The 72,089-nt window shown below is 41.8% G+C and overlaps 2 protein-coding genes across 6 annotated transcripts in view; both read left to right on the forward strand.

Annotated features, from left to right (window-relative positions):
* Positions 1 to 3,735: 3,735 nt before the first annotated feature.
* On the forward strand, positions 3,736 to 36,020 carry wwtr1 (WW domain containing transcription regulator 1). 3 transcript variants are annotated; one of them, XM_080429832.1, is made up of 8 exons: positions 3,736 to 4,551; positions 23,038 to 23,180; positions 24,373 to 24,474; positions 29,908 to 30,144; positions 31,047 to 31,153; positions 32,098 to 32,216; positions 33,609 to 33,724; positions 35,276 to 36,020. In XM_080429832.1, the coding sequence occupies exons 1-8, from the start codon at positions 4,124 to 4,126 to the stop codon at positions 35,464 to 35,466; spliced, it is 1,443 nt and encodes a 480-aa protein (XP_080285958.1). In that variant the 5' UTR covers positions 3,736 to 4,123; the 3' UTR covers positions 35,467 to 36,020. The 3 variants fall into 3 exon arrangements, with proteins under 3 accessions (XP_080285958.1, XP_080285959.1, XP_080285960.1); XM_080429833.1 differs by having other exon boundaries at positions 32,101 to 32,216; XM_080429834.1 differs by lacking the exon at positions 24,373 to 24,474 and having other exon boundaries at positions 3,738 to 4,551.
* Positions 36,021 to 47,449: 11,429 nt separating this feature from the next.
* shdb (Src homology 2 domain containing transforming protein D, b) overlaps positions 47,450 to 72,089 on the forward strand; it is a 32,021-nt gene continuing 7,381 nt past the window's right edge. For 2 of the 3 annotated variants that reach the window (XR_013933325.1, XM_080431151.1), the window contains exons 1-5: positions 47,450 to 47,626; positions 48,365 to 48,752; positions 51,048 to 51,198; positions 61,083 to 61,316; positions 71,724 to 71,801. Coding sequence is in view for 2 of the 3 variants with exons in the window: in XM_080431151.1 (XP_080287277.1) it covers positions 48,420 to 48,752; positions 51,048 to 51,198; positions 61,083 to 61,316; positions 71,724 to 71,801 (796 nt within the window). In the remaining variant the exon portion in view is untranslated. The remainder of the gene's footprint in view (positions 47,627 to 48,364; positions 48,753 to 51,047; positions 51,199 to 61,082; positions 61,317 to 71,723; positions 71,802 to 72,089) is intronic. The other variant, XM_080431152.1, reaches the window with a different exon arrangement.

Here is a 72,089-nt window from a genome sequence, read left to right on the forward strand (position 1 = left end):
ACCTACTCCCTCTAGTGAAGTGACCATGCAGCTAACTATCATTCATTTAAGAGTCATCAGGACAGCTCTGGTTGATCTCACATATGGTTGTAGGTTTTGTGTTGTGTTGGAAGTTTCGTGTTGTGATCTGTAATTTAGAAACAATTGTTATCTTTGTACTTGATTGTATAATTTAACGTGTCAAGTAAACTTAATGACACCTTTTTTTGCTTATGGTTCCAAAATCAAAGTCATTTAGTCAAGTTAAGAGCACACCATACCTAATCATCATCATACTCCGTCACAAGTGTGGTGAAAGCTGTGGTCTGATGACCTTACCAGATGACCCAAAGACAGCTGCTTTCCCAACACTAATAACCTACCACACACTAACAGCACAAATCCAACTCTGGAAAAAAGAAAAAAAAAAGTTAACCTCTCAGAGTTAAAATAACAATCCAGATTACTGTGCTGTCATACAAATGATTGTAACCTACATTTCTTTACATTTATAGGCATCTATAGCAGATGCTCTTATCCACACTGCAATAAGTGCAACAGTAGAGTCCACTTACGTGTGTGTCTGCAAGATTGCAAGCTGTAGCACCAACCAACAGCAGCAACACATTAGAATTAAAAAAGTTATTGTAAGCAAATACTTAAGACATAGCAAAAAACTACATTATAAATCCTGCACATTGTGACCTCAAACATGAAAGGCATGACCCTACTTTTCCTGACTGGCATCAGTGGCATGTGAAGCTCAACCTTTCATACCATAAAGGACAATGGCATGGCACACCAACGCCCAACAGCACCATAGACCAGCACCAATTCAATGAAGACGGTCAATTACAGGATCATTTGGGGAGATTTTAAAAAACAACAACATTTTGTGGTACTTGATAGAACATGTTTAACTTCTTCTGAATTTGGGTTTGATTTATTTTCTTGTAACATACATAAAAGTATGTGCTAGGCGCTATTGGTAAAAGCTATATCTTTGCTGTCATTCCAGAAAGTTAAGGTTCTGTGAAATAAGCTCATTGGTCTTTATCAGTTCAGATGTTGGAGAATTGTGTAGGTCTAACTGTGAATGATTTAACTCCAATACAGATCCAATACAGATTGTTTATTAGCCTATTATTATTGTCACTATTATCTGTGTGTGTGTGTGTGTGTGTCACACACACACACACACACACACAGATAATAGTGACACAGTGTGTGTGTGTGTGTGTGTGTGTGTGTGTGTGTGTGTGTGTGTGTGTGTGTGTGTGTGTGAGAGAGTGTGTGCATGTGTGTGCGCGCGCGCGAGTGCGTGCGTGCGTGCGTGCTGTTTTTTTAAGATACTGAAATTGAAAAATAAAAAACATAATGTGAATAATTTTACTCAAATAAACATAAAAGAGTATAAAACGAAAACACTTATTTAAAAAAAAAAAAAAAGTACATTGTTTTTTTTCCTTTCAGGTTGATGATCAGAAAAATCCAGATAAATCAAGTCGCTGTAGCCTAATTTGTTGAAGGACTGAACTATGTGTGTGATCTCTAACTCTAATAATTGGGACATCAAAATCAAAGATTTCATAATAATGACGCTATTAATCCAGTGGACTGTGAATGTGATTTATTGATAGTCCTCCAGAACAATAGAGGTCTAGACAGGCCTCTCTCTCTCTCTCTCTCTCTCTCTCTCTCTCTCTCTCTCTCTCTCTCTCTCTCTCTCTCTCTGCTGTCACAACTTGCAATCTCTCTCGGGTTTCACTTGATTATTCACACCCACATTCACCCGCAACACAGCGCTACTCCCAGTGGTGGAAAAAGTACTCACATGTTTTAATCAAGTAAAAGTATCAATACCGCAATAGAAATATAATATAGCACTGAAGTTTTGTAATAATAATCAAAATCGACAAAGTACTAACTAAAGTTTTCATAATTGTATACTGGAGTAAAATTAGGCTACTATATTTTCCTCTGAGATGTAAAACGTGTAGAGTAGAAGTAAAACAAAAGCATTGAAAATTGTAAATACTGAAGAAAGTAAAAAAGTACAGTACTTGAGTACATGTAGGCTACTGTACTTAGTTACTTTACACACCACTGGCTACTGCTCCATCCAGTAGCCTATAAAATAACATCACACGCTGTTTGATGATTGTGTCGTCAAATCAAACGTGTCGTAGGATTAGATTTGGCACCTGTAAGCGAGTCAGTGTGTATAGTTTGGACTCTGTTTGGATTATTTATGGACTGACTCGACTCCCTGGCTCTATTTTATTGTTTAAGCGGACTAAGCGAATGATTCCCCCAAAGGGCGGAGTGCCTTGTTGCCATGTCCGCTTATTATAAGCTACTTTGGGCATGTTTTTCTGTAAAGTTGCGCCTTGTAAATATTGGTAGTTGCAGGTTGCGTTTGTTTGGGCTTGTTTCCAAAGTGTACTTGCTTGTTTCCAAAAAATGTTTTGTGCCACAGCCCACAGGGAGCATTTGTGTTGTTGTTAGAATAATATAAAAACATATAAATCCAAATATTCCACATTTTATTGCAAGAGTTTTTAAGCGTTGTGAGCTTGTAGATCTGCTATTTTCAAATAGCCAATGTATACATTATTATACACTGTAGGTTTAAAGTGCTCATGTGGCCTATGGTTGCTTCTTTTAGAACTGGTTGCTTATTTCTCTCACAAAACCTGGCAACGCTGGCGGAGTGTAGCAGCTGAGATTTAGCAGCAGAACAGAGTTCAACAAATCCTGCCCTTTTCAAAAACTTCTCCAAGTTGAAAATACAACTTCGTTATACTTCATATTTTCATAACAATACTGCATAACCAATTAGGTGTTCTTATTATTACAAAGCCAAATTAGAGTATTTTTACATTGCAGTATTGATAATGTTACTCAAGTAAAACATGTTAGTACTTTTTCCACCACTGTCAATAAACACCACCTCCTCCTCCTCCTCCTCTCCCCCCGACGCTGTTGAATATGTATGAAGCACCGCCCGGCCTGGGCCGTCCCCAGGATTGCCAAGTCCGCTTATTATAAGCGACTTTGGGCTTTTTTTTCCTGTAAAGTTGCTTGTAAATATTAGTTTTGGGCTTGTTTCTAAAGTGTAGTTGCTTATTGTGGGCTTGCTGTGGAATGTTGTTTAAACCAGTGGTTCTCAAACATTTTCATGCCAAGGACCCCTGCAGATGAATATGTCTATTTTTGTCTGCAGACATGAATTGAGTACAAAGGACCCCAATGGAAACAAGTCATAGGCTTTCTTGGGTTTAAAATCCTCTTAGCAGACCTTGTATTGAACTGTACTTTCCTGTGCTTTTTTTTTTGTGGCAAACTGCTAATAAAGTATTCAATCAACCAATCAGACTCCCCATCTGAAAATATTTTGTGTTAGGGAACCCCCATACAAGATTTGTGTTGTTAAAATGTTTCGAAAATATTCCACATCTTTCACACCTTATTCAAGATTTTTTTGAAAATAGCAGATCTACAAGCTCACAACACGTCACATCTTGAGCTTGTAGATCAGCTATTTTCAAGGGGCTCATGCAGCTTTGTGTTGTTAAAATGTTTAAAAAATGTTCCAAAATAACCAATTTATTTTATTTTCTTTTTTTTAGATAGCCGTAGCCTCGTCGCTTCTTTTCATAGACCTGGTTGCTTCTTTTCATAGACCTGGTTGCTTGTTTCTCTCGCAAAACCTGGCAACTCTGGGGCCGTCCCGTCCCAGCAGCAAACTTTCCACTTTACTAACTAACTAACTCCCATCGGCAGGCAGCAGGCAGGGGGAAAAAAAAACAACAACGGGAGGATCGTTGTTTTTTTGGAGGAAAACATCGCCAACAAAACTTTTCTCATGTCGGGGGGATTCGTTTCAAGTTTTCGTTGAACTTGTGTGAAGTTATTTCGGGGGTGAGTTGAGGAAAGGATCTTTTTTTTCTTCAACGGAAAGTGTTTGTTGGAACCTTTAGTGGGAACACAGATTTTTTTTTTTTGGGAGGAGGAACACACTGACAGACAGTCAATCTGCCGTCTGGCGGACTGGACTGACTCGCTTTGGAAGAGAAGCGACATTAGAAAAACGACTTAGAAAAACCTTTCTTGGAAACTTTTTGACACCCCCCCAGCTAAAATGAACTCCAACCAGCAGCAGCCCAGCAGCCTCCTGCCGGGGCAACAGGTCGTCCACGTCGCCCAGGACTCGGACACGGACCTGGAGGCCCTGTTCAACTCGGTCATGAACCCCAAACCCTCGTCGTGGAGGAAAAAGCTGCTCCCGGAGTCCTTCTTCAAAGAGCCCGACTCGGGCTCCCACTCCCGGCAGAGCAGCACCGACTCCAACTCGCAGCAGCACCCTCCCCGCCTGCAGGTGTCCCACACCCGCTCCCACTCCTCCCCGGCCTCCCTGCAGCTCGGCCTCCCCGCGGGGACCCTCCCCAGCCCCGGTGGTCCTCACCACCAGCACCAGCGGCACCAGTCCTTCGACGTGGCCGAGGAGCTGCCCCTGCCGCCCGGCTGGGAGATGGCCTACACCAGCAACGGACAGAAGTACTTTCTTAAGTATGTGTATTATTATTATTTATGTGGGATGGGGGTTGGATTTATCAGTGGTGCAAAGTAACTAAAGTACATGTACTCAAGTAAAAATGTCTTCAGTATCTTTTCTCCACTACATCTCAGAGGAAAATATTGTACTTTTACTCCACTACAATTATATGAAAACTTTAGTTACTAGTTACTTACTATTAACCACTTCAGCCCTATATATATTTCAGGCCATTTGAAAATAGCAGATCTGCAAGCTCACGATGCTGTGAGCATGTAGATTAGCTATTTTCAAAATATTTTTTAATACATTTTGAACTTGTGAAATGGGACATTCTGCACAATGAGTACTTTTACTTTTGGTACCTTCAGTATATTTTGATGTTGATAATTTTGTACTTTTACTCAAGTACATTTTTAACACGGGACTTCTACTTGTAACAGAGTAAATCTACATTGCAGTATTGATTTTACTTAAGTAAAACATGTGAGTACTTCTCCCATCACTGGTATTTATGTGTGCCTGTGAAGGGAAAGAGGAAAAAGAGAGGTGAAGAGAGAGAGAGATAACTTGTTTCTCTTTAGAACACAACATTCCAATGCATCTAGTAGTGGTTTCATGGTTTGGTTTCATTTCTGATGTACTTTCATCAGTGAAGTTTTTATCAGAAAGTCCAGTGACAACCAAATTCACCTCACAATGCACACAAAGGAATGGACAGATTGCAAAACAGTAGCTCATAGTAAAATTGCTGCTATGACCAGTTGCCTAGTTCTGGCATAGATGCCTTTCTAACCTCTGTTGTTGTTGGGCTGTCAGCAGTGGTGTAAAGTAACTAAGTACATTTACTCAAGTACTGTACTTAAGTATAGTTTTGAGGCATGTTTACTTCACTGGAGTATTTCCGATTTTCAATACTTCTACTTCTACTCCACTACAGCTCAGTGGCAAATATTGTACTTTTACTCCACTACAATTATTTGAAAACGTTAGTTATTAGTTACATTGCAGATATAAATTATTATTATATTATAAAACATACATTAACCACTTTAGCTATTTTATACATAGGCTATTTGAAAACAGCCGATCTACAAGCTGACACCGCGTTGCATTGCGATGCGTTGAGAGCTTGTAGATCTGCTATTTTCAAACATTTTAGTACTTTTACTTTTGGTACTTTAAGTATATTTTGATGCCAATACTTTTGTACTTTTACTCAAGCAACATTTTGAACACAGGCCTTTTACTTGTAATGGAGTACTTCTACATTGTGGTATTGATACTTTTACTTTAGTAAAAAATGTCAGTACTTTTTCCACCACTGTCTGTCAGTACTCCGTACCATTCATTTTCACAGCCTACTGATGATCATTAAGCTAAGTTCAAATCATTGGCTGTGTAGCATCTCTGTTCAGACTTTAATTCTGTCATCATTCTCTTTAATATGGTTATCTTCACCAGAGAACCACATTCAGTTGTAATTCTCATGGCTGAGCCAGGGCAGTTCCTTGCATGGTGTTAATGACCCTGAGATTGGTCGATACTAGGGCTACAGACGAGATTCTATCACAATAGGGTTTAAAAAAAAAAAAAGTTGTCCTTCTTTACCTTATCTCATCTAAGCCTCCCAGTATCAGATAGTTCTTTGTTTTCCCAACAGGGCTGAGAGTGGAGCATTCTACCACTAAACACTGTCGGGAACATTTTGGCAGAAGAGCTTAAATATGCTAAACAGACACTTTACAAGAGCAGGCGCATTGTCTACTGACTACTAGTGCTTGCCCAAGCGCTGCTAGCACAGATTTGCGTGGTGGACACAGGGCCTGTAGATAACTGGGCTAGTGGTGTAACCTGATCTAGGCACAACAACAATAGGTCTGGGAGAGGTCCCTGTTTGAGTGAGACTGTGTGTGTGTGTGTTTTTGTCTCTTTGTTTTCAGCCGTCAGCTAAAACTATAATAGCCTGCCTCATTCACCACTACTACCACCACCCCCTGCCCTGTGTGTGTGTGTGTCTGTATGCATGCACTTATGCGTGTGTTTCTGTCTGTGCCACCCTGTCTACGCTTGTCATGGGGGGGGGGGGGGGGGTGCGAGAGTGTGTGCACACCAGCGTGTATGTGTTGTAGTAGGCCTACAAAATGGCATAGGGGGTATGGGGACAATAAATGTAGGTCAATTTCCTGGGTACCCTGCCCTCTCTAGCTGATGATGTTGTATGTAGGAAGTTGGACAATAGGGCTTAAAGCCATGGTAAAAGGTAATTTCCCCCTCAGGTTTACAATAGACCATATTCACATGGCGATTTTTATGAAATATGATGTGATATGATTAATAATTACCTATGTGCTACCTATTTCTTGGTTTAGTCTTAGCTGGTACTTTAATTTGTCAGTGGGGGATATGGTAGAAGAACTCCTCTGTCAGATTACATAAGAATTTCTCAGGGGCCAGGGCATTGTACGCACTGGGATGCTAATTTAAAAGCCCATATGCGAAGTAAATGTGAAAACTATTTAGCATAAGGGGGCATCTGGGTGGCACGAGGGTAAAGGTCATGCCCACCACCATGGAGACTGGTGCGTCCAACTTGGCCAGGCGCAAAAACAAAATGGTCATGTTTGCGGTCACTGCATTTATTAGTGACTCCTACAGGTTTGTCGGGGTGCCTGTTCAACAGGGAGGAATAGTGTGTTCCTCCACATGTGTTCCATTCTCCCAGTGAAACTAGGGCTGGGCAATCAAATCTCCGACGTCTTGATGAAACTTAAAGCGACAGTAACCAACCACTCAAGTTTACTTTAAATCTAGGCCTAATATATGACCTTTTTCTCAAATCTTTTTCATTTCAGGTGAATATAAAAAATATTCAACAAATGCAGCCATAAATAGTTAATCTTTGTGTTTCCTTAAATTATTTTAAAATCACAAAGACATAGTAGTTTAATAGTTTAGCACAGATCTTGTCAGAAAATGTGAAAGCAATAATCGTTCATAAATTGAGGTAAAAGTTTGAAATAATCATATTGATTTGAAGTCGTATCACCCAGGCCTAGGTGAAAAGAAGCAGCCACGCCGGCCAGTGACATCACGTGAATGAGGAGACTTGCACTGTATTCAATTAAATTCAAAGGGATTTATTGGCATGAGAAAACGTACGTTTACATTGCCAAAGCAAATGTACAATGAATTAATTATACGCCCTGGCCTCTACACAAGCCCAACCAGTAGGGGGTCAGCAGTGACAGGGACTACATGGGGAATTGGCCTAATGACTACATTGGGAGAAAATAACTATTTGAAAAAATATAATGGACGGCATGATATCTGGCGGGATATCTGGGGATGCAGGCTTAATTGATGGGATTGACTTGGCTTTGATGTAAGGGTGTTTTGCTGACAGAAATAGAAAGCTAAAACATGGGTTGTTTGCATATTAAAGTGTTGTTTACACATATGTTATGTTTGGACATAACACTTAGTATGTAAATCACACCTGTACTTGGGATTAGATTGAGAATGTTACAAACATTTTATGTTACCAGAATGTAAGATAATTATATGCTTTAACCTCTTCAATAAATTCTGGTTTGGAGCATCTTGATGTTACTGATAATATGAGATAATTTACGTCTGCAAATAGTGCTTTTCTTTTCTTGTAGTGAAAGAGGAAAGTGAACTGTTGTAGCAAGGCAGTGAGTGACTTTGTTAGATGGGGAGCCTGGTTTTGTTTTTTACCAGCCGGTCAAACCTGATTGGATATCTGGCACCGATAATCACATAACACAAAACACACACTCTTTCTCTGTCTGTCTGACACACACACACACACACACACACACACACACACACACACACACACACACACACACACACACACACACACACACACACACACACACACACACACACACACACACACACACAACTGGGTGTGTGTGTGTGTGTGTGTGTGGCCGCGTACATATAAGTATGTACACATTCTGCACAAGCATGGACGTGTAAAGAAGCTGCTTAATGATCAACATCAGTGTTGTGTGGTGAAGCCATTAGTATGACTTCTGGGTACTGTGGTGGTACTTTCCTACATATAAGAATAAAGATTCCGCACACCAGTATCAGTGGTGAAAAGTAACTAAGTACATTTACTTAAGTACTGTTGAGTACTTCAGTACAATTTTGAGTTATTTGTACTTTACTTGAGTATGTCCAATTTCCAATACTTTTACTTCTACTCCACTACATCTCGGATCCAAATATTGCACTTTTACTTGCACTTTTTAGTTACTAGTTATTTTGTAGATTTTGATTATTATTACAAAACATACATTAACAACGTCATCCCTGTATACATTTTGGCCATTTGAAAATAGCCTATCTACAAGCTCACAAAACGTTGCGATGCGACACTTTGTGAGCTTGTAGATCTGCTATTTTCCAAATATTTGTATACATTTTGAAAACTTGTGAAATGGAACATTCTGCATAATGAGTACTCTCTACTTTTGGTACTTGAAGTGCATTTTTATACCAATATTTTTGTACTTTTACTGAAGTAAATTTAGAATTCCGGACTTTTACTTGTAAGGGCACGGTCACACCGCACTTTTATTTTACCTATGGGACGGAATATTCAACAAATGCTTGTCAATGCAATGCTTTGTCAATGCAAATGCGTGGATTCGCAAGAAAGATGCGCAAGAGCATGAATCCACGCATTTGCATTGACAAAGCATTGGCAGATTCCGCCCCATAGGTAAAATAAAAGTGCGGTGTGACCGTGCCCTAACAGAGTATGTCTACATCGCAGTATTGATACTTTTACTTAAGTAATAAAGGTGAGTACTTTTTCCACCACTGACCAGTATTGCTGGTGGCTCGAAACTTTACTAAAAGTAAACTTGCATTTGGGAGCAGCAATACTGGTGTGCAGAATTTGTATTCTTATATACTGTTTAACTTTTTTGATCCGGCACCCAGCCCAGTAGGTCCGGGATGTGCGTGTCTTTTAGCTGTTTATCAGCTTCTCTCTTGGCACTTTCCTACATAACAGTAACCAAACCAGCTGCCCAATGACCCCCGCCAAAACTCTTGACTCTTCACTCTCTTAACCTCAGAATGTTAACCATCTAGTTCATCAACAAAGCTGGCAAATCAATTATATCATAAATAGCTCACCAAAATCGGTTTAGTCTGTTGTGGTGTTTCCTGCACACATGTTTCTTGGGTGGAATATTTAGCCAACAAATCAAGAGAAAGTCCTTCTACACTAGAATCAGTGGTGGAAAGTGGTGGAAAGTACTCAAATGTTTTACTTTAAATATCAATACTGCAATATAGAAATACTCTGTTACAAGTAAAAGTCCGGAATTCAAAATTTACTTGAATAAAAGTACTAAAGTATTGGTATCAAAATGTACTTAAAGTACCAAAAGTAAAATTACTCATTACCCATTTCAAATGTATAAAATGTGTAAAAATAGCAGATCTACAAGCTCACAATCGTGACGCATTGTGAGCTTGTAGATCTGCTATTTTGAAATGGCCGAAATGTATATAGGGCTGAAGTGGTTAATGTATGTTTTGTAATAATAATCAAAATCTACAAAGTAACTAGTAACTCAAGTTTTCAAATAATTGTAATGGAGTAAAAGTACAATATTTGCCTCTGAGATGTAGTGGAGTAGAAGTACAGAAAATGGGAAATACCTCCAGTAAAGTTAAAAATACCTCAAAATTGTACTTAAGTACCGTACTTGAGTAAATGTACTTAGCAACTTTACACCACTGACTCGAATACACGAGTATTCCCTATCTTATCATATTGATTTGTGTAAGCAATGCTGTGGGTAATTGTGCCCTTCTGTGTGTAGATGCAGTATATAGATACCTAACTATGGTCTAATCTCATCAGCTAGGTATCACTCAATCACCTGGTTGACATCATCATCACATTTTGTGCAATAAGCATGTTTATTTGTATTTTAGACATTGTTTAATCCATTAAGACCGGGAACACATCTGTGTCACTTTTAGATTTCTTTGGCTATTCAAAAATAGCAGATCTACAAGTGCTGTGTTATGAGCTTGTAGATCTGCTTATTTTTTTTTAATCATGGACATTTTGTGCAAATCTTTGAATATATATATATATTTTTAAAGCAAACATTTTTAACTCAAATCTTTGCTTCTGGGATTCTACAAATGTCTTCTAAATCCTAACAAAGATCCTAAGAAAAAACTTATGTTGCTATAGTATCAGTGGTTTTCAAACAAGGACCCCAAAATGATATGTATTTGGCCGCGGACCCCCATCTCAAAATATGTTGTTCCAGGGACCCCCCAGAAGCAAAGATTTGAGTAAAAAATGTTCGCTTAAAAAAAGAAAATCTATAAATATATTCAAAGATTTGCACAAATGTTCACAATTTTTCAAAAAAGTACTTTGGGCATGTCATTTTGGGATTTCTTTCTTTTTTAATTGTGAACATAAAATAGCAGATCTACAAGCTCATAACACTTCACGATGCAACAGGTTGTGAACTTGTAGATAGGCAATTTTTTGCTGCACAACCCCATCTTGCAACAAAGTATAAGATAGGGGCTTAAGTGGTTAATTATTTGTTGCCCCATGTCACTGCTCTATGAGAGCAGTGACAGGTTTCCCTCCTGGTAGTAGCATAATGGTCCAATATTCTAATGTTAATGCTAAAGAAGATGGCTCATAATGTTTTAATGTATCTATTTAAAAAGTGAATTATTTGGCTATTTAACCCTATATTTTTTACTGATTGAGCTTTGTTAGCATTGTGTGTGTGCGCGTGTGCGTGCGTGCATGTGGGTGTGCTTGCGCATGTGGGCGGGCGGTTCACGTTGGTGCTCTGTGGGGGGCAGTAATTACAGAAGCTGTGGGAAAACAACCTCCTTAACCCCCCCCCCACACACACACACACACACACACACACACACACACACACACACACACACACACACACACACACACACACACACACACACACACACACACACACACACACACTCACAGCCCCAACAGACAGATAACAACTTGAAAACAGTGTGACAATAGTCACAAGGCTAGCTGTTAATTAACTTAACCCCCACCCATAAAAGATACACACACACACACACACACACACACACACACACACACACACACACACACACACACACACACACACACACACACACACACACACACACACACACACAAAGGGGGGAAAGGGGGATGGGAGTGTATAAAATGGTCATGGAGAGAGTGAGTAAGGTCTACTCTCTGCTGGGAGAGGATGTGTAGTTGTGCAGCTCCAGGAGAAGAGCATCATGTCACTCATAGGGTTCTTTAGCATTTTAACTATTACGGTTCCTTAACGATTCCCTCTTAACGGTCCGATTCCTTAACTCATTCAGTGCCTGACTTATTTCTGGCAGTTTGGCCAGAGTGCCAGAGCCAACATTAATTGTAAAAAAAAGTTAAACAAGAAGTGAATTGAGCAGAACATTTTCAAATCATCATATCTTGGGTTCAGATTATTATTATTTTTTTACGTCTTAGACGTCCAGTGGCACAGGGCTTATGATACAACGGAAGTCTTAGACGTCCAGTGGCACTGAATGAGTTAACGGTTCCCTTTTATAGGGGGTTCCAAATGGACCCTTACAGGTCTGTAATTGTTTTATTTATTTATTTATTTTTAATATTTTTACTTTTTCTGCGTTTATTGATAGAATACAGTAGTCTGACAGGAAATTGGGAGAGAGAGATGAGGAGTGACACGCAGCAACGGTCGTCGGGAGCGGGAGTCGAACCCGTGACACGCTGTCAGACTGCATTAGCAGCCTAGGTGCCTAGGTCAGTGGTGTCCAAACTTTTTTCAAAGGGTGCCAAATTAGAAATTATGTAAACACCCAAGGGCCAGCTTGCGTGCGCGCGCGAAAAATTTCGGTTATAGGCGGATTTTGTGCGAAAATGTGAGGAGGATTTTCAGGAGGATTTTGGGCGTTTTTGGGCGTTTTATTGTTACTTTATTTCGGTTTTAGGGTTAAGCAAGAGCTAGAGAAGGTGCTGCCATCCTGAGGCGAAGGAGGAAAATGCAACTTTCACTTTTATAAATCTTATAATTTTTTTGAAGGTGCAGTCCGCAAATGGCCCGCGGCCCGGACTTTGGACACCACTGGCTGGACTGCTGCTGCCTGTATTATTTTTCCAAAACAAAAATTGTGGGAAAAAATGTCATCTGTCATCTGTTTTTTGTCATCTGGCAGTGAAAGCATCATTCATAGGGTAGCGAACAGCGCCATCTGGTGGAAAACCACTGACAACACAAATCTCGTCAATCTCGTCAGTGGCAGGCTGCGCCTTGGCAGAATCCGCCAAAGAGTTAAGATACCTGTGTGTAAAGTTCACTTTGAGCTGCATCCAACGCATTCCACTGCCATTTCCGTCGACCCTACCATTCGGCCACTAGGGGCACACAGTTGATGTATAAAATGTATTCTTCATTTTTTTTCACGGAACCCATGGCTCGGCTCGGCCTGACTTATTAGCATACATTTTCGGCCTGGCCTCGCCCGGCCCCAAAACGTCAGGTAGGGTCGGGTTCGGGCAGAATTAGAGAACTCTACACAGGAGTAGAGCATCATGTCAATCATACACAAGAGTAGAGCATCACGTCACTCATAGTGTTGGGACTTAACCCATTCAATCCGGGAACGCATTTGTATAATTTTAGATTTCTTTGGATATCCAAAAATAGCAGATCTACAAGCTCATAAGCTAGCTATAAGCTAATAAAGCTATAAGCTTGTAGATCTGCTATATTTGAAAAATCGTGAACATTTCTGCAAATCTTTGAATATATATATTTTTAAAGCGAACATTTGTAACTCAAATCTTTGCTTCTGGGGGTCCCTGGAACAAAACATTTTGAGATGGGGGTCCGCAGCCAAATACATATCTAAAAATGTTTTCTAAATCCTAACAGTATGTTGTTATATCAGTGGTGCTCCAATGTTTCCATTCGGCGCGCCTCCGTCATGGTCCAAAACTATACTTTAAAGGCGAAAAAAAGTAGTCCGCGGTTGTTTGAAAAAGTAATCTCCCAAGCGGGAGTCAAACCCAGACTCCCAGTGGTAGTGGATGGGGAGTCCAATGATTATCGAAGTGCGCCACTGAGGCCGGTACAGTATGTATGTGTATCCATGTTGTCGTCCTCGCATCAAAGCCATGCCTCGCAGCCCCGCCCCGCGCCTAAAAACAAGGCAATAACAATATATATATATATATATATATTTTTTTTTTTTCAAAGATTTGCACAAATCTTCCATGATCTTTCAAAAAAGAATGGCAGATCTAACAAGCTCATAGTGCCGTGCTATGAGCTTGTATATCTGCTATTTTTGAATAGCCAAAGAAATCTAAAATGACACAGATGCGTTCCCGGTCTTAATGGATTAAGCAACACACTTAACTGCTCCTGGTGAGCAGGTTGGTGTCTTGCATGGTTACCGCCGTGTTTGGTGTGTGTGAATTGGGTGAATGTAAATTGTAATGCACATTGTAAAGCACTATAAAATGCACCATTTACCATTTTATGTAAATTGTAATGCACATTGGAAAGGCACTATAAAATTAAAATGCACCATTTACCATTTTACGAGTATGAAACAGCCTTTAGGCGTTCCAAATCTTTGTGGTCATTAGGAGGTCCATTCCTCATGTAGCTTAGCAGACCAGTAGTTAAAGTTTGGCAACAACCACTGCAAGACAGCTGATATGATACAGATTTAGTGTTCAGTTCACAACAGTGCTAGGACATGGTATGTGTCTTGGACAGTAAAGTTACAGAAACACTTTGACTCTGAAGGATTCAACTGGAACCTTGGCAAAGTGTGTGTGTGTGTGTGTGTGTGTGTGTGTGTGTGTGTGTGTGTGTGTGTGTGTGTGTGTGTGTGTGTGTGTGTGTGTGTGTGTGTGTGTGTGTGTGTGTGGGGGGGGGGGGGGTATTTACAGGAAGGCAGCTGTAACTTGTCAGCAGAGACAAGGAGACAAAGACAGCCTCCTGCTGTACTACCTGCATACAGACAACCACACAATCTCAACAATGTCTGAGTCCTTGGATAGATCATGTAGAAGAGTGTGTGTGCGCGTGCAAGTGCGCGCGCGTGTGTGTATGTTGGAGGGGTCTGCCTGTGCTATCTGTGTTTAGTCTATTGAGTACAGAGAAACTACTGGATAGAAACGTCATCACTACCTAATTGACCTCTCACTCTGTCTTAATCTCTCTCTTTCTATAGTCTATAATGACATAATCAAATGGCCGGATGGTTTCAGTATAATACTCTATTAGTAGTAGTTGTATAATCATAACATAGTAATAATGCGTCACATCTGCATTAGAAAAATATTAAGAATGATGAATGACATCTTTCCCTCTCCATGGCTGAACCATCTGTAGTAATAACGCAGTCTGCTTTGAACTCCATGTTTGGTATTTTTCATAGTCTGCACACACACACACACACACACACACACACACACACACACACACACACACAGATGGTGTGGAGTGGCGGACAGGAAATGGAACTTATGGTTTCCTGTTTGTGAGCGAAGCCCGCAGGGCTCTGGGACAATAACAGTGGACCACTTCACAGAGAGACTGTGTGTGTTTGCGCGTGCGCCTGCGTGCAGAGCGGAGGGACATGAACGATACAGTCTGCCACTTGTTATTCACTGTTATAAATGATGAAGACTCCCACTGACTGCATTCCCCATTAGAAGGGAAGCCTGCGAACTCAGACAGGATTTTACAAGTCCCCAGCCCACCTTGATGAAACCTCAGCTACTTTAGCTACTGCTGCTAAAGGGCAAAAACTACGCTGATGAGGATGAAGGCTTTAAAGACATATAAAGCCAAAAGGCATATAAGAAAAAGGACCTTACTATGAGTGCTGTCATTATTAGTTGTAGTCTTCTCATAGGGACCCATGAGAGATGGCCGGCTTTTGGGCCTTGACCCATAGAAACATGGTTATAGAAGAGGTCACATTTTCCCCTCTAGATTACCTCTACTTCACTTTCTCTCGTTCTCTGCCTCTGTCTTTCTCTCTCTTTTGCTCTATTCATGGCTGTGGAATGTGTATGTGAGCAGCAGTTATGTGGGTGTATTGTTGTCGACAGCCGTGTGTCTGTGTGTGTGTGTGTGTGTGTGTGTGTGTGTGTGTGTGTGTGTGTGTGTGTGTGTGTGTGTGTGTGTGTGTGTTGGAAGTTGTGTGTGAGTTGGAGGTCGCATGTTGGAGGTTGTGTGTGTGTGTGTGTGTGTGTGTGTGTTTGGTGGAGGTTGTCTTTGTGAGTTGGAGGTCGCACGTTTGAGGTTGTGTGTGTGTGTATTGGGGGTTGTGTGTGTTAATGTTGAAGGGGTGTTATTATGGCATTTCATTCAGAGGCAGACAGTCTAGAAGCTTGCCGCTGCTACAGTCAAACGCTGTTGCAGACGCACGTATTGCATGCACATGTGTGCCTGCCTGCCTGCCTGCCTGCCTGCCTGCCTGCCTGCCTGCCTGCCTGCCTGCCTGCCTGTGTGTGTAGTTCCCGGCCTGTCATGTGTGATGTATGATCCATTTTGTGGTCTCATTGGCCATTTGATCTTGCCTCCTATTGGCCACTTGACAGTTTGACTGACAGCTTTGTCTTTGCCTCACACAGAGAGGAATGTGCTGTGTGTATGTGTGCACGTGCGCGTGCATGGGTGCGTTAAGTCATGCGGCGTGACAATGCATTCCTTAAATGACAGCCTTTTTAGATGTGAATGTGTGAAAGCAGTGATCAAACTTGTGGTTGGGAGACTGAAGGCGGGACTTCTGCACCGCAAACTCCCTAGTGATAAATAATTTAACTCTGTCTTCTGGAGCTCAAGTTAATACTCCATCGCGCTGTGGTGCCGATTGCCAAAAAGAACAGATCTTTTCTGTCGATCAGTTATTTTCGGCAAGCGACAGCGTCGTGCTATGAAGTATAAATTAGGCATTACTGAAGGCAATATTGGGGGCTTTTGTGCCTTTATTGATAGGATAGGATAGTAGGCTGACAGGAAATGGGGAGAGAGATGGGGGGGGGGGGGGTGACATGCAGCAGAGGCCGGCGGGATCGAGACTCGTCAGGCTACTACTTGGAGCCTAGGTTCCCGGACCACTACGCCAGCGGTCCGGGCCCTGTTGAATATTATTTTGGTGTCATCTTCACTTTATTAGCATAGTGTACAGTAGGGCTGTCGACTTTCCTCAGAAATTATATTCGAATATTGGTCTTAATTTTTTTTTGATATTTGAATATATTCGAATATTATTATTATTATTATTATAAAAATATATATTAATATTTAAAAAATAAAATCTATGTATCGAGTGCTCGGATCCAATAAAACATCTTTTGTTTGTTTTTATAACTTCATACATTGTTTTTTGTATTGTAATTTCTTTTCCAATATTAATTTTCATATTCGAACATACATATTTTCCCAATATTCGAATAATATTCGAATATCGAATATTCGTTTGACAGCCCTAGTGTACAGTGGACTGAAACGGGAAAGATGCAGATGGGAGAGCTGAGAGGTGGATTGTCATTGTTGTCATGTGTCCAAGCTCTGAGAACTGCGTATGACAATACCTGAGACTTTTAACACATCGGGTGCCAAACACGGTCTGAACCGTGTTTGCGCAGAGTAGCGGTCCGGTGCCGAACACGGTCCAGACCGTGAAATATGTCTTTTTGTTTTTTTCGTTTTTCTCCACACGGGCGGGGCTAGAGCAGCTCTGGGAGTACCCATTGTGATCTTGAGAAGGATAGGCCAGATAGATCACCGGAAAAAAAAAACATGGCTGCCATCCACTTCCTGTCTATTTCCTTCTTTAAAACACCTATATCTCCGAATCTGTTTCCGGTGGGGAAAACCGGTCATGCGCGATGCGCGATCCCCCCCCATTGTAACTCGCGAGTGAAATGTTATCGTTCCAGGCTGTAGCCAGGGTCATCGCGCAACATGAATGGATGTTTTTTTTTACATGGATTTGCTCCTCGTGGAGTCTAGAGCTTTAAACAGCAAAGCGCAGTCAATGGGGAGAATGCTGGCACCCAACGTAAGTTGTTATGAAAAAATGCTGGCACCTGATGTGTTAACACTAAATCAAATGAAATTAAATGGAATTAGACTCGGTGAATTCTGCTACTCTGGCCACCATTTATTTATCATGTCAGGCAGAAGTAGGCTTAAATCATGATGAGAAATGTATCAGTTATATCGGAATTAGGCCTATCTGGTTCACATTATTCAACCAATTCTCAACAATTTCATCAAAGTGGCCTGATTACATCACTACCATGAATGGCAGAGAGTGATTGAATGAGAATTGCTGTGTGTGTGTGCGTGTGTGTGTGTGTGTGTGTGTGTGTGCGTGTGCGCGAGAGAGAGAGCAAAGGAGGCAACTCACTGCATTTTCCATGTTACCTTGACTACAGAGCTATGCCACTTTAACATTCCTTGACCACAGACCACCCTAGGCGCGCACTCACACACAAACACACACATCACACGTTAAAGTTGACATGAAATGAAATATGCATTTTATTTATCTACAAAAAATGTTAACCCAATATGTCTTCTTCCTGTAAAACTAAATATGTCATGTGCTTATCTAGGCTTGAACCAACCGATTTGAACCAATAATATCATGCCCCCCCCAAATCCCCCAAACCCAACTAGGAATCGGGACACACTGGCTTCATAATTGCCGATAACGAATAATAGCTAATATATCGGCCAAAACGATATATCGGTGGGGCTCACCGGCTGGACTATTGGTAGAGGTACTGAAATAGACAAAGATAATAACCAGGTCTCAGGCATACTACTGCACCATCTATAGACCATATTCACACGGCGGCCATATTGCCATTAAGTCAATGAAATGCCACCCCAGTTGCCACCCCAGTTGCCACAGCAACGCAATGTTAAATTCCAAAATGGCCACCGTGTGAATATGGACTATAGGTTTCCTGCTTTGTACCTTCAATAATAAATAATAATAATCAGTAATATAATAATATAATCCGCAATGGTGGAATGTAACCAAGTACATTTACTAAAGTACCGTACTTAACCCATTCAATCCGGGAACGCATCTCTGTCATTTTAGATTTCTTTGGCTATTTTTGAAAAATCGTGTAAATGTTTGCAAATCTTTGAATATATATATATATTTTAAAGCGAACATTTGTAACTCAAATCTTTGCTTCTGGGGGGTCCCTGGAACAAAATATTTTGAGGTGGGGGTCCGCGGCCAAATACATATCATTTTGGGAGTCCTTGACATGAAAAAGTTTGAGAACCACTGATATAGCAACATAAGTCTTTTAAAAAAAACTGTTAGGATTTAGAAGACATTTGTTTAATATCTTTTTGCAGATCTACAAGTTCATAGCGTCCCGTTTTTCAAGTCACTCTGAACGATGTTTAGCAGTTACATGTTGAATGGTAGTATATCAGAGCTTGGCACACTCTGCAACCTGTTTAATTTCCATCTACTTGTGAATGTCTATATCATGAAACCTTCCTTTAACCCATTAAGACCTGAGGCCAATTCTACAAATGCCTTCTGAATCGGAAGGCAAGCGCAAACATTTTCATGTCAAGGACCCCCAAATTGATAAGTATTTGGCCCGGACCCCCATCTAAATATGTATGTGCCAGGAACCCATAGATGAAAAGATTTGTGTTAAAAATTTCAAAAATATTAAAAAATGTTCATACACTTTCAAGATCTTTCAAAAATGTTCCTCGCAGTGCAGCACAAAGTGACGCGCTGTGAGCTTGTAGATCTGCTATTTTTAAGAACCACTGTTCTAAATCCAAAGTTTTTTGGGGAAAAACGTACGTTGCTATATGTATGCTTTCCCGGTTTTAACGGGTTAACACCACATGAACCCTATAGCGTCCCTATTCTGTGGGGGGAACATTTGGCAAAAAGAATTGCAGATCTACAGGCTCACACAATGTGGAGCATTGTGAGCTTGTGGATCTGCTATTTTCTGCAAAAAAGATTTGGTGTAGAGGGGGGGGGGGGGTGCTGACCTAGTATTGGCCCCTGGGGGACTCCGGTCAACAAAGTATATAGGGGTTAAGTGGTTAACAGCACTTTCTGTAGCTTATTGGTAGCACCCTGGTAACACGTATACACATCAACCTTCTGTTCAGCCTGCCTAACTGCTATAGCAGTGGTTCTCAAACCTTTTCATGTCAAGGACCCCCAAAATGATATCTATTCGTCCGCGGACCCCCATCTGAAAAGGTTTTGTGCCAGGGACCCCCAGAAGAGATGTATGTAAAAAGAAAAATCAAAATGTTCCAAACATTTTCGATATTTTTCCAGAAATCTTCAAAATGATCAGATATACAAGCTCGCAGCGCACGAAGTGACGCGCTATGAGCTTGTAGATCTGATATTTTTTAATAGCCAACATATAAATGGATAAAGTGGTTAAGAGGATTGTGATGCTGTATTAACAAATTTTACTTGGGACCCCCTGGAACCCCCCCGGTCCCCCAACCCCTCTTTGAAAACCAATGTGCTATAGCACCATTCATGCTGACATAGCTGAAAGGCCATTAGACCTACTGACCAATAGGTTCGGTCAAAACAAATGAATAAAGTAAGTAGGTTGAAGTGGCTTATTGTTGGTATTTGGCCCGAGAACGTTGCCTATCCCCTTTTCGATGCGCTGAGATGGATTTCTGAGGTGGAGGCCAACAACACCTACCATCAGCTCCCATTAACTTACCGCAGGTCTTTTTAGTTACCCAAGCCGTGCTGCGCATACGCTGACTTGGCAGTGCCCGGGATTGAACCCAGAACCATGTGGTCCCAGATAGATAGGTAGATATTAAACAATTGACAGTAGGATTTAGTTGACAGTATTTCTCCTAGTGTTTAGACAGTTCCATCTTCATGTGTGATATGAAGTCAAATCATATTATCCATGATGTTGGTTGGAGGTCGCAATCCCGCCACTCCCAAAGGGGGGGGGGGTGTGTGTGTGTGTGTGTGTGTGTGTGCGCGCGTTGGGGGTGGAAACCACGGCAGCTGTTGCCAAGACTTCTAACTATAGCCCTGCGACACACACTAGCAGTTGTTCTAGCTGGTAACCAGAGGAGCCACCCATAATGCTTTGCGGGTGTCACAGTGACGGTGGACACTAGCCATAGTCCAGCAGTATCATCATAGCTTGGACTGGACTCTTGCACTCAAATCATTCTGTCATGTTATCAGTCTTAGTAGTCTTAGTCCTGTGGTTCTCAAAGTTTTGAATCTCAAGGACCCCCTGTTTGGTATGCATTAGGCCACGGACCCCCATAACAGAGTACCATTTGGTTCCATTTGTCTCAGAGTTACAGACCTGTAAGGGTCCATTTGTTTCCTAACTATGAATCATTTAGCTTGGGACCCCGTGGAACCCCCCTCAAGGATCTCTGACCCTAACTGTCCACAACCCATCTCTGAGACATAGGGCAAGTAGACAGAAATGGTACCATCTTATAATGAGCATTACATTAGTAAGGTCCTAATATGAAGGTTAGAATGGAAAACTATGCATGCACATGCACACACACACACACACACACACACACACACACACACACACACACACACACACACACACACACACACACACACACACACACACACACCATCGAATGCACTCTTCAATCCATTCAATCCATTTATGTCCTTGGCTTCAACCGGAGTCAAAAGGCTGGAAAATCAAATGCCAAGTTCCATAATTAAAGTAGGATGCATCCAAGAGATGGAGAGAGAGGTGTATTGTTGGCATCACATGCAAATGGTGTGTGTGTGTGTGGTGGTGGTGGTGGGGGGTGGTGGGGGGGGCACACGCCAGAGAGAGATATGGGGGAATTCCCCCTGTAACTGTATCTGAATGCTGTGAATGAATCTCTGTAGGCTACTAACCACTCCCATTTCTCTTTCTTTCTCTTTCTCTGGGAACTCAAGCACTTGAACCCTAGTGTCCCTGTTCTTGGCATGTCATAATAGGTGAACATTTATGTAAAAATTGGCAAACATTCGGCAGAAATGGCAGATCCACTAGCTCCATGGAAAGGAAATGAGATTTGGAATAGAGGGGGGGAAAAAAGGAGAGGGCCATGGATAAGATCCCTGGGGGACCTCGGTCAACAAAGTACATAGGGTTTAAAGTGGTTAAAGATGAAATAAGCCACTGATGAGACTGGTCTGGTGTCGGGGATAAAAGGATTGTCATGGATTTTCACTGACCACTGGTTAGGGGCCACTGTAGGGGAGACAGAGACAGGATAGAGCAGAGAAGATCAGAGGAACGGAAGATAATTGGAGAGCGGAAAGAGAGACGCAGCATCTGTGTGTTTATTTAAAGTCACTGTAACTTATGGGGTTAGAAGTGTGTGTGTGTGTGTGTGTGTGTGTGTGTGTGTGTGCGTGCGCGTCAGCGTGTGTGTGCCTGTGTAAGATAATGATAGATTGTATTGCATAGCGCTTCATGTGATTCATTCACCTCTAACACCTCTTAGTTCCTGCTGCTAGGATTTATCTTCCTGTTAAACTCTGAGACAACATACCAGAGGGTTTTCTTTTTTATTATGGACCACCCAAAGGAACATGACAAATATTCCATCTCATCTCAAACAAAATATTTAGTCAATTCTCCTTGAATGTTTTCTTTATCACCTTGCGTAGGACACATGAATGTTTTCAAATGGACATCATGTTGGCTCCAAAAAGATACTTACCTCACCAGGATTATTACGTGTGTGTGTGTGTGTGCATCCCAGCATCATCACCATTTTAGATTTAACCCATTAAGACCTGAAACTGGCATTTTTAGATTTGAGCTAAAAAGCATTAATTTACACTTTGGGCTATTCAAAAATAGCAGATATACAAGCTCATAGCGCGGCACCGAGTGCCGCGCTATGAGCTTGTAGATCTGCTATTTTTGAAAAATCGTGAAAATGTGTGCAAATCTTTGAATATATATATTTTTAAAGCGAACATTTTTAACTCAAATCTTTGCTTCTGGGGGTCCCTGGAACAACATATTTTGATGGGGGTCCGCGGCCAAATACATATAATTTTGGGGGTCCTTGACATGAAAAAGATTGAAGCACCACTGATATAGAAACATATGTTTTTCAGAATACTGTTGAGATTAGGAGACATGTAGAATCGGCTTCAGGTCTCAATGGGTTAATGGGCGAGGTCAGTTAGGTCACACAGCTTTTCAATATCTCATGCACAGGATTTGGGTTTTCTGTATACTATGCGTGTCTTTAATTTCTACTAGATGAGCTGAGTGAATAAACATATTGAATGATTAAATAAACATTCCTCTCTTCTCATACTCTCTCTCTCTCTGCGTCTCTCTCCAGCCACATAGAGAAGATAACAACGTGGATCGACCCCCGGAAGTCCTTGGCACCCAACATGGCGGCGATGTCCCTGCACCACAACCCGCCGAACCACCCGCACTCCCAGCCGCAGCGCAGCATGGCTCTGTCTCAGCCTAACCTGGGTAAGTACACAAATACATTACAGTATATAAACGTGGCATTTAAAAACACACGAAGACTGACACACGCTCATGTAATGTGAAGTCCTTACAAACGTGTTCATTGGCACAAAGAATTCAAAATGTTTCACACACTGTTAAATAAGTAGTTCACCCCCAACAAATTAAGATATGTTTCGTTTGTATAACATTCCTTTACGGTGAATGAAGAATAAAAAAACGAAGAAAATACTTTGAGGCCAAGACCAGCTGGTTATGAACTCCAAAACTACACTCACAGTTTGATCTCAAGTGTCTTTTAATTCACTTCCGCTTCAATTCACTTCTGTGTCAATTTTTATTATCTACTTCTATGGTTACATTTTGGATTACACTGTGAGCGTTGTTTTGGAGTTTATAACCAGATTGCTGATATAGTTTAGCTGTTTTTAATCTTGGCCTCAATTTACTTTAATTCATCCCGTAGTTTCTTATTTTGGGGATTCTTCATTCACCGTACAAAAAATGTTGTACAAATGAAAACTCTCCTTCACAGGGTGAGTAAACGATAGTTACTATCGATAGTTACGATAGATAAGTCTTTTTTTTTTGTGAACTACTGCTTTTACTAAAGTGTCCACAGTTTTGCTATGCAATGTTTTGTTACACTGTGCTATGGAGCGCAAGAATGAACGCAAGGAGTTTTGCAGGTCACTGAGGATTTCTACCATGATTTGCCCAGATGGAATCCTATTTTTTTTTGTGTGTGTCCGTGTGTCCGTAGTTGGAGAAAGAGTGAAGGTGTAAAAGATGTGCTTGGTCTTTGCCTTTTTTTTTACCATTGTGGTGTCTTAACTTTTTAAAAGTGTATTACGGGATGCCAGCTGTGTTCATCAAACATCGCCACATTCCTGTTGCACTCTACTGTCCAAATAAGTAGATCGCAATGAAAGTAATCTTATTAAAAAGTAGGTCAGGTAGAACCAGAGCTTAAAACTTCACCATCCTAGATCTGTGCAAAATGGCCAGTGCTGTGGGTGACCCTATTCAACAAGTATTACTCCACAGCATCACTGACAGACTGACTGGTTGTCTGACTGACGTTTACTTACTGACTGACTGTGGCTCTCTTGGAAAAGTAGTACTTTTGGTGTGAATGGCTGGCTGTCTGTCTGTCTGTATGTCTGTCTGGCTGACTATCTGACTGCCCGTCCAGGGGACTTACCGGCTGGTTGGGAGCAGGCGGTCAGCCCTCAGGGAGAGACCTACTACATTGACCACAAAACACACTCCACTTCCTGGCTCCACCCAAAACTCTGTAAGTAACCAATCCCTGAGAGCACCCCTGCCCCCACCAAACAATCAACCAATCACTGGTCCGCAAAGCTCCATCCACCTGCCCTCCCCCTCCCGCTCCCCTGCGTCCTTGGAGGAAAAGTGAGGAAGGGACGGTTTTGTCCTGGGAATCGGTTAAACCCATGCAAATAAAATGATACAAATAGAGTTTTTTCTGCAATATCTCGTGTTACTTTTCCGACGTATTTACACTGCATTCCAGCCCTACTACTGTAGTTTTGTTGCTGTGTTCATTAACCCTTTTAGACCTGGAACACACGTTGTTATACCTTTTCTTAGTTTTTCAGAAAATAAGGGGGTTCTAAAGGGGGGGGGGGTGTCTAAAGGGGGTTAATATGTACTGTCCCGTCCAAATAAACTAATTAAGTAAGTAAGAGAAATGCTAAACTCAGTAGTATGGAGTCTCTACAACCTACTTAATACTAGTAGACCACATTATGTTTTTGTCGAGTGTCTGGAGTTGAAACCTACCTGAAACTAGATTTTGGTTGCTAACCTATAAAGGCCTGTATTAATTGCTTTGAATCTTTTTTTTCTTCAAAAGTACAATGTTTAAAGACTAATATACTTTTATTTCGTTTTTCCAAATATAATGGTGTATGGTGGGTGCTTCTTCAATACTTTTTTAATAATACCAGAAATACTGGATTCTGATTGACAAAGACACCCAGTTACCATGATTCAAATGAGGAAACTGCTAAATGGAGAGAGGCATCACAGTATGTTCATCAACTCACTGAATGCCTCTGCCAGTCTCAGACAGCCTGTTGGGAAGATTATTATTATTTTTTTTACATTGATAAATGTATTAATATTTAAATCACAACAACAGCACCCCTTGATCCCAAACTCTCTGGAAATGCGTTTATTTACTATTATTTAACAGTTAGCAATCAAATTTAATTATGCACAGTACAATCCTCCATCCATTCTTGCATGTGGCGATAAATTAACAGTGAGAATGTTGCTGAGTAGGAAGTAAAAATGGAATTCCTGGAGATGCCACAATGTCCAGACCCCTCGTTGTCACACCTTTTATGGAAATGAGCTGGACAATGTTTCCTGGATCCAAGGATATAAAAAAAAAAACTAGCACAACATATTTTCCTCCTACTCCAAAAAAGTTGTCACGTTACTGTACCTTCCTCTCTTCTCCTCCATGCTTGGCTCTTCCCCTAGCCCTTTAACCAATCACCAGCACTGATTACCTAATCAATCATCTAATTATGTTTTAATTATGCTGTTGCGACATACAGCTGAAGTAGCCGAAGATGAGGATGGTTACACCCTCCAACCCCCCCAACGTTGATCTCACCCCTTCTTGCCAGTGATGTAACTTAGCCACAGCCTGCCACCCCCGTTTTGATCGCCTAACCGTGTGCGTGTATGTGTGCATATGTGTGCATGCACGCGCGTACATGTGTGTGTCCTGAGGCTGTCTGTGGAGAATGCCTGTGCGTGAGAAGAGTGTTGTGACCTCTGCCAGACTGCCTTACACACATACACACACACACACACACACACACACACACACACACACACACACACACACACACACACACACACACACACACACACACACACACACACACACACACACAAGTGTAATGTGTAGCAGATTTTTCCTGTGTTGCCAGTGTTGGCCAGCTGACACTGCTGACAAGAAGAACGGAACAACGCTGGCTTTGTCTGTCTCTCTTTCTCTCTCTCTCTCTCTCTCTCTCTCTCTGCTCTTTTACTCTCTTTGTTTGTTTCTGTATTTGTATTTTTCTCTCTATCGCAGGTTTCTCTCTAGCTCCACAGTCGCTGAACATGGCTGCACAGACCAAGTTGAGGAGAGTAGATGGGTGAAAACGGAGGGAAAGAGAGAGAGAAGAACAAATGTAGGCAGAGAGAAGGAAAGAGTGCTATACAGAGAGGCAGATAGGGAAGGAGAGAGAGGGAAAGTGCTAGAGAGAGAGAGACAGATAGGGAAGGACTTAGAGAGAGGGAAAGAGTACTAGAGAGAGGGAGAGAGAGAGAGAGAGAGGAGTGTTCTGAAGAAAAGCCTGCTGGTATTCCCAGAAGTTTAGTGTGAGGAATGTGACATCACTTCCTGTTATTGGTTTAGCCCTGGAACAGAATGAACCTAGAGACCTATAATTTTCATGACCACCAGCCAAATACCGGTGCATTTTGGTGGTGAATGAGGATGCCGGACCCATTCTACTAGCCACTCTGGCACGTAAATTTGAATCTGGATTTGTTGTTCTTAGAAGGACTTTTGGCTGCAGCATTTTCCACATTTGAATCCACCAGCCACTGTGGACGAAGAACATACTTCCATTATCATAATCTGTTACGTATTGCAATATCAAAGACGTACTATAAAGTAGGATGAAAGTACAAAGAACAAGAAAGAGATGGCTGAGTTCACCTGGCAGACATTGTTGCGTCTAGTTGCCGACAGCATGCTCTGTTCTGTACTCTTGGCCTTCTATCTGCTCATCTGGGGCTGATTTATAATAACACACACATATACACACAAGCACACAGAAAGACACGCACCGACAGATAAGAGAGAGAGCGACACAGATAGATAATATCACAGGGCTGAAGTAGACTTCAGTAACAGTGGGTCAGTCCTGGTTGTACAAGATTTGTGTTTTGTATTGTACAGATCAAAAATGACCCCCTTTCACACTTGGCTTCAAAGAGAGCAGGTGTATCGGTTTAGTTTCTTATTATCCTATATTATGTATTCTAAGAAAATATAGCCTTGTGTCGGCTCAAAAAGGTGAGCTAACTGGGTAAACTGGCTTTTGGCTGTTTATCTTCCAGAACATCCCTTGTTTTGTTTGACTGTCAGTCAGCGCCATGTGTTTGCTCACGTAGGTGGTAAACCGCTTCATACAGTGACCAGGCCTTTGTTGCATGGGACATGAACACTTCCAAGATTATCATGTGACTCATATTGGGGATGTATGTAATGCCCAGTAGTGAAGTTGTATTGTTATATTGTTGTATTTCTTAAGCAGTGGTCAGCAGCACACAATGACTGAGTCATTGACTGGCAATGATGCTTTCACAATACTGTATTTGTGAAACAGTCAGTGTAACTCCTGCAATCGGCCCCCCACAACAAAACCATGGCAGATTTGAAACCTAAAAGTTAAAATAATCCCCAAGCAGAACAGCACCACTGATTCTGCTGAACACTGCTATGAGGAGCAATACTGGGGCTAGCTAATGGTTAGCTTCTATAGTCTCATGGCAAGGTTTGTAAAAAGATTTAGCTTAGCTCATTCTTCCCTTGACATTTGGACAGCCAACTAGGATAATTACATTCAACAGCAAACATGTTGTACTGCACTTTTGCATCAGTAGAGATGAGTTTTGTGGCTCATTGTGCTACCGGGTTTGAATAGCATCTTTGAGCAGCCAGTTGTTTGGTGTGCTCCTTTCAGTGAGTCTATTACCTGGGTTTCTTCACCTTTTATTAGGCAGGATATCCTCTGAGCCAAGCAAATGAACTATCTTAACCCTTTAAGACCGGGAAAGCATCTGTGTCATTTTAAGATTTCCTTGGCATTTTTTTTTTAAATTCTTGAAAAGTTGTGCAAATCTTTGAATATATATATAGTTTTTAAACAAAAAATGTAACTCTAATATTTGCTTCTGGGGTCCCTTGAAACTAAATATTTTGAGATGCATATCATTTTGGGGGTCCTTGACATGAAAAAGTTAGATCACCACTGATATAGCAACATACTGTTACGGTGCGTTTTAACAGCATGCGATTCAGGATAGTATTTTCCGGAAGTGCATTATATGTCTATGAGAGCCGGCAACTTCTGGCGATAGGGCGAAGTGGGCGGGGGGGCGATGAAAGATGGATTTTCTTTATCTTTTGGACGATATCGCCCGAGAGTCGCCCGCTGTTAAAATGTACTGGAACGTTTTACTGAACGTAAAATGTTCCTGGATTTAGAAAACATTTTTAGTATTTGGCCGCGGACCCCCATCTCAAAATGTATAGTTCCAGGGTCCCCCCCCCCCCAGAAGCAAAGGTTTGAGTTAAAACATGTTGCTTTAAAAAATATATATATTCAAAGATTTGCACAAATGTTCATGATTCTTTTTTATACAGCAGTATGAGCTTGTATATCTGCTATTTTTGAATTGCCAAAGAAATCTTAAAAATGACACAGATGCGTTCCCGGTCTTAGTGGATTAATGTCGAGACCCACATTGAGTAGATGTTGTATATTAACCCATTAAGACCTGGAACGCATCTGTGTCAACTGTGAAACTTGAGGACGTAGGATGTAGTCTCTTCACTCTGGGACCCAGGCTCTTTATGTAAACGCTGCTTTTATCTGGGGACTGTAACCCATTATTGGTGCTGAGATAGTATTGACTGATTTCTGTCATAGTGATGTTTAGTCAGTTAATGAAACACCTGAAGATCTGTGTCTCGTAATGATTTTCTGATCAGGAGCTAACTGATGATTAACAGACTGGACACATTAACGTCACAAACTGGATACATTAACATCACAGTGGCCACAACAGGTAGTCAAATATTCATCTTTTTCAATATTTTCAGACCATGCAGGGACACATGGCACTGAATTCCAAGGCATTCCTACTGTAATTATTGAAGGCTGGGTCATGTAAAGGCTCATAGAATCATACAAGAGGAGGAAGCTAAAAATAAGAAGCAAACTAAGTTAGCTATGAGGGGGGATGCATGATAAAAGGCTTGTTTATTATACATTTTATTTTAACCCATTTAAACCGGGAACGCATCTGTGTAACCACTTAAAACATTATTTTATACTTTGGCTATTAAAAAATAGCAGATATACAAGCTCATTGTGCGGAACCGAGTGCCGTGCTATGAGCTTGTAGATCTGCCATTTTTGAAAAACCTTGAAAATGTGTGCAAATCTTTGAATATATATATTTTTTTTGAAGCGAACATTTTTAACTCAAATCTTTGCTTCTGGGGAGGTCTCTGGAACAAAATATTTGAGATGGGGTCTGCGGCCAAATACATTTGATTTTGGGGGTCCTTGACATGAAAAAGTTTGAGAACCACTGATATACTGTAGTAACATACGTTTTTCAGAAAACTGTTAGGATTTAGAAGACATTTTGTAGAATCGGAACCTCAGGCCTTAATGGGTTAATCAAGTTACTTGTTAAAATGCAGTTGGGACGTAGATTTCCTGGACCTTTTGAGTGCTACTACAACACTTAACCTCAGTCCACACAACACACCATTCTCAGGCCCACCACCCCGAACGCTGTCGTTCGATCATTCATCCAAGTCCACTTTGAACGCAAATTCAATCTCTTTTCCTTTATCGCCCCCTCTTCTCTCCCTCTCTCCCTTTCGTTCCCTTCCCAGTGTTGCAGCAACACCATCAACAGTCTCAACCACATCAGCATCCGCCGCCACAGCACCATCACCACCTCCAACAGCAGCAGCAGCAGATGCAGGTCCAGCAGCAGGTCCCTGCTCAGGCCCTGAGCTCACCTGGCAGCCTGGCCCCGCAGCACAACTCTGCCGGGGCCATGATGAGTCTGGGAGGAGGGCCTCTGGTGGCTGGCGCCAGTGGAGTTAGTGGGGCGAGCAGTGTTCAAGGTAAGTTCACTTGAGGTGAAGTCTTTGTATTGATCCATTAAGATTTAAAAAATGACACAGAAGGCATCTGTGTCATTTTTAAGATTTCTTTGGCTATCCAAAGATAGCAGATATACAAGCTCACAGCGCAGCACTCTTCTTGGAAAATGGGTGCAAATCTTTGAATATATATATATATATTTTAAAGCGAACATTTTTAACTCCGATCTGTGCTTCTGGGGGTCCCTGGAACAACATATTTTGAGATGGGGGTCCGCGACCAAATACATATCATTTTGGGGGTCCTTGACATGGAAAAGTTGGAGCACCACTGATATAGCAACATACTGTTAGGATTTAGAAAACATTTTTAGATACGTATTTGGCCGTGGACCCCCATCTCAAAAATATATATTTAAAGATTTGCACAAATGTTCACGATTTTGCTAAAATAGCAGATCTACAAGATTATAGCGTGGCACCGAGTGCTGAGAGCTTGTAAATCTGCTCTTTTTGAATAGCCAAAGAAATCCAAAGTGACAGATGCGTTCCTGGATTGAATGGGTTAACAACAGGTATGATGACATTGAGAGACGTGACACTTTTAAACCCCCCAGTGATTTTAATATGAAAAATAAATTCATTGTTTTTCTTTTTTTACACAAATACGATGCTTCCAAGTTCCTATTATTTACTTTTGAAAACTTGTGAGGCTCCATGAGGCTAATTGATAATACTCTGTTGCTCATCAAAAGAGACTTATTTTCCAAAGGCTTTTTATTTATTAATTTATTTTTCTGTTGAAAATATGTAATTTCTGTCGTGTGACATTTATGGAAAAGGCCATGGGATGAAGTATTAAATGATCTCTCAGGGTTTGCTCATAGATTAGAAGTGACGAACAGGTCGGTTTCCTCTCTCAGGTGGAGTGAATGCTGTTGGTGTCAGCCAGCAGCAGAAGATGAGACTTCAGAGGATCCACCTTGAGAGAGAGAGGATCCAGAGGAGACAGGAGGAACTCATGAGACAGGTGACTTACACACATGCGCACAATACACACACACACACACACACACACACACACACACACACACACACACACACACACGCAGATCACGCACGCATGCTCTTAATATGCCCCCCCCCCAAAAAAACATCATGATGTGAATTCCATAAATATTATGATTATGTTTTCAATGGCAGTATGATACATATACATGTATGCACGTACATGGACTTTGTATAAGCAGCAAAGTCCATAGCAGGCTCGTGGTATATCACTGAGTACATCATGTAAACACTTTTTAAAGGATTGCAGTCTTCTGCGGTTCTGATAACATGAATTCTCAAACTGTAATCTCCCTCGTATTTAATTAATCATGCAACTACCCCCCTCCCCTGCCCACACACACACGCACGCACGCACGCACGCACGCACGTACATAACCAGCCATGTGAACAACCATACCACATGATTATGCACATGAACACACACAGATGGAGCATACAACGACGTCCTTATGCGCCACACACACACACACACACACACACACACACACACACACACACACACACACACACACACACACACACACACACACTGACTCACAAGCACACACACTGACTCACAAGCACACATGCAGTCACTGTATACACACACTTGAATGTATACACATTCTCGCGTGAAGACGTTCTCTCAAAGACTAAGACGGTGACCTCATCCAGGAAGTGTTTATCTTACCCAGAAGTTATTGGCTGGCCTGGAAGGAAGTTTGAGAAAGAAAGAAACAGTGTAAAGGAAGAGAACACAGATTATAGTGTTAGTGTTGTTGTTATTCTGTTAGGAAAAAATAATTTAGTTTAACAGTAAACCCAGCCTGTGGATTTATAATCTGTTCTGTTCTCTCCTCTCCTCTCTTTTCCTATCCTCTCCTCCTCTCCTTTCCTCCCTCTCCTCTCTTACCTTCCCCTCAGGAGGTGGCGCTATGTAGACAGCTCCCAATGGAAGGAGACAATTTGGGTTCATCGCTGACCCCTGCTGGTGCCAGTCAGAACAACATGCCAGCCAACAGCTCAGACCCCTTCCTAAACAGGTAAATGCAGCCATGGTGTAAAAAATATGAACAGTCTATATCCAGAACAAAGATCACAGTCACTGAACCACCTTTTATTCACTATTACTCTTGCTTCGACTGATTGGATTGTTGCTGCAAACCCAAGAGGTTTACTCTCTCGTGCTTGTATAATGGGAGGTATGTAATGAAGAAACTTGAGTCTTGAATGAAAGGACATATGCAGAAGCTTCTGTACACCAGTTACTACAAAATGTTGTGGGTTTAACAGAAGAAGAATGGAATGTACAAGCTCATGTTATTCCTCTGATAGGCAATTTAGTTAACAATAGCAACCATATTAAACCTCATTACAACCAGTGGTGGAAGAAGTACACTGATTATTTTTTTTCTAAAGTAAAAGTGATATATATACTTAACCCATTAAAACCGGGAAAGCATGCGTGTCATTTTAGATTTTAACAATAACAATCTTGAAAGTAAATGAAAGAAAATGTTTGAATAATTTTTAATTACAAAAAAGTGTGAGAACTACTGGTTTAGAAGGCATTTGTAGAATCGACCTCAGGTCTTAATGGGTTAAAGTACCAAAAGTAAAAGTACTTATTATGCAGAATGGCCCATTTCATAATAATAATATTGGATTGTAATAGTAATGCATTAATGTGTTCATCACTTTAATGTTGCAGCTGAGGGGCAGATTTTAATTACTTCATGTGCTTCTGGGTAGATTAACCTATAAATCATCATAATTTATATGTTAACACATGCACTGCCAGGGGCTTTCTAATGCTGGCAGGTAGCTTCTGCCAGCATTTTTAAGCATTCTGACACATTTTTCAAGAACCACAGAATATTTATCACCTTTAAAATTAGGCATTTACAAAATGACACTGGGAAAAAGGGGTTACCTTATCAACTGAGGGAAAACTTTTAACAACTATGTAATATCTCAATTTTGCAGCAATTTACAGTGGCAAAAACTTTTTTCTCATAGACCTATGCCTAGAGTATACCTATTAGTTTGAATGTCTCGCGTAACCAGACGGTTACAGACCTTCACCTACTACTGATATATCTTGTGACATTTAAACATGTCATTCAACCACATTTTTTTACCCCCTACATTCAATGTAGGGGGTCTAAACTGGTTGGAAACAATTTGAAAATAGATAAAAACTGCATTGCAGAACCAAAGCAAAGACTATAGGGTTGTCCTTCATATTGGGATGGTATCAGGACTGGTTTTCAAAGCAGTCCGCAGAGGTTTGTTTGCCTAGCCCCCTACATTGAATTTAGATTTCCCCAGATGTATCGGTAGGTCGGACATCTTAGCTCGTCTGGCAATGCAAGAATAGAATTGAGCCATCCATTTTTAGGATTACATAAAATGTATGTTTGTCTCTTCCTCAGTGGCCATTTCCACCACTCCAGAGAGCAGAGCAGTGACAGTGGATTGGGTTTGGGTTGTTACAGCATCCCGACAACACCTGAAGACTTCCTAAATAACATGGAGGAGATGGACACAGGTACGTCATACACACACTGGTTTTGCGAACATTTGGGGTCATTGCATTGCCATTCATTCCATATCCCTTAACCAATCCAACATTAACCTTAACCCATACAGATACATTCCTAACCCTTACCGTGTGAAACTGCAATAAAATCAAACACTATTTTCATCCCCAATTAGGGGATACATGAGTCCCCCAATCAAGTATTTTGATGGCCAGAACTTGCCCCAAAATGACTGACACACACACACACACACACACACACACACACACACACACACACACACACACACACACACACACACACACACACACACAGTGTGGGTGAGAGTGGATGTCTTGCATAGTTTCCTCTAGGGATGTGAAATTTTTTTTTTTGACTCATGCTCGTCTCGACCCTAAAAATAGAAATAGAAGAAAAAGATTTTCTTTTTCTTTTTTTCCCCCTTTTTTTAAAATATATTTTTTGTAATGGCTTGTTCAAAAACATTAATATTAACGTTGCTGTTCCAAAAAAAAATCCAAAATAGCCAGTTCAAAATGTAAAAAATGATCAAATGTTTTCCAAATGGGAGAGGAACGGTGTGTGTGTCTGTTTGTCCGGTCTGGTCGTGTGCGCACCGACTAGTCCTTCTTGTGCATGCTTGAAAGCCTGTTTGGAAATGGCAGCTTCACATAAGAGTGCGGTGTGGGATGATTTTGTCAAGATTGACGATAAAACAGTGCAATGCAAATTGTGCAGCACAAAGTATGCGTATCACTCGTCGTCAACATCAGTGACGTCAAATCACATTTAAGCGAGACACCCGGTCCCAAAGCTGTCACCCAAGAAAGCAGAACTTCACCGTGAAACCTCGCCATTGTGATGACCGGCGGGCGGAAAAGATCACTGATTTGACAGCCAAGATGATAGTTATTATGCCTATAATTAGCGTGTTTTAGGGCGAGCACTCTTCAGAAGTTGCGGTGCCTAAAGGAACGCTCAGTTTGGCTCTCCACTTAACTGCTGCGCAGCAACAACAACAAAAAATCAGAAAAAGAAAAATCGATCGACACATCGATTATTGCCCTCGACGCGTCGACTCGCGAAATATCAGTCGTTTCACATCCCTAGTTTCTTCTGCCGTTGGTGTGTGAATGTGTGTGTGTGTGAGTGGGTGAATGTAATGCACATTGTAAATCGCTTTGGATAAAGGGGCTATATAAATGCACCATTTACCATTTATTTGAACACACACACACAGGTTTTGATCTATTGTACTTTCTATGTATTCACATTCATCAGTGGTGTAAAGTAACTACGTACATTTACTCAAGTACTGTACTTAAGTACAATTTTGAGGTACTTTTACTTTACTGGAGTATTTCCAATTGTCTATACTTTTACTTCTACTCCACTACATCTCAGAGACAAATGTTGTACTTTTATTCCACTACAATTATTTGAAAACTTTAGTTACTTTGCAAATTATTACATTATAAAACATACATTAACCACTTTAAGTACTTTTTCCACCACCGTTTCACAATGGTGTATATTTATTCGTCTCCTCTTTTCCTCAGGTGAGTCCCTGGCGCAGGGTACTCTGAACATACCCGGCGGGGCTCAGCCCAGCCGCTTCCCCGATTTCCTCGATTCACTTCCTGGAACCAACGTTGACCTGGGAACCCTGGAGGGATCGGACCTCATGCCCATCCTCAACGACGTGGAGTCAGTTCTCAACAAGGCCGAACCTTTCCTCACCTGGCTGTAGACACACATTGACACACACACAACAACACATTATGCATAAACACTGTACATAAGGTCAGAATTATACACTCAAATGTTCATCGCGCCGATGCATGCACATTTTATTTTTTATTTTTTACAACTAGCTGCATTACACTAAGAATGGACACACACACACACACACACACACACACCTCCAACCACGCAGCAAAGAGGACAGAGCACTTTGTTAACAGCTTTAATACCATTCTGCACTTTGTTCTCTGCTGGGTATGTCTGAATATCATGGAGTTAGGTATAGGCTGGGATAACAACAGCAGATAGACAGAGTTAACCACTTAAGCCCTATTTCAAAGATTGTGAAAATAGTCAATCTACAAGTAGACAATCTACAAGTAGATCTGCTAATTTTTTTTAATACATTTTATTTCATTTTATTTTCATGAAATGACCAAAATAGGGATGCCAGGTTGAAAGTGGTTAATAAGCAATGGCGAATGAATTATGAGGGACAAGTTGGTTAAAGGAGTACTTCACTTCTATCATTTAATCAACCCTGTTTAGTTTTAAAAAGTACGTTTTCTAAAGCATGAAGTGATGTTTTAGAAGCAGCGATATACTGGATACAAGACACAAGAGTGTTGTTTTGGAGTTCAGATTTTTTTATTGTATTTTTAGATTTTTTACTTCAATTCATCAAGTATGTTCTTATTTTTGGGGGATTCTTCATTCTCCGTAAAGGAATGTTATACAAACGAAAAATTCTATTCAACCCATCACAGGGTGAGTAATGATAGGAAAAAAAGTAATTTGTTTTGTGTCAAGTACTCCTTTAAACTCTGTCCATCCATTTGTCTATTGCAAAACCAAAGCCAGATGAATATAGTGTATTTGGTTTCATGGTCAATAGACTGAGTCCCTCCTGGGGTCCCATATAGTGATGTGAATACAGCTCATATCTCTGTCATTTGTTGTCCCTGGTACTGTGCACATAATGTTGCAGTACCATGTCTATCCACGAGAGGGGGACATTGCCATAGCTGCCAGAGTTCTAAGATGGCAGCAGAGTGCAGAGGCAGTTGTAAAATGGCCTCCTATGAGTGTCAGCAGCCTCTGCAGCTGTTAACCAAGTCTAGCTCAACCAACCCAGCCAAGCACTGTGACTTTCAGTGGAAAGCTGAGGGAAAACGCTCCATGATTCCCTTTGTTAAAACTGAACAAAAAGTGCTTGCATATATTTACCAATCAGCCAAAGGGGGACTGCTTTCCCATGTTTAAGCGAGCTTTCTAGGCTTACCAGGCGTTAGTGGGAGCAGATTTTAGGCGTAGCAGTCCTTCTCCGCTATACTAAAGCTAAACATATAATAGCCAGTCAGATCAAAGCAAGGTTTTTATACCAAATATGTATTTCCTGTTTCCTGTTGTTGAGACTATCTATGTATCATTAAACAAAAGCTTTAAATGGTCAAACCAATACTACTATTGATCATAAAAAGAGAATGATGTTTTGATGAGGGTAAAGTAGCCATGTGAACAAGCAGCCATGTTGTTCTTGAAACTAGACTTTAGTGTTTTATACTCTTTTATACTCCTTCCTACAGTATTCTGTATTATTATAATTATCCTACTGTAAATTCAAGAGTTCAGTTAGCCTAGAATGGGTTGTTATTACAGTATTCTGTGAACTTCTAGGTTTCCCCAAATGCAACAGAGATCCAATTTGCATCTTTGGCCCACTGGTTTATAGAGGAAAACCCAATTTCCCAATTTGTTCTATATGAAAATTGTCAACAAAAGAGGATCTTTGTCCCGTTGATTTTCAGTGAAAACGTTATTTTTTTATCCCACTGGTTCTCAGCGGCGCAACATTTATATCCTGTTGACTATGGAGCAGAATCATCAGCGATGTTAATAAAATTTTGGAAACCACAAGGCCTGTTTTCTATACTGTAATCTGAAGTCTAGAGAGGTTGCATACACCGCTGTAGGACTTACATTACTAGAGGTTGTATTTTTAGTATTTATCGAGATCTATAATTCTTTTTTGTTTTGTTTTTTGTTTTTATAGAGATTTGTTGTTTTTTAATGAAATTGAGATTTCTAAGCACTACCAATCGGAGATGGCTTGACAAGTCATTTGATCAAGAAGTGTTTGACAGTCACATGATCAATCAGAAAGTGAGCGTGTTGGTGTTGATTACTAGTAGAAGACCAGGGTGAACTTTCAGTCAGCCAGCAAGGACCTGTTAAGGGCAGTACATAGAGGAACATCTGACGGATACATTTTTCATGCAAGCTCTAGTGACTCGTAAATACACAGCAAAATCTTTAACTTTTGAGACTGTAATACTCCCAGTTACATTAACACTCTTGGGTTGTGCTGTGTATCGGATAAGTCTGCTATACCAGTCAAAATGGAGCTAATCTTATTACCATTGACAAGAGCTGCAACCTTGTCAAGTTTTTCAAAAAAAGATAAGACCATAATTTGAATTCTGGATAGGTAAGACTGATCCCAGCTGATTGGAATGACCACAGGGCTTTTTTATTGTGAGAGGCTAAGGCTTTATGGTAACGGTTTTCTTTTATATATAAGCTTGTTTAAAAAAGAAAACGGCCACTGAGAAGGTTCTATTTCCAGAAACATGTTGAACAGTGTTGACCTCGATTGCCATATTGTTTCCTGGTTTTCTGCTCTGGATAGTATGTTATAGCTGAACATGATTGGCGACATCGCCCATCAGCCGCAAATTATGCGTTGACATGACAGCTAGAATCTATTGAAATCAGTGACAGTAGCATGGCGATGATGTATTTGCAAGTTTGAACGCAGAGTAAGTATTGTGGTTCTTTTTGGCTTGTTGCTGTTCTTATGATACTGTTACAGGTCAGAGGCATAGGCAGACGGAGCTTAAATTTGTCAATTTTTAGTGGCACTCTACAATTCACGTGACGGATGATTTTTTTTTGTTGCTTGGCATCATGCCATCATTACGTTATGGTGGGTTGTGTTTTTAGCTGCCATGCTGAATTGAGTTCACATTCAGCTATATCAGGAATTGCATTTTTATATAATCTTGTGGCAGCCTATGAACAAACAGGTCGCTCTATCACTTCATATTTGAATTGCTTGAACTGAAAGTCAAATAATTTGAACTCTGATTCACAATTAGCATGTGGTTGATATAGTTACCGTGGCAACCATTGTTGTCTACTGTTGATGCTTAGGAGCAAGGCAGTGAGAAAGGCAGTGAAGGTTATTGAAACGCTAGGAGATGAACAGATGAGTGGGGAGGTGGGGTTGAGGAGGGGCCTTGGTTAAGGGTGAACAAGAAATGTGACTTGATAAAAGTGTTAGCATGACAAGTAAAGCTATGTTTTGTGATGTCCTAATGGCAGAGGGAGGGAGGAAAGGAATGTAGGAGAGTAGTAAGGGAGTAGGAGGAGCAGTTTGACACCTGCACTCAAGCGTATGATCAATGTCTTCTGAGTAGTCCTTTGAAAAACATGATGAACTTGACTGGGGAGCTTTGAAGTGTACTGTAGATTGGAGGCTTTGTATCAATCAACCTTTTATTTAAATCTCGGAAATGCATTGAGGGAGTGAGCCTAATTTTCTATGCTGCCGAGTTGCAACAAAACAATATTTGTTCAAAAACAATTGCAATGAAATACAATAAGAGAAAAATAATCAAGTTGTGAAATTGCCTTATTGGTAACAATGAGTCAATCTTTCAAAGTATTTTATGGTTTGTTCCAGGCATGTGGAACATATGTACACATGTAGTAGTAGATGTTGTCTAAATGAGCTAGAGGGAGGTGTGTGGGGTGGGGTGGGGTGGGGTTTGACTGTCATGTGACTACTGGGGGTGGGGCGTTACAGTTGCAGAAGTTAATTAAATTGACCGAGCATTCAGAATGTGCTCAAATCAACATTCCACACAAGATGTGGAATGCCTTTTCTACCCAATTCAGGTTCTATGTGTTCAAATGTTGGGCTAAGAAAATGCCATGCTACTTATTCATGCCCATGTTTCCTTAAAGCAGTGTTTCTTAAGCTATGGGTAAGGACCCAGAATGGGGTGTTTCCCCCTCTTTTTTCTTTTCTTTTTCCTTCTTTTTCTTTTCTTTTCTTTTTTTTTTAGGGTGGGGGGGGGGGTTGAGTCCCAGGGTGAAAGACATTTACTCAGTTTGCTTCCCCATATGACAAGTGAGGAGTACTAGTATGTTTTAATGAGCCTGAGTCTCATGGTGAGAGACTACATTCATTTTAATCCACGTGATGATGAGTACATGTACTGTATTATTGAGCCTGCTTCCCAGACAGATTCTAGGGTGATAAGAGAAACAGGATACTGAGGATAGCCCATTGATATGTCCCGACCCAGAGTTTAAGATCCCCTGCTCTCCAATACTACTGCTTTGTTTTAAGCTAGTCGTTTCCTATATAACTATTACAGGGCTGTACTTTCTTATACTCTGTAGCGCTCCGAGAAGATGATGCAATGTAATGATGTCTGAAATCTCTGAACAAAAAAATAAATAAAATACAAATAAAATGGCATTAAAATTGTATAATTTGTTTAAAAAAACAAAATAAACTGGTCATGACACCACAAAGATGATGTTGCTGTGTCTTTCGTCTCATCCTTTCAAACTCCACCTAAAGCTACATTTTTACTTATTATTTTAGTTGTGTATGAATAAAGCTTTTCTCTTGCCATTCTTTCTTTCATTTTTTTTACAATCTGTTCTCTTAATTGTCTTTTCCATCCTCTGAAGGAAGACAGAAACAAGGACTTTGAGAAGCAATGGCTGTCTCCTGGCTGGGCCCATGAAAGGAGACTGTCCCTACTCCTAGGGTGAAAGATGCTATCTGCTCAAAAATTTCCGTTGGCATAATTGTCTCCGCCAGGCCGACAGGCATGGCGAGAGTATGTTTTACCCCCTGTGTGTGTGTGTGTGTGTGTGTGTGTGTGTGTGTGTGTGTGTGTGTGTGTGTGTGTGTGTGTGTGTGTGTGTGTGTGTGTGTGTGTGTGTGTGTGTGTGTGTGTGTCTGTGAACAGCTAATCTCTGGCACCATTGGCTTGATCGCAGCGAAACTGTGCACACACACTCCCTGGATGCCAGAGCAGAACCTCTGCCCCAAATTTTTCACATGGGCCTTTTATAGCGCCAGGAGGCCGATTTGTGCAAAACACATTTTTGGACAGTACTCCTACATATTTTGTCCAAAAATCCTGTAAATCGGTACACAGTATCTCTATAGTCATTAAACAAAACGTATCTTTCCGATTTTTCATATTCCATCCTCATTGACTAAAATTGGCTTCCAAAGTTTGCAGGAGTACTCAGTTTTGAACAAAATGCCTCAAATCATGAACACAGCATGCAATTTCCGTGAAGTTTTGCACACAGATTCCCACTAGGCCGAGGAAGAAATGCCACTTGAACATTTTCAAATCAGCCTCATGGTGGCGCTATAACAGGCCGATTTGTGTTTTTACCTATAACTGCAAAGATCTGTGTAAAACTTTGTATGCGTGCTCCCTAAAGGCCAAGGAAAAACCTTTGCCTTGCATTTTTCACATCTGCCTTTTATAGCGCCACCAGGAGGCCGACTTATGTAAAACACATTTATGGATATTCATTCTTCAGATTGTATCAAAATTTCACAAAATCGGTGCAAATGATCTCTATAGTCATGTGATCAAGACCGATCTGTTTGATTTTTCATATTCCATCCTGATTGGCTAAGATTGACATCTAAAGTTTGGAGGAGTGGCCCGTTTTCAACAAAATGCCGCAAATCATGAACGCAGTGTCCGATTGCGGTGAAACTTTGCACGCTCATTTGCACTACGTTGAGGAACAAATGCCACCCTTTTAACATTGCCCTATTATAGCGCCACCAGGAGGCCGATTTTTGCAACACTTTTCTTTTTTATATTAGTCCTACAAATTTTGTCCAAACATCATGCAATTCGGTACACATTATCTCTGTAGTCAAGTGATCAAGATGGTTCCGTCCAATTTTCCTATTCCATCCTGATTGGTGAATTCCGAACTGGCGGAGACCTGTGCCTTCTAGTTATCTTCTCAAACTTCTAATTGGTACACAGACTTCTGATTCAATCAATGATATCTTGCGTATTATTTTGCCTCTGCATTATTTTGTTTATTATAGAATTTAAACGCATCCCCCTTTTTTGATACATAAGAAACACCTAAGTTACATTTATGAAGATGGGCTCACAACTCTTGTTCAATTCTCACAGAAATAGTTTATTTCATGTACATTAAAAGGCTGATGTGTGTTTATTTAATGCACTTTAAATAATTTACTTCATGAATCAAACTTCTGTATTTCTGTCAGATATTTTTAATCGTAAACCTTTGCAATAAAGGAAGAGCTGAATCCTGAATGACTGAGCCGCATGTAACTTCAGTCAGAATACTGTTGTGTGTGCAATCCCCTTGTGGACAGCAGGACTTTGCTCAGCTTCACTGAGAACTAACTGATATGAAAATAATATTTGTATATGTTATTACTTTTGTAATACTGCTATGTAAAGGGAAGGTCACAATATACACCTCTGGAGTTTGCATTCAGTGCTGTCGAGTTTAAAGGTAGGGTAAGTGATATTTTTTGGTTAAAACAAAAAGTATTTTGTTAAAAGGTTAAAATACTATATTCTGATAGTAGTCATTGCATAGTAGTCATTGCTATATAGTGTTTTTTCAGTAACAGATGTCTCCCTGAGTCTCCAGCTCTTTAATAAACAGAAAATACATTTTTCGGTAGGTGTCAAAATCTCAGCCAATCAGGAGAAAGTACCAATTTTTAAGCTTAATGTGTATAGTGTTCCAGTTCCAATTTTGTCTGCTCATTTCTTAGTGTCATCACTTCCAATTTCACTTGTTTAATCTGTATCCTGATTGAGTTCTCTGTCCTGGTTGGATAAAATTGGAAATTAAACTGAAACTGAAACGAAAATGCATTTTCTGTTTAATAAAGAGGTGGAGAGACAAGGAGACTCCTAATACTGAACAAAAACTCTATAGCAATGAGTACTATCAGAATATAGAGCTATTTAACAATTATTTTAACCAACGCAAATCACTTACCCTACCTTTAATTTAAAACTACGTAATGGTTATATTATGGAGAAGATAGATAGGCTATTTGTTTTAGTCAAGTCTAATCGATTTTATTTGTACAGGTATAGCACAATTCATACTATGTGCAACAAGTAAGTATGCAATAATACTAGTACACACACACGAACACGCACTGGCACGCAAACACACACACACACACACACACACACACACACACACACACACACACACACACACACTCGCACACGCGCACACGCGCACACGAACACACACTGGCACGCGCGCAAACACACACACACACACACACACACACACACACACACACACACACACACACACACACACACACACACACACACGTTCCAGAGAGTAGACCCTTGGACTACAGTGACTAAATGCACTTTATCATATTTAGATGTTGGTGCAGGTGCCTGACCCACCTGACCTGTGCCTGATGATCTGAGAGTTCTAGGTTATAAAGTAGTGAGCAGATCAGAGATGTATTTAGGAACTAGACCAATTAAAGCACGTAATTAATAAGCAGTAGCTTACTCTCTTTAGTCATAATTTTATTTCAAACCACTTTTAAAAAATGTTAATATTATATAATATTTTTTCTATAATGATCACTGAGTTTATCACAATTGAACTTTTGACGCGTTCACACATCATGTCCACCAGATGGTGCTATTGTAATGACTTGCAGATTAGACCTGTGATAATCAGTCCCTTCCATCTGCTGCGGGTTGTTGTCTGTGGCCAGACAGTAGATGTCACCTGTCTGCAGTGATTGAAGAAGTACTCACATGTTTTACACAAGTAAAAGTACCAAAAGTATGTAGATATACTCTGTTAAAAGTAGAAGTCCCGTATTAAAAATGTACTTGAGTAAAAGTACCAAAGTATCTGCATCAAAATATACTTAAAGTACCAAAAGTATGTATGTATAAAAAAATCTTTTGAAAATAGCAGATCTACAAGCTCACAATGCTTCGCACTGCGAGGTATTGTGAGCTTGTAGATCTGCTATTTTCAAATTGCCAAAATATATATAGGGCTGAAGTGGTTAGTGTGTTTTGTAATAATAATCAAAATCTTTTTTTTTTATATATATTTTTATTGACTTTTCAAACAAAACAAAAAAAACATGAAACACATACACCCACACACATAGCTCAGGTCCTTAGATACATTTTTAGTCGTCAGAGTTACAGAAAGGAGACAGATTTTAAACTTAAACTTAAACATAAACACAAGCATTACCCTGAAGATGACAGTCAGTTGTCTTCATACCACCCTAAGTTTTATGCCCAACAACTGTATTGGTTTCTCCCAGATTCTAGAGAACAGGTGTACTTTTTCATTAATACGGCATCTCAATTTAATATAATATATGATACATAATAATCAAAATCTATAAAGTAACTAAAGTTTTCATGTAATAGTAGTGAAGTAAAAGTACAATATTTTCCTCTGAGATGTAGTGGAGTAGAAGTAAAAGTATTGAAAATTGGAAATACTCCAGTAAAGTAAAAATACCTCAAAACTGTACTTAAGTACAGTACTTGAGTAAATGTACTTTGTGGTGTAAAGTTGCTTTACACCACTGCTGGTACGAGACACCTGTCAATGTCTACATGAGTCACCAAAGATGGGCAGTAAACATACAGCATAGGCCACAATGAAAACGGTCCACTTTTAATCCCAATTCAAACAAATCACACTTAGATTAAATTCCTGCTTTTAAAATTTACTTTTGAATGTTTGTGCTGGATGAGTTAACCCTGTGAACACATTCCAAAGAGGGAACAGCTTCTCGGGACGCATTGTGAATTCATAACTGTCTGATGCTATTCAAGTGAAAGCACATCTGAAGGCATGAAGTTCAGAGGAAATGTCAGCATCCATATTTAACAGGAGAACCTATTAACTAAATCCTTATTTTCTATTGGATGCAACTAAATATATGGCTCTATGCAAATCATTGTAGGCTACTTATACAACAGAATAATCATTTTTATCTCTATCATTCGCACACACGCACACACGGCGCGCGCGTGTGTGCGCATGTGCGTGTGTGACAGACAGACAGACAGACAGACAGACAGACAGACAGACAGACAGACAGACAGACAGACAGACAGACAGACAGACAGACAGACAGACAGACAGACAGACAGACAGACAGACAGACAGACAGACAGGCACGCACGCACGCACGCACGCACGCACGCACGCACGCGCGCGCGCGCACGCACGCACACACACACACACACACACACACACACACACACACACACACACACACACACACACACACACCATGTAAACTCTTTTTCTGTGGTTCTCAGCCTCAACACAGTGTTCTCACCTGGTTAGACAGGGTGGCAGAGCAAATCTATTGCATGCTGTGTGCGTTGATAGAGTGAAGGAAGGTGCTATGGGTGGGGAGGAGAGGAGGGGTTGCAGTGAGGGGGAATGATATAGTTTATGGCTGGGGTACAAGGAGGGAGCGTAGGAGACTGAACCACCAGAGACATCACAGATTCATGGGTCAGCAAGAAAGAGAAAGAAAGGGAGTGAATGGGCTGAGTATTCTACAGATGGGGAGTGGAGGTATGGAAGCAGAAGTTTCTTAGTTTTGTTTTCACAGAGGAACCAATCTTAAAATAATTTTAAGTTTTGCATGGCGTGAAACTGATTGAGTTTTTTTTTAAATGTTTAGGAATACATTTCAGGAATAAATAATTAACATGAGAAGAAATATGAGTGTGAGTCAAGATATATTTTATCCATATCCTTTCCCACATGCGCTTCCATTTAGATTTTATAGTTCTCAGGTTCACAAAGACTTCCTTTTTGCTCCCAAGGTCCTCATCTCAGTGATATTTCAGTGAATGAAGAGTTGGCTGCCTGTAGAGGGGATCAGATTCATGGATCAGCAAGAAAGTTTCTTTGTTCCAAGGTTCTTTATTTTTTTGGGGTTGAATCAGTCTTCGGAATAACCTTTTGCATGGCATGAAACTGAGCGAGTTGATTAATCCAAGGCTACTATATCCTCTCTCAGTCTATTTGGGTCTACTCAGTTAGTACCAACTTAGGCACTTACTTGGCAGGAGGATGCGGAGGACAATCACATAGCAACTGGATTTCAAGACCTATACTCATCCTGAAGAATTTGGTGACCCATTTTTTAAACCTTCACCTGAACCACCTTTGGGTCTTAAGTCGGTGCTTGGGGTGGACTAGAAGAAGTATAGGCAAGTACGATAGTATGGATGTCTGATGGTGGTTGTGGTTGAGTGGGGGGTGGATTCTTATTCACAGGATGACCTCATCCAGGCTCCTGCCCCTGGGAGCCAGTGAGCTCATGGCTCTCATAAAAGAAAGAGGCATTTACGGTCCTTTAACTGCCTTAGATGTGTCTCCACCATGTAGGCACAATCCAATTTACTTGGCTGGAACCTGGTTAATGGGACATGTGTGGGAGGGGGGATTACTGTGCCAAGTGAACAAATGCCTCATCTTTCAGTCAGGTTGAATAGGCTTCAGTACCTTCGTCATTGAACTCACTGTGGATCCTCTTGTTTTTTTGTTCAAAAGGCAGACCGGATGATGGGAGCATTCAGATTGGCATAAAAGCCTAGGAGAAAGCAGATGTAGTTTTGTTCATAGGCCCATCATGTGGCAGTAATAGGATTTTTTCTAAACTAACAGTGAAGAATCGTTTCAAAAACCTTAAATCGTGGCTCTTCAATAGGGGGTCCGGGGACCATAGGGGGTCCTCAGAGTTAGGCTACAGGAGGGTGACAATTTGTGTGTGATATACGACGGGGGTTTCACCCCTACAACGATTAAAATGTCTGACATTAATATGAATCCAACATAATATTAGAAAAGATATGTGTAAAAAAAAAAATAACACTGAAGATATATAGTGCTGTCATGAATCTTGTCATCAAAGCTGCAGCATCCCAGGAGGAGACCCCATGCATAGGCACTTAAAAGAAAAACATGTGCATTGTGGAATACTTCAGTTCCAAGCTAGACCCAAATCTCTCAACAGTCATCAGACATTGATGAGACAGTCAGCTAAATATGGTGAGCTATTATGAATAAATTGGGGCTCAAATCCGACCAGAGGCCCCCAGCCGCATGCCACCCCACCACCCACCGCCATCATCAAATAAAGCAGAACATGCCAAAGTATTAAATCATTTACATTAAATAACAATAAATAAATAAAAATCACACAAAACCTGACCCTCTCCCATGTGTTCTTTCGTTTTTCTCTTGCAGTTCTTCTCACTCCTCCTCAGGTTCTCAGGGAAAAGATTCCCATTTTGCGGCCAAGGCACTGAATACCAGAACACTCGCCCCAAAACACGCTCACCCCGGGGCAAATCCGGCGACCATAGGAACGGTCGCTACCAGGTATTCCTAAACGTAACCTCAGTAACTATGCCTAAACTAAACGGTAACCTAACCTTATTCCTAAACGCAAACTCAGTAAAACGGTGCCAAAACCTAACCTTATTCCTAATCTTAACCTCAGTAAAACTAAACTTAGTTATTTATTTCTAACCTTATCCTCAGTAAATAAATACAAAATACAGGAATACAAGAACCGCTGGGGGCGAGCGTATTTTGGGGCGAGTTTTCCGGTTACCGCTGCACTCACCTCCACTGATGTGCTGATGTTTCAGTGAATGAACAGTCGGCCGACTGTAAAAGGGGAGGCTGCTCCATTGGGAATCAAGCGCCTCCCCTTTAATCGCGTGGCTGGCTGGGTTTCTCTCTCGTATCGTAGCTGTGAGTGAGTTCAGTTGCTCTCACTTCTGCACATCAGTTGTTCGTTCCCTTCCCTGGCGGAACTCCTTTCTGTTTCAGTGTAAAGATCTGTAGAAGATCTGTTGTTTTCTCTCTATCTTTCTGCCAGAAACAGACAATTCAAATTGAAGGGTTTCTTAGTTTTCTGTGCTTTTCTTTTGCCATCAACATGAAGGAACGCGGAATAAAGCGCACGAATCCAAAGTGTCTGAAGTAGCCTACTGAATCAGGTTAGTGACAGACAGTGGTACCAGATTCATAGCAGCGCAACATTAGTGGGATTTAAATGTGGGTCTTGTTGGTTTTTATGAGCTCTATAACAACTTACAATTCGGTTAGCTTTGCTTTCACTCTACTTCTTTTTTTTTGCTTGTCAATTTATATATTTTTCTTATCAATTACTTACTGCAGTTGAGGCAAAACAAATGATAATGATATAGTATAGTTTATATTGAGTAAAACCTGCCAGCTGTTTTGATTGATACGCATTTTAAGGTCGCTTTTGTTTTACTACGTGGGCGTGTGTTGTAATTGTAGCACTTGCATGGGTTAAAGTCCAACCGTTAGAATGTTATTGCTCCAGAGTCAAAGACCAAGCCCAGCTGTTGAGTGTCTCCTGTTGTGGGTCCATAAGGTGATGTGGAATGTGTGCCTGTGGATCAGGATCATTGTCTTGCACAAAGATTCGAAAAGACCAGTGGATATGATAAAAGAATGACATAAAATATTTAACAATTGCCTACATTTTAATTATTTAACTTGTTGTGATATAACTGTACTGGCCAACACAGACACACACACACACACACACACACACACACACACACACACACACACACACACACACACACACACACACACACACACACACACTGTGCTAATCTAATACATTTAATTACCTTTCTCAGACAATCTAGGAATCATCAGACACGATGTCAAGCAACTAACCTCCTTGTCTCTATCTGCAGCCTCTCTTGACCTTCATCGTGCTGCCCCTATCATTGTCCTGGAAGTTCTGCTGCCATGGCCAAGTGGCTGAAAGACTACCTGAGCTTTGGCAGCAGGAGGGTGCCTCCTCAGCCACCCACACCGGACTACACCGAGAGTGAAATCCTCAAAGCGTACCGGCTTCAGAAGAACCTGGACTTCGAAGACCCTTACGAGGACTCCGAGAGCCGGTCCCGGAGCGAGTCGGGGACCACCGATTCCTCCACGCCGGCTTTCGGGTCTCCGCTGAAATCGTCAAGTTTGGATATGAAGTCGCCAAAACACAGACTGATCAAGGTGGACTCTCAGGAACTGGGGCGCACCAAGATCCTCCTCAGTGCTATCTCCCTAGAGGACCACCAGGAGCCTGTAAGAGTCTTCCTGCCCTCGTCTTTGTTTATGTCTTTGCATAATGTGCGGGCTAAGGAAAGTTGAAGACAGAATTTTTTTATTAGTGTGTTTAAAATAAAAGTTCATATGGATAATATCTGGAGGGGGTAAATGTTAGAACTTGGTGTGGCCCTTATGGCCTTCAGTGGAGGAGAACGGAGAGAATTAGTGGAAAAGGACAAACGCCAACCCACCTCCTCTCCATCACTAAGACAACTTTATTGATTAGACTCCTTAAGCAAGTGACTGGTGACGTGTGTCACGAATACGCACTGTGTCCATAAATCACATTAGGTCAGAAGCGCCACATAAATTGGCCGTCCTGGCTGCTTAATGGAAGAAAGTGTTATTGATGGCTTGAACGGACCAATATGTCGGGAGGGGCCCACACAGTCCCCTGAGTTTTAGTCCTCCCATAAATAATAAACGGGATTTGGTTTAGCAAGCTGAGAGAAACGCCTCATCTGAACACATAGGGTGTGGGGCCATATAGTGTATCATGGTCATATGTCAGGTGCCGTGCGTGGGCGTAATTTATGTCACGGTGTTATTGGTGTCATCGGGACTGCTGCCTCATCTTGGATATATACTGGTTGTGTGGGCAGCTAGAACACAAGCACAGCTGCTGGGAGAGAACTGTGTGGAGTGAAAAAAGAAAAATGAGTGAGAGGGAGGGAAAGAGTGGCAGAGAGATACTGTACCTACAAGAGACAAAGACATAGATAGAGCCTCGCCATGTGTTTTTTTTTCTAGGGATTTGTCTTTCTATTCATTCAACCCACATGCTGAGTACGTTAAGCAGCATATTCCAGGGTTTTACTACTTTCAGTGCTGCTGTTAAATCCATGACTCTGCCTGCCTTTTGGAAAATGCTACAAGTGCAAAAGTGTGTCTGAAGTGCGTCGGAGATGTGGTCTCCAGTTGTGTCGATAACCTCCTGTCTCTGCTCCGTCCTAGTGCTGCTGCCCCTCATTAATTTCCCAGGGTCTGTGGGAACATCCATGCTCTAATTAACATTGCAGATTCCCTTGCATCGATAACCTGTTACAGAATCCACGTGGGATTGGGATGTGATTTTGTGAGGGTGTGTGCATGTCTAGCAGGAGTTTGGCGGCTTTGGCCAATACTCCAGTCCTCGCTCAAGCGCTTGTCTGTGTCAGGGAGAGGGAGAAAGAGAGAGGACAATACAGACAGAGGGAGAGAGAACGGGTTAGTGGGCTCTGTGTGTGAGTGTGTGAGTGTGCGTGTGCATGAGCATGTGTGACCATATGGCTGCCTTTGTAGTTGATGCTGTGCCAGCTGACCACTGCCTTCCTCCTGTGCTTGTATGGAGGAACAAATGTTCTCAACCAACTCACCAACTCCTTCAGCCAGCAAAGCAGTCATTTTTCGGGCATGCATGGCGTTCAGTTCTCAGATGGGAGCAAATCATGTTGGGGATGGGGACTATATCATATATTGTAGGGGACATTTGAAATACATACAATAATATATAAAATATAAAATATTTTTCTCCGATTGCAGTGATGTGGTTCTCCAATGTTAGCCTGATGTTTTCCTGCCTGTTGTTTGGTGAATAGCAATCAATTAAAAAAGAGCAGAGCCCATAATAAAAGTTCAATGTACAATGTCATGTATATATGTATACTATTATAATCTCTAACCACTCACTAATTAGTTATGGGGCTTTTGTGTGTTTGTATGTTAGAATGGCAATGTTCCATTTTGTCACAGATACACCAGAAATGGAATTGCCCCATTCATCTTTAATCCATTCAATCCGAGAACGTATCTGTGTCATTTTAGATTTTAGCTGGAACCATTATTTTATACTTTGGCTATTCAAAAACAGCAGATAATATACAAGCTCATAGTGCGGACTCTGTGCCGCGCTATGAGCTTATAGATCTGCTATTTTGTTTTGTGCAAATCTTTGAATATATAGTTTTTAAAGTGAACATTTGTAACTGAATTCTTTGCTTCTGGGGGTCCTTGACATGAAAGAATTTGAGCACCACTGATATAGCAACATTAGGGTTTTCAGAAACCTGTTAGGATTTAGAAGACCTTTTGTAGATGCGTTCCCGGCTTGAATGGGTTAAACATCCAGGCTGTAGAAGATAATTGAAGTAGTTTATTCTAAAATGAGAAATTATTCACATTGTAAAAAAAACACCATGGGTTATCCCATCTACATGTTGGATGAGATAAGGTGTATTTTTTTAGATAATGCAATTTATGTGTTTTGTACCAAATTTGGCTTGTGTCCCTTAGGTTGTTCCATCTGCACCGTTGGCCAGGGACACTGATTACTCGGACCCATTTGATGCTCGACTGGATCCCCGAGCAGAACCGGACCTTGGACACGTTCCCTGTGAGCACAATAGCTACATGGAACCTTATGAGGCTCAGCGTGTCATAACAGGTAATGGTCTCTGGTTTATTGGTTCTCTCTTTAATGGTTTATTTGTACATCTTTAACCTTGTCTAATAGGCCCCTTTGGAAATAAAAAAGGCCATTGGCCAGCTTAATGGTTTGTCCCTGCATTCTTAATTCATTCACTTTGACGACCATTCGTTTAAATAATTTGATGTGTAATTTCATCCATTGAATGCAAAATGAATCAAATCAAATTGAAATGAAGACTGGTAGACGATATCAATAGTGGGTTAGGGTAAGGATAACCACACACACCATTTCTCCATCTTGACAATGTGTTACGTTTGGGCATTCAAGGCTTCATCAGGGTGTGTAGACTATATTGGTGTCACACAAGAATATTCTTGAAAACAGTCGTATTTCAGTGTAAGTTATAAGACTGATGCCTCTTCAGATGTTACACCTATGTTTCAGTGTGCTTTGAAACCATACTATAGGTCAAACAGGTTTTAAAGGTTTACATTAATCAGTTCTGCAACTGCTTCAGCTCCAGATCCACCAAATCACATAAAAGTATTGTCAAAGAAAAGAAATGTAAGTGTATTCATGCATTCAATGCTGTTTGTAGAGTTATTCAATAATTCCTCATTATGACTCCCTTCATTATCATTAGCCCCTCTTATTTTACTAGCCTACTATTCATTTATACTGAAATATTTCCGTATCATCATAAATCATTATTCTGATTGTCCTGATCAGAATCAACACTTTTGTTGTAATAGTGCAGCCTGGTCTACAGGTCACTTTAGTGGGCTTTTAGTTGTTTACAGAAAATTCCAAGACTTTAAAATGCATTTCACTTACTTACAAGTATTGTCAGCCTTGCCAAAACAATACTGTATAATGGTGTATATCTCTTATTCAAAAAGTCATTTTTGTCCAAAAATCTGTTAAAAGAAGTCTTAGAGCCGTAGGCTACTGTTGTAATCAATCAATCAATGTAATCAGGGCATTTATGAAGCGAGAGCGAAATAGTACTGTATTTTGACCTCCATCCCCACACATGCTCATTTCCATGTTTCACATTCTGAAAGCTCCGACTGTTATGTTCATGATTCCCTGTAAGTAGATGAAAGCCTTTTTCAGTCTCTGACTTTTTGTAGGTTATGTTGATAAGAAAAAATAATATAACTCCGACCTATCCTTTCAGCCTAATTAAAGTGGCACAATGGTGTGCGGATTTGACGGATTTGTAAGCTTTAGACGTTAGTCTCACAGCTCTGCCCTTTAGGAATGTCTCTATCCAGCATCCCCTCTCACCCCCTTCTTCCCATGTCATTGTCTCCGATCCTCTAGCTCAGACCCATCCATTTCCATTTGTCATTTCTGTTATAACATCTCTATCTCCCCTCTGCACCGCCCCCGTCCCAGTCCCCCCGTCTGTCCCAGTCATGTAGTGGAAATCCCCCCCCCCCTCCTCCTCTCACCATTTACTCTCCATCTCGAGAACTCCTGCCTGCCCCGAGGGAGTCTAGACAGCCCATATAATCGGCCTCTCTGGGACAAGTGTTGCCCTGCCCCGTTGTCAGTGCTGTTGCCTTCATTATGGTCAAACTAAGTTAACAGGCACAGGCTGAACTGAAGGTTGGATCGGCACATCGACAGTAGTCTCCGAAACCCCCAGCTTCCATGTTTTCACAGCAGTGATAACTGACCTTTTGTCACATCTCTTTGAAAGACAAGGCTTTGAAGGTAGACGGGTCACTCTAGATATGTCTGTCTGTCTCTCTGTCTGTTTGTCTGTGCTTGTCTGTCTGTTTTTGCTGTGGAATGGCGAACCTAGAGTTGGCTTTGCAGTGGTAATGAATCCTTAAAAAAAAACTGTTGAAACATTCGCGCTGACTCCCTGCTTCTAAAATCGCTGTGTGACTGTGATTGTTATGTTTGGTTAATGTAGATTGAAAGCGTGGCTGAAGTTCTGTTTCCTTGTGCCGCAACTGTGATCTGAATTCGGAAATAGAACCGCCCCCATGCACACAGACACACACACACACACACACACACACACACACACACACACACACACACGCACACAGTCTGTCAACTCCGTCTCCCTGTTTTCCTCCATCAGGTTTCCCATCCATTTGTCAGCTGCTGTCTGTCTAGTTTCATTTCTCTTCCTTCATCTGTTCCACCTCCTCGTTGTCGTTGACACTGTGGGCTCCCCAGCGCAGGTAGAGCAGCGTTCAGCCACACTGCTTCTCTGTCTCCATGACTTACCATCAAACGCTGACAGCACCCCCACCACCATACCCTACCACCACCTCCCACCTCCCACCTCCCACCTCCCGCATCTCTTCCCTTGTCCTGTTCTCTCATTACTCCTCCCCTCTGTCCTCTCCTATCCCTCATTCCTTACCTCCTCCTCCCTCATTATCCGCTACCTGTTTCCGACTCTCTCCTCCTCCTCTTTCCACCGTTTTTTTCCCCCTCTTCCACAGCTCCTCCTCCTCCCCCCTTTCTCCTTTTTACCCCCCCTCCCACCCCTCCTTCCATAACCCCGGGGCCTTTCCTCCAGGGCTTCCTCTCAGTCTCCATGGTGACAACAGTGCCATCCAATAGCGTCTGAAGGTTAAAGTTTGGCTCTGCCTCTCACCGTTGAACCCTCCCATTTTGCATTAGCGCTCTTTCCCTCTCACATGAGTGCACCTCCTCAGCAGGGCTGCTGCAGGCTGTGGACAAAAAAACATGCCTACTATTTCATTTTCTTCCCCTCCTTTCTTCTGATATTCAATATGTCCCATGTTCGCTTTTTTAAAAAGGGTGCGTTTTGGAAACTCACCCACTTCAAAATGTTTTACTTATTGCTCCCGCTGCAGCTGCTTGGCTCCCAGCTTTCGACGCGCCTGTTGTTTTCAGAAACATGATCTGAATCTTATCTACAGGCTCGTGTCAATAATTTGTGAGCTTCTTATCTGAAGGTCGCAATTGACTCCACAGAATAGACTCTGTTGGAATCCATGTCTCGTTTTGGTACGCCCTGAGAAGGTGTTAACGAGGGAATTGCGAATGCCCTTGTGAGCTGTGCTAGATCGCTGCTGTGATCAATCAATCAGTTAATCAAGCGTTTCTATTTGTATAGCACCTTTTTGTGCATAATTGCAATGCAAGGGGTTTAACAATACAATGAAAATACAACAATAAAGTGAAAAGTAATCGTGAGGAAGGAAATGATAATACCTATAGTATAGGAAATAAGAGATCATGGACAGAACAGAGACCAGTGTAGCACAGTAGTAGACGAGTGTAAAAATAATAAAATATTTAAATAAAATGGCTAAAGTAATAATAAAATATTTAAATAAAATGGCTAAAGTAAAAAGGTATGTCCTAATACCTGATGATTTATAATAGATTTTACAGGTGTTTGCAGAGTGCTCCCCTGGCAGGCCATTCAGAGGCGAGGACCATAACTAAATACTGCCTCTCTGTAGTTCTTTGTCCTCGCCCAGGGAACAAATAAAAGGACAGTGCCAGAAGACCTGAGTGATCTAAAGGGAGGGAGCGGAGCATACATTAAATGTCTTTATTAAGGCACTAGTGTCCATTGAGTGATCTATTCTAAAATGACAGGCAACCAATGAAGGGACTTCAGGCCAGGTTGTGTGCTCTCCTCCTGGTCTTGGTCAGTAGGCTACACGTACTGCTGCATTCTGAATGATATGTAGCTTATTTATAGCTTTCTTAGGTAGACCAGAATGAAGTGGATTTTTTATTTTATTTTAATGTTTAAAATTATTTAGAATTTCAGATTTCTTTTTCAGACTTTTGAAATAATAATGAAAAACATTCGTAAAAATGGTCCTGTGACCCAAAAATATGTCATTTATGTAGTTTATGAGTCGTTGTCAGGCGGAAGACTGACTGTAAATTTCTACTTCAGTTTGTGCCACTTGGCACTACCTTCATATCAGCTCTGACTTACCGTCTTCTAACGTCAGACTCTCAGCCACTCCTCCCCAGGAGCTCTCTTGCCTCAGGATCAGTTATCACCTTCTCCATCACCTTCTTTTCCGTGCCCATAGAACCCTGAGGTGTGGTCGCTGTCAATGATCACACAAAGAGGTATGATGACGTACATGCAGTCTCTTCTGAGTGCTTGGCACGTCAGGCAGTTGGTGTTGTTACCCCACACTCTATTCTGGTGCTTCCACACCCTGCATGCACAATCTCAGTGCGTGCAATACACGGTTTTGCTGTGAAGATGCCCACCTTATAAATTAGATGAACGAAGACGCTTAGTTGGTAATGGTCCCTCTGTCTCATCATCGAACAGAGCCTCATGAGTTTGCATTTCTTGATTTTTGACCCGAACTCTGAGCAATGTCTCTTTCTTGGGTTTTGCACTGTCTGGCTTTTTCAAGCTTGTCTGAAGATGAGATTGAGATAATTACAACATTGCTGATGCATGTCGTCACTCCATGGCCCATTTTGCCATGGTGGTGTTGTAAACATTACCAAATTTTGTCGAGTCCTGACCGGTTTTTGTTTGTAAACTCTCTTATTTATCTTGGCCGAGTATCAGGGGACTTACAAAGGCTTGCCACCTTTTAGTAGCTTGCATTCATAAGCCATTTTGTTTTATCCTTGATGCAGCATTCATTAGGGGTTCAAGCATGAAGGGCTGTTTTTGTGCTTATTTTTCTCCTGCTGTGGTTTTGCACATTTCCATAAGATGGTAATACTAGAGAGTAGAGACATTACATTTTCTCCAATGATTGGAAGTTGAGCACAATAGAAATATGACCCTGGCATGATGAGGGCCCTATAATTAAAGGTCAGTTTTGGGGTCTCTGTCCTAGCTCCTCTATCCTCACTCGAACCGGAAGTACAAGTCGGTCCGCTATTTCGCAGACCATGCCAAGTCATTTATTCCTGCTCCAAGGAGCTAGGAATTAGAACTAGGAGGCATTACTGAGGAGCTACGAGGAGCTATTATCTTTGATTCCACCCCTACAGCTGGCAATGTTATGTTACGTGTGTGCATGTGTGCACACACTGTAACTATAACTATATAGTTCACCATCGTCTTTGTTATAGTTGTGGTGTGGACTCTGGCATCCACTGGAGTTAGAGTAGTTATAGCGCTTGCTGTGAACGGCCCTTTAGGCTGTCCTTGAGTATGTGTGTGGGGATGGCTGATTTACACCGTGCATCGATTAGCTTGATGCAAAACAGGTGTGTCACACCCAGCCTAGCGTCTTAAATAGTTTGACTCAGGCCAGGTGTGTCCTGCTTAAATCAGCCATCATCCACTATATTCACCTGTTTCCTAGGCTGTGTGTTTTCCACTTCCTGTCGATTTCATTGGATATCATTGGTCATCTGACCAGTTTCATTGGATTTCATTGGATCAAATCGACAGGAAGTGGAAAACACACGGCCTAGGAAACAGGTGATAGCAAAACAACATCAGTTATACATTGTTTAACCTAGAGTCACAAAAAACATGTATTATAAGGTAATGTAGGACAAAACCTATGAAATATAATTTCCAACATAGCTGACAGTAGCCATTTCGGATTTGGTTCCCTTCTAGATTTAGGCCATATTTTCACAAGGGGCATTAGGGCTATATTTATTATTTTGACTTCATAGATGACAAATATACTGAGAAATGAACTTCCGCTCTCCACGGCCATGGAAGTGCTGGAGAAGTGTGAGGACGATTCCTCACAGATCTCATTTCTCTCAACAACAAAGTGGACGAAAAACAACTGTCCAAAACAAATGCACCTTGGCAACCAATAATTGGAGTAGAGAGGGACTTCTAAAAAACTTTGTGGTCATTGTCATGGGGAGATTCTAACAAGACTAGCCTCAGCTGTGAGCTACCAAAATACAGGCAGCTCATATAATGTGCTCCACCAGAGCGAGGCCACTCAACCTGTTGTTAAACTACAATCAAGACAGCCAATTTCTCTGCTCCCTACGCAACCCAACTGCACGTGCGCACACACACACGCACACACACACGCACGCACGCACGCACGCACGCACACACACACACACACACACACACACACACTCCACATTGTGGAGATCATCTGTCTTGCACCCATCTGCACTGTCCCTATCTTTCTATTGTATACTGCCTGTACTACCTTCCGACATAAACTTAACTAACATTAACTAAGCTAGCAAAGTCGTTTAGCTAGCAAACCCTTCATAAATGAGAATGTACCGTGAACATCATTACTTTGGGGTTTACTTACTATCGAATTTTACTTAACAGTACATTACCGTATTGGACAGAAAACTGAGTGTTATGGTATTTGTACAGTATATGCCAACATGTTTATTTCCAAAGGGTAATTTAATCAGCTTCTTTTGCAGGTAATTCCTATAAATCCCCACCAAAAAGTATAAAACATAGTTATGAGTAATTTGTACAGCTATACCTTTTGTAAGACTAATACTAAAACTGTTTGGAACATTTGTATTATAAAACTGACAAGGTACTGCATTACCATATTTAGCAGAAGCTGTCCTGAATTCAGCATAACTTCTGACACTGAATTACTGTATAATAGCATGAAGAACAGTGCAACAGAACCACATTACAATCTAGCTTGGTACAAATCTCTTGCACATGTAAATGTGAACTGCATGACAGTGGAATTGAAAGGGCAAAGCATTCTCACAGCCGTTGCGTCAAACGGGTGATGAGATGGGACAGATTTGACCATGCGGCAACCATCTGACGCAACGGGACTCCCTGTCGCGTCGCATGTTGATGAGGATGTGATGATTTATGATTCTCTGCATGCAACGTAAACAGCACTGAGGCAGAAGCGAACTTCGCACCACTCGGCACGGCCACTCACTCGCTTAATGGCTCGCTCGGGGGTGCCTCACAGGGTTTAATTCAGCTTCTGATGTTGCGCCTGCCTTGTTTTTTTTACATGTTTTTTGCAGGCGCGTCAACCTATTAGGATTCAGGAGTGTATGACGATTTTATTGGGTTGCCAAATGGCAGAGTTAACTCATTCACTGCCAGGCTTATTTCAAGCTAGTTGATCCATATGCCAAAGGCATTTTGGGTCAAACGGAGAATTTTTTTTCTCCGTTTACATTTTAACATTGAAGTGGATAGAGAATTAACTTTTTGAAAATCGTTTTCTCCTAGTTCCTTTGAGATTCAAAAGAAAATTTTTTTTTTTTTTTAGGAGACGTCAAAAGACGTCATTGGCACTAATGGCACACTGAAAACGGCCGTCAAAAGACGTCATTGGCACTATATGAGTTAATATCAAAATGTATAATCCTGAAGTGGAACGGTAGTTGGGAATAATGTTGCTTCCATAGACTGGTTGCTTCCTTATTTTGTGTTATGTTGAACAATGGAAATCCTGAAGTGGACTTTGTTTGTTGAAGGAACTGAACTGCATTGATAAACTGAGCTGAATTATTATGGAACTATTTAGGAACTATTTACTATGAACTATTTAGGAATCACAATTTCTAATTTTTTTTATTCATATAACCTTTGAAAATTGAACTGATGGTGTGGAATTTGTGTTGGAAAAGAACCAAGGATGAGGTGTTGTTTGAATGCATATTGTAACCATGTTTAACACAGACTTTTGACTGCTAAAAAAACAAAGAAAATATGATAGATCAACATTGTCAGGAACCCGGGTGTTTTAGGACCCATATGCAGGAAACTCAGAACTCTAAGTACACGCAGGAAACCAAGGAGGACAGTTTACGATGACTTTACTTAACGAAACGCAGTTAAACACAAGCACACACTGAAACCCGTAAGAGTGAAACAATAATACAACGAACCAGCACAGAGAGCAGTCACAGACGGTATTAAATAGTCTCTGGGGCTCGTAAGCCAACTAGGCACGGCTGAAGCTGAGTCCACTCTAGGCAATCAGAGTCCAAAGAGGAGAGGGGAGGGGCTGGGGAGCTCAGGAGGAAGACACACTGGGTAAGGGCAAGGGCAGAGGCAGGCAGTGCAGGGGCAGATTGTGACACATATGTTCAGTGAAAACTGGACAACAACATATTAATATGTGTTATTAAATGTTTTAGATGTGTGTGTATAATATTTTGAGTTTGGGTCCCGGGGAGATGGACACCAAATTTCTCTTTTAGGGTCTCGAGCTGAAAAGGTGCGGGAGCCACTGTTGTAGACAGTTAAACAGTCCTAAAAATGGTGGTGTGGATAGGTTCAAGTGAACAGCCGGAGGGCTTTAGTTGCATTAGCGGCTGTGTCCAGTCCACATATAGCATTTTTTGGAGCTGGCAGTGCTTTTCTGTCTTGCATTTCTATGGTAAAGACGCGCTGGAGCGCTGCTCTTCCTAGTGCCGAGTTATCGTGTCGTCCAGCATTTTTTTGCGTGGCACTCTGGGCGCTTCAAGCAGAAAATAGTTCCACTCTTTGGGAGAGGAGCGCTGCTAATCAATCACTTTCCTTTGCAGAGTTTTGGAGTGATTTGCCCACAATCACGCTCAGTGCATGTATAGCATTCTGGACATGATTATCCAAAGTGCTCCGTCACTCAAACAATGCTTTCTGTGTGTGGACACGGCCCTTTTACTTGACTCCTGAGCATTGTTTTGATCAATAATAGCAAAAACAGGTGTACAAAGCCCGGGGCTCGCTCACACACATTCTGTATGGTTTAGATCCAACATAATATTTCTTATCTTGTCTTTGAAAAATTCTGCCAACTCTTCACATTTGGATGTCGAGGTGTGATGAATAGCTTTTTGGAGGTGGATTTATGAGGCTGCCAGTAGTTGAGAAATACATTCTTGGGATTATTATGATTTTTAGAATTCGGCTTTGAGGAATGATTGATGTGTGATGTTGGAGAGCTGTGGGTGTTGAAGGGGGGGGTGATTTGAGTCTGTGTACTGCCTTGCTGCTCAGCGTCTAGCCCAAGGCCAATTTAAGCCCACACATATGAGCTGCCGAGCCTACGGCAAGCTGTGCAAACACAATTTGTCTCTCTACGCCAGTCCTAGTCAGGTCGACAATCAATAGGCATTTTGTTGTACGCGTCCCGTGGTACTGATCATTTCACTCTAGTTTAGTGGAACCTCGCCGCTTTCTGACAAGCATTTTGGATTCCCTGCGTGCGTGCTATTGCTTACAGATTCCTACGCCCCATGTGTCAGGCAGTACTTGGAATTCAAAGTGTATGTCTGCATGCTTACGAGCAGTGGTGGAAAGTAACTAAGTACATGTACTCAAGTACTGTACTTAAAGGGCTATTTCACTTTCAAAAAAACTTTTGGTCATTTTTTCATTTTCATTTATTTTATATAATTTTTTTATTGTATTTTATTTTTTTCATTTTCCCAAAAAAATATTAAAAATAAATGAAAAAAGTAATTGAAAAAACACGGCCCTCACGCATTAGGAGGGCAGGATGAGTCACCAGAACCAAGGACAGGTGTTTTTGATGAATCTAACATGGTTAAAATGAAGTTTGAAGTTACAATGGGTTTGTATAGGAAGGGGGCGTGTCTGATAAAATGAATATCAAATATCTAAATAATGAATCAAGCAACTTAAAAACTGTCTGGGGGGTTCACATAGGCCTGAGTAGATGATAAAATGACCAAAAGTTTTTTTGAAAGTGAAATACCCTTTAAGTACAAATTTGAGGATTTTTTTTTACTTTACTGGAGTATTTCAATTTCTCTATACTTTTACTTTTGGTACTTTAAGTATATTTTGATGCCAATACATTTGTACTTTTACTCAAGTAAACTTTTATTATCTGACTTTTACTTGTAATTTGAGTGCTTTTTCCACCACTGCTTATGAGCATATGATTGTGCATAATGCATGTCCATATACTTGTACACATGTTAATTGACGTACCTGTGTGGTCTTCACCTGACAGAGCTGCAGCGTGGCCCCGGAGGAGGAGGGTGGCCACGGGGGGAGGTCCAGCTGTATGACACCCCCTACGAGGACCAACGGAGCCGCGGGCCCGGGCGGGGGGGACACGGGTACGGCGAGGCCCAGGAGGAGGGCAAGGAGAGCAGCAGGCTGCCCCAGGACGACGAGAGGCCGGCCGACGAGTACGACCAGCCCTGGGAGTGGAAGAAGGACAACATCTCCAAAGCCTTTGCAGGTGACTTGAGGGAATAAGGGGGGTAAAGGGATTCTGGCTGGGGTGGTAAAGTGGGCATCCATTTGTCCAAAGCACTTGTAGTGTCCCAGGTTGATAAGCAGTCATCTGTCTGTCACACATCCGTTGTTGCCTCACCGTGTACAACCACCTGGGGTGGCTATTGATTTTCTTCACCTCACCGCACACTCACTCACAGCAACCTGAAGAATATATCTCTTTTTCTTTCTTTTTTATCAGAGATTTTAATATTATTGTATAAGCAATTTATTTCATAGTCATTGCTCTTAAACGCGTGAGTTACATGTGTTGACAACAGTTCCGTTTGCTAACTACGCATGTAAACTGCCACACACCACTAGAAGGGTGGATGGAGAGAGGCAGAGTAATACTCCATAAAGGACCACAGTAAAATCTTCAGTGTTAATGTATCAAGTTTATTACACAGAATGTAACTAATATATTTAGTTGCATTTAATTACATTTGTACGAGTTAACCCATTAAATCCGGGAACGGATCTACAAATGTCTTCTAAATCCTAACAGTTTTCTGAAAACAGTATGTTGCTATACCACTAATATCAGTGGTTCTCAAACTTTTTCATGTCAAGGAACCACCCTAAATGTATTTGGACGCGGACCCCCCCCCATCTAAAAATATTTTGTTCTAGGGACCCCCCCCCCTCCCCCAGAGGCAAAGATTTGAGTTACGAATGTTCGCTTTAAAAAAATATATATATTCAAAGACTTGCAAAGACACATTTTCATGATTTTTCAAAAATAAGCTCGCGCATGAGCTATGCTGTTTTTGAATAGCCAAAGTATAAAAGCTCAAATCTAAAATGACACAGATGTGTTCCCGGATTGAACGGGTTAAATGAACACCAGAGGATATATTTACAGTGAATAAAGAGAGGCCGGTGGAAGAGGGTGAGTGACGGGGGAAGCGTGGAGTAGATCAGAACACAGTACAGCAGGCCAAGCCGGCTTAATTGAGCTGCATCTCGCAGTCATGGAGGTCAAGGTGATGGGATAATAAATCAAGCTGCCTCGCAACATGCACGCTCACCTCCTTTTTTTCCCCCCGTGCTCTCCCTCATTTCCCCTCCTCCTGTCTCCACCCCCCCGCTCCTCCCCCTCTCTGTTAATTACATGCTTACATGTGCGTGACTGATCCAGTGCTAATAACATGGTCAGCAGAACGGCACACGACTACATACAACAGTAAATCTGGAGTGTTAATTATGAACCTCATGTGGGTTACTTCCATTTTTACATCCAGAGTTAACCCATTCAAATCGGGAACGCATCTGTGTGACCACTTAAACCATTATTTTATACTTTGGCTATTTCAAAAATAGCAGATATACAAGCTCATATGAAATTGTAGTTCTGCTATTTTTGAAAAATCTCAAACGTTTGTGCAAATATTTGAATATATATATTTTTTTTGACTCAACTCTTTGCTTCTGGGGGTCCCTGGAACAGCATATTTTGAGATGGGGGTCTTGACATTGAATAGTCTGAGAACCACTGATATAGAAACATACGTTTCTTTTTCAGAAAACTGTTTAGATTTAGAAGACATTTGTAGAATCGTATCTCAGGTCTTAATGGGTTAAATTAGCACTCTGGATTTTGCTATGAGGAAGCTTGCCTGAGTGCACAATAGCACACATATAAAACACACACCTTTTTCTCTTGTCCAATCACTTGCTGACCAAACAACGGAAGTAGTGCCATAACTCAAGTTGGGAAAAGCGAGATGATTTCAGCAGGACGTGCATGTGACTTAATCTAAAAGCCAAAGTCACCTCTCGCCTACTGAGCTCTCTCCCTCACTCTCTCTCTCTCTCTTTCTCTCTCTCCCCCCCATATTCATCTCTTGGTCTCTGTGCCAAAAATGCACTCTTGAAAATGAGCATGTACAGCAACCATTAGAGCAAGCAGCCGAGTGAAAACGTTCCTGTAACTTGGAGTCAACCCCCTCCCCCCTTGTTTTCTTTTCCACTTGGAGTCAGCAGTGTCTGTCAGTCAGTCAGTCAGTCTCTCTTGTCTGGACAGACCATAGCACTGTACATTGTAAACACACAAACACTGTTTTCCATTCTCACATTTAATCCATATTCCCCACCCCACTGAGCTCGGGATCTACGAGAGGGGGAGGGGGGAGAGAGAGAGAGATAGATGGAAAGAGGAATGGACAGTGAGAGAAGAAGCTTGCGAGAGCTAGATGAAGAGAGAGAGAGCATGCAAGAGCAAAATGGAGAGAGAGAGAGGGAGAGAGAGAGGGAGGGACATCCAAGGTTATGGTAGATTTGATGCTTGTGGACGCCCAGCACCTCAGAGGGGAGGGGCCTTGAGGAGAATTAATGGTTGGGGGTCTCTGGAGAGGCTGAGGGGAGGGTGGAGAGTCACGGCCATTTGTGGCAGGGTGCAATCAGTCACCTGGCGAAGCGACACAGGCGCACACACACACACACACACACACACACACACACACACACACACACACACACACACACACACACACACACACACACACACACACACACACACACACACACACACACACACACACACAGCTTCAGTGACTGGGCTGTCCCCATGGTTCTCCCTCCCTGCCGATATGACACACTCACGCAGATAACCCGCTGTAGGGGGCTCACCTCATCATCACCTCTACACACACACACACACACACACGTGCGCGCATGGATGAGCACACACGCACACACACACACACACACACACAAGGAAAATCACAAATGCCTTTCCACAGATGGTCTTTGCAGCATACGAGTCATTTAAATCAAGGCGGAGGCAAGAAAGTGCATGTGTTAATACAACTGAGGGGGTGTTTGCTGTTTGCCTTCATATGTGTGTGTGTGTGTGTGTGTGTGTGTCATGTGTGTCTGTTCATATTACATTTATCCTCTAGCGCTTTATGAACAAAATCTAAAAATAAACATTTTACAGCATCCAACCCTGCTGTATGGGGTATACAGTAATCAGCTTCTGTCCTTCCCCTGGGTGTACTGTATGTTATCAAATGATACTCAAGCCATGCGTTCAAGCCAAGGATTAGCAGTATTTCCTGTTGGACGTGCGTCGCGGTCAGTTGTGTTGACAGCGCAGACTAGGGAGCCTGGGGGGGGGGGGACAGTTAGTTAGTTGTGACAGCCTTCATTCAGTCCAACAGATTTAAATGTAAACACTAGGAAGCTGTCACCATGTCACCACTGTCCAGGTCTAATTACAGCCGTCATTGATTTGTTGGAAGTCAAGAGGCTTGGTACAGCAATGAATGAGTGGCACTGCAGCCGTTCATTAATGAGCTAATGAAATGCATCATCTCATTAACGCATTAAGACCTGAGGCCGATTCTACAAAATGTCTTCTAAATCCTAACAGCTTTCTGAGGTCAGTGGTTCTCAGACTATTTCATGTCAAGGAACTCCAAAATGATATGTATTTGGCCGCGGACCCCCATCTCAAAATGTGTTGTTCCAGGGACCACCAGAAGCAAAGATTTGAGTTAAAAGTGTTTGCTTTTAAAAATATATATATTCAAAGATTTGCACCAATTTTCACGATAAAAAAGCTCATAGCACGGCACTCTGTGCCGTGCTATGAGCATGAAGGATGACCATATAGTCCACCATGATGTCAGCAAAGTAGGTGCAGCTGATCAAATTGATAATAATTAGATTGTGTTAGATTTAGTGTTAGATTTAGGTGTGCTAATGTACACTGACATGACTATTGTCTGTGCTTGCACATTGGCACACCCATGACTCTGGGCACACCTACAGTAAATCTAATATAGACCCATTCATAATTGTATTCGCTGCATTGCTTACTTGCCCGTCGTGTTTTAACTCTCTCAGTGCCACGCCCCGACATATCCCGAGTTTTTCCCGAGTACCCTCAGTGCCAGCACGAGAAATCCCGAGTTTTTACTTTTGACTGTGGTCGCGCTATTCTGTATATTTTTCATGATCACTTTCGCTTCCTGACTACATCAGACTCACCCGGAGGCGGATGTAAAAAAAAAAATTCATTTCCGGGTCACGTTGTTTTTCTCCAGTGATTTTCGGCCAGAATAGGGAAAGTCACGTTTTTTCACACGGTATAAAAAGCGAACGGAGAGGTCCACGTCTACTCTCTTTGGTCTGGGTGACGATCAGTCATCGTAGTCGTGTATCGCATCGTAATTTAGCCCGATCAACGATTATCGAAAATGTCAACATCCGGTTCTGACCGGATATGACGTGAGCCTGTTTGGGAGGGGGCGAGTGAGCCAGCGAGATCATCAATGTGTCGATTTGTTGCTCTCTACTGGTAGAACTGTATTATGGGTTTAAAACCCCAATCAGATCATTTATTTGAATGAAAAATTACAAAATTACAAAATTTAAAAAAACGCAAATTCCTGGCAGTTTGGGAGTACTTTATGAAAATACTCTTGGCACTGAAAGAGTTAATATGCTCAAAACAAGCTACAAAATCAACGTAGGGTTTCTTGCCCCCTTAACTCTGTGATGGACTTGTGAGAGACAGTGATAGTCTCTGAAGGTTATAAAGACCAGGTAGACTCTGTGTCCAACAGGTCAAAGATGCAAATCACTGTATCATTGGGCTCAGTGACTCAGTGATCAGGCTGAGACAGGCTGAGACGGCGCTTCTCAAAGGAGGGTTTTGAATTGGAGGAGTAGGGCAGAGGCACTAGACGGAGGTGGGGGGGGGCAAGAGCAAGAGAGAGATCTCCGTGTCAGTGGTGCTGAACGATGCATGCAATAGGATATATGGATAATCTGATTATTAATAGGCGAGATAGTTACCTGAGGTAATGTCAGCTAGATACCAGCTAGAGTTAGCTGTTCATAACCCTCTCCATCCATTAATAACAAAACTTTCAAGGGTGAGTGAGAATGATTGCATCCCAGATGTCCGATGGATTTGTAATGGCTGTCAATGTGTCTATCGGGCTGACAGTGCTTAATTTTTCAGATTTCAGATTTTTAAAACAACGTATAGTTATCGTTCTAGTTATTGTGCTCAATGTGTGCTGGACTATAGTCCTTCTCACACCTTCCGAAGAATGCAGATTTAGCTATGCTAGCTCTGGTACAAAGACTGTGTGATACCCCTACACTAGGAAAGTAGTTGTTCAAGTACTTAACGTTTTGTGAGCCATTTTGAGCTTAAGCTGGACTACTTTGGCCTCAACTGGCAGCCATTTGAGCTCCCGAAAATGTCTCCTCCCAACATGATCATATTTCACTGCTGTTTTTTCTGCTACAGTATGACCTAAGTGCCTAGTTCCACCTTGATTCCAGGAGCCGCCTTTAGTCTGGGCTTAGATCCAAAGAAAATAGACTCTGTTTTGCCTAGGCGAAGAGGGAGCCTATTGTCAGACAGCCAATTGCTTAGAGACCTCCTCTACTAACGATCTTTGAAGCATTTTCACATCCTTATTTTGAGATGAGCATGGCTTGGTTGTCAAAACAAGAACATGCATCTCTCATATCGTTTATGGACAGTAAAAAATAGCAGTGGTCCTAAGATGCTTCCTAGCAGCACCCCACAGACCGTCGGCATGGCATCGGACAGGGAGGCACTGACCTCCACTTTCTGTTCTCTATCTGTCAGATATGAGGCAATCCACTTGACAGCTGCAGCGTTGAGTCCCAGGGCCCCCAACTCGTTAGGAGGTAGTAGACTGTAATTTACTGTGTCAAATGCCTTTTGTAGGTCAAATCAGACCATTCCACACAGTTTCCCTTCATCCATCTTGTTTCAAATAAAAAAAGGTTGTTAAAGGAGGCATGAGACTGTGAACTATTACTTCCTAGACCCAGATTGGAATTTGAATAGGAGATTTTCCTTGCCAGCATATTCCAATATCTTCTCATGCACCAGTGTAACACCTAAGACCTAAGATCTTAGCTGTTACACTCAAAATAGGTACTGGTCTGTAGTTCCCAGACTCAGTCAGACCTTTTGCTCATATTTGTGGGCTTAACCGAATAACCGTAGCATGTTTAGTGTCTCTTTGTACAATGCCTTGTTCCACAGAAAGAGTAATTAGATGGGCAATACAGAGACCTATTTCCTGTTCTCCATCTCTCAGAAACTCAGCAGAAATGATGTCTAGGCCAGTGGCTTTCGCTTTATTAAGCTTGGCCATTATTATTATTAGATTAATTTGCTTGTTTGTGAGTGTGTGTGTGTGTGTGTGTGCATGAATATGCATAGCATGTGTATGTGGGTGAACGTGCAAGTGAAGGAGTGAAAAACAAAATGCTTCCCATCAGTGTCATGTCACTGTTCTAAGCAGACCCTGGAGGCATCTAACTGGCCTCTCCATCAATTTACTGGCATGGCGGAAGGATTCTCATCTCGCTCTTTCTCTCTTTCCACTCCCACTCCATCCATCCATCCCTCTCTCTCTCTCTTTCCCTCGTTGTCGCCCTTTTTCTCCTCCTGTTCCTTTCTCTCTTTTCCCTTTTCCTTCTTCTGGAGAGTGAAGCGTTACTGACATTAATGAAAAGGCTTGTCCTCTGTGATTCCCTCTCTCTCTCGGTGACGAGAGCGAGCGAGAGGGGTAGAGATGGGGAGAGAGAGGTGATGGGAATAGGGAGAGAGGGCAGAGGAGGGGAAGGATAGAGGGAATGAAAGGAGAGATAATGCCCCACTCAAAGGGGGTGTGGGTAAAGGAGAGACGGAGATAAAGAGAGAGGGAGGGCGGGGGGGGTGCTGATGCAGCCACAAGGGAATAGGGATATTGAATCCCTGGAAAATGGATACAGCAAAAAAAGATAGGCAGGGTATATCGGACGCTTTTCATGTTCAAGCCAAAATAGAATACATGTATCTGCAGCAGCAAAGACAGGAATAAACGAGAGCAGAATCTTGAAATCTCTACAGGACCTGCATGCAAAAGTCATTTCACTGTGATCGTTGTGGCATGGTGCCTTATGTGGGACTTCTGTGTTAATGGAAATTACTTTTTATTTCACAATGGCGTGAGGTGTTAATTGTGTCATTATGGGGTCCATTTTGCCCAGTGGAAGTCCTTTGTGTGCGTCTGCTGAAAAGCAGATGTCGTCATAAATGGGCCCAATGAAGCTGTTTTATTGTCTTTGTTTGGTCTGCCTTTGTTTCAGACGCTGAAAAACAGCTCACAGAACTGGGAAGTCAGTTATACATCAATCAAGTTGATGTGTTCTTTCTGCAACAGGAATAGAAACGCCTATTTGTCATTCATTCTCCCTCTCAAATAATTGCCGGTAATCGCTGGCAGGTGGTAGAGGCGTCAGATATGTATGCGATTTAGCCAGACCACAAATGACTGAATTGCTCTCACCTATTTTGCCAATTGGCTTAAGATGGGAGCCAGAGACGTTTTTTGAAGACCATGGTTACAGTTCTTTTTCAATAGACGGTTTGAAGTGTGTCTCATTGTCTGTTTACAATATGTTGACGAACAAAGGAGGGAGCCACAGGTTCCCATTAGAAATAAATGGAAGCCAGATGTTCCGCTTGTGAATGAATGACAGCTCCAGAGAATGTGTGTTTGTGAGTGTGTGTGTGCGTGCGCGCGCGTGCGTGTGCTAATTATTCAGATTTTATTTTATTGTTTTAATCATGTATTCACCCAAACGTGCCATTGTGTTTGCACAGGGTTAATTTTCCACTGGCATCGCAATCAGGTCACACTGAACCTATGATGTATTGCGTCTGTACACCTAAGTATGCTGTATGTGCACACCCTCCCCCCCCCCCCCCCCCCCCCCACACACACACACACACACACACACACTTTCTGTGTAGAATATCTTGCCTGAATTGGAGAATCCACACAGACCCCAAACATAGAGAGCAGGTAAGGCTGCTCCTCATGAATCAAACATATAAACGGCTGCATACATTTCTTGCCTGAAATGGATTATCTTGGCTTACTCCTGTGTGTGTGTGTGTGTGTGTGTGTGTGTGTGTGTGTGTGTGTGAGTGAGTGAGAAGTCTGTTGGGTCAGTGGAACATGGCATCTTGGTGCTGATAGCAGTAAACAGCATGGTTCGAGTGTGCATGTGTTGGGATGAGAACCACCGTTCGGAATCAGGACACAGCTAACCATATTCACACGGCGGCTATCTTGCTCTTACATCATACTGTCATGATTATGAAGTTTTACTTGACGATTAATTGTCATGCAAATAATTGCGATTAACGATTTAATTGTGTGGCTTTCAGGCCTTAACAAAAGTTGCACAGGGAAGATACGACAAAAAAAAATTATAAACAAAGAAATGATCTGACAATGGTCAATACCAATAATCAAAATAAATGCCAAAATACGGCATATTTGATATTTTATACTAAAGATTTGTAACAAAATAGTGGAAATAGACTATCTACATCTTGTAGATCTTCTATTTCCACTATTTCGGGAGATGTTTCAAACTGTATGAAGCTTTCTCAACATTACGGTAGGCTACCGTTTATTTTTATTTTTAATATGGTCACTCTACTCTTACATCATACAGTGTGCAGGAAACCCCGCCCCGTTCAGCCGTCCCCTGTGAATATGGCCAATACAAGTACATCCTAGGGAAAGTCATGGACTTGCACGCACACAGTGAACTAGCTCAGAATGCCTTTGCCTGGAATATAACCACATGAACCCTAGCGTCCTTATTCTGGGTCGAACATTCAACAGAAATGGTAGATCTACGAGCTCACAACGCAACTGCTATTTTTGGCAATTAGATTTGGTGTACAGGGAAAAAAGGAGGGGCTTTACCCCTGGGGGATTCCGAACTATATAGGGGTTTAGAAGTAAATTATCTGCATCCATATCTGGATTCCATGCTGAGCCACTCAAATCTGCTCTTGTCTCTCTCTCTCAGATGGCTGCTGAACACATTTTCTGGCTGATCTCTCATTTACACCACTCTCTCTTTTCTCACACACTACATGTGTGTTTGGGGGTGTTGTGTTGTGGTGTGGTGGCAGCTGGACTTGGTGTGAAGGTTGAGGACATCATTGTGTGCGTGCGTGCTTGTCTGTGTGTGTGTGTGTGTGAGCGTGTGACGTGTGTGTGCTTGCGTGCCTGTGCAGACGGGTGCCAGGCCACCTTTTTAATCCTGACTTTTGGTGGAGGTGCGCCCTGCTCCAGATGGGGCCATTGTGCTGCGCCATGCATCAATAATTCACAGAGAGCTCGAGAAAGTGGTGGAGTGTGTCTGCCTGCTCAATAATTAACCGAGGACTGAGAGGGGCATGTATGTACAGCTCGGGACCCTCTCCAAACGCCCATTCAGGTGGCCTTTGATGTTCAAGACCTGGGGGGGGGCTTTGGATCTGTCGGCTCATTAAGATATCACCCCCCTTTCCTTTTATTTGTTTTGTAATCTGCTTTCACTGTGCGTGGGTGGTGGATCGGTGGGGGTGCTGGATGCATGGCGTGAAACAGATGCGAGAAGCATAACGTGGATGTGTATGTGTATGTGTGTGTGCGTGCTTGTCGCCACTGAGGCTGCAGTAATGAGTGTGAGGTGGTTGTCTGCTATGCCGGCTAATGAGAGCTGTTTTGGGTTGGCGTCTCACAGCGCGTGGTTCCTCCGTTCCTATCCCGTCTAGGTAGTAGCTGGATGAAGCTCTATCGGCCCGCCAGTCTCAGTAGACTCTCTCTGCCCTCGGGGCACAAAGGTCTTTGAGCATGACTTCTGGGGAACAGAAGGGTTGCGTTAGCTGACACTGACAGCTGACGGCACAAAGAAGTCTCATCAGAATCCAGGTCGTCGTATGGAATTTTGATTTGTTTCGGCGGCTGTGGAACAGAAATGTGCCTCAATATACTTAGTAGTAGTGCATAAAGTATGGTACCAAGAGACAACAGGACCTGGAGGGTGCAAGGCACACTACGGACTGCACAGAAGACTAACTGTAAGGTTGATGAGTTCAGAAAATTGTTGTTTTGTAAATTAATAGAGATATGTGATGTTCTGAACTAGTGTGGAAGGGAGGATGAAGAGAGGAGTCAGCAGATATATTTAGCTACGTTTCATGACGGGAGAAAACGTCACTTCAGCACACCTCCACAATGTCACCTCCGCACGCACGCACGCACGCACGCACGCACGCACGCACGCACGCACGCACGCACGCAAGCACACACAGCTTCCACTGTTGACTCATTTCTCTTCTCTTTCCGTTTCGATCTCTCCTCCGCTTTCAAACCTTGAGTGCATTCAACCACACTTCTTACTATCACCAGTTACTCTCCCACCACTTCTCTCCATTTAGGTAATTTAACACCTCTGGTCTTTTTTCTCACTCTCTTCCACTCCCTCTTCTTTTACTCCCCCCCCACCCCCACCCCCACCCCCACCCCGTTGTTAGAAATGAGGGAGTTGTCGGAGATGCCCTGGCCTGCCCCAGTGGGGCAGCTGGAAGAGGACGCACCCCTCAGAGAGCAAGGTGACCTATCACCCTCAATAAGTCCCCCCCCCCCCCCCCACATACACACACACACAAACACACACAATGACCCCTTCCTCTCACTCACGCTGACCTCCATGGTCAGAGGTGTTGTTCTGCTCTCTCTCTCTCTCTCTCCCCTGAGTCCCCAGTGGCCTGCACCTGCCCTTCATGACCCCTCCCTTGTCCTCGTGGCTGAATGGACTGATGATGGTTAGATGTTAAACCACGAGGTCGTCACGATGTCCTCCATCACCGCAGCCCTCCCTGTCACTCACAGCACAGTGA

Source organism: Gymnoscopelus braueri, assembly GCF_963280865.1.
Source record: "Gymnoscopelus braueri genome assembly, chromosome: 6".
Classification (NCBI taxonomy): Eukaryota; Metazoa; Chordata; class Actinopteri; order Myctophiformes; family Myctophidae; genus Gymnoscopelus; species Gymnoscopelus braueri.

Bases quoted from the DNA above. Each gene is read 5' to 3' on its own strand.
- wwtr1 (XM_080429832.1), top strand. From the start codon at position 4,124: ATGAACTCCAACCAGCAGCAGCCCAGCAGCCTCCTGCCGGGGCAACAG. The intron at 30,145-31,046 runs GTAAGTTCACTT...TTCCTCTCTCAG, and splicing joins TGGGGCGAGCAGTGTTCAAG to GTGGAGTGAATGCTGTTGGT. The intron at 31,154-32,097 runs GTGACTTACACA...CCTTCCCCTCAG, and splicing joins AGGAGGAACTCATGAGACAG to GAGGTGGCGCTATGTAGACA.